Source organism: Pseudophryne corroboree, chromosome 6 (assembly GCF_028390025.1).
Source record: "Pseudophryne corroboree isolate aPseCor3 chromosome 6, aPseCor3.hap2, whole genome shotgun sequence".
Lineage (NCBI taxonomy): Eukaryota > Metazoa > Chordata > Amphibia > Anura > Myobatrachidae > Pseudophryne > Pseudophryne corroboree.
The window spans coordinates 222810853-222882941 of record NC_086449.1 but is presented as its reverse complement, the minus strand read 5'-3'; positions in this window follow the sequence as shown (position 1 = coordinate 222882941).

Genomic DNA, 72089 nt, shown 5'->3' with positions numbered 1-72089 from the left:
AAAATTGCACTGGGGACACGCTAACTGGGACCCCGGTGTAACACTCACCGCACCTTGTAAGTTCGGCATCTGTTAGAGGGTGGCAGCTAGCTGCTGGCATGGGCACACATACTAACGATGTGTGATCAGTACCTCAGTAGCTCATGGGCAGATGTATTAAGCTCGGAGAAGTGATAAAGCAGTGATAAGTGGAAGGTGATAACGCACCAGCCAATCATTACAGGTTTGAAAAATGACAGATTGGAGCTGATCGGCTGGTGCGTTATCACTTTCCACTTATCACCACTTTATCACTACTCCAGGCTTAATACATCTGCCCCTCAGTGTCCTGTCAGCTGGGATTACGAACCATTAACCCTCAGGAGGTTGGTTTGGTCCCCCCTCTAAGTCCCACGAAGCAGGTAGCCTGGTTGCCAACCAGGGCTATCTGAAAATAATAAACTAAAATAAAAACAAAGGAAAGTCTCTGGAGCTCCAGAGAAATGCCCCCGGCTCCTTGGGCACATTTTTCTAAACTAAGTCTGGTAGGAGGGGGATAGAGCAGTGGTTCCCAAACTGTGTGCCTAGGCACCCTGTGGTGCCACGGGACACTTGTAGGGGTGCCCTGGATTGGTGGTCCAGTTCCAATTAAAATTATTTATGGTCAATGTAGTATGCAAAACCAGTGCTGGTGGCTGCCAATCATAAAACATGTGGACAATCAGAAGCAAATCTTGTCTCTCACCCAGGGCCGGCCCAAGCTTATTTTTTTTAGTAAGCAATAATCTATTTTGGCGCCCCTTGATGGGATAAAAGGGGTGTGGTCTTACAAGAAAGGGGTGTGGCTATGCAATTGTACTCCCAGTGGTACAGGGTGATAGTGAGTGACAGGAAGATAATAGGTTACTGGTGAGGCAGGGGTGACAGGGAGATGGCGGGTGACTGAGGCAGGGGTGACAGGGAGATAATGGGTGACTGAGGCAGGGTGACATTGAGATAGTGGATGACTGATGTCCCCAGTGCCAGATACACATGTCCCCACAGCACCAGATATACCCCCAGTGCAGATACACATGTCCCCACAGTGCCAGATATGCCCCCAGTGCAGATACACATACACGCAGTGGCGGATTGGGATCGAACACCAGCCCCGGAAATTTATGAAAGCAGCCCTAATGAGGGTGGAGTCTGTTGAGGGGGAGGGGCCTGCCAAGAGGGCGGGGTCACTCCTCAGAGGTCCTGATTCTGAGATAGACACAGTTGGGGCCTCCTTTGCTTTATGTTATGCTAATGTTTACCTGTGACTGTAGCCCTCATTCTGAGTTGACCGCTCGCTAGCTAATTTTAGCAGCCGTGCAAACGCATTGTCGCCACCCACGGGGGAGTGTATTTTCGCTTTGGAAGTGTGCGATCGCATGTGCAGCCGAGCGACACGAACACATTTTGTGCAAAACAAGACCAGCCCTGTGCGATGATTCTAGCGACGGAGTTCCCGGAATTGACGTCAGACACCCCCCCTGCAAACGTCTGGACACGCCTGCATTTTCCCAAACACTCCCAGAAAATGGTCAGTTGCCACCCACAAACGCCCTCTTCCTGTCAATCTCCTTGCGATCGGCTGTGCGAATGGTTTAGTCGCTAAAAGCATTGCACAACAACGATGCTCTTTATACCCGTACGACGCGCGTGCGCATTGTGGTGCATATGCATGCGCAGTTTTGCCATTTTTTTTACCTGATCGCAGCGCTGCGAAAATCGGCAGCGAGCGATAAGCTCGGAATGACCCCCTTTATGCATATGCTGCTACAAAACCCTTCCCTGATGCACATCTGTACGCAGAGGCGGATTGGCCATAGGGTCCACAGGGAAGATTCCCGGTGGGCCGACGCACCCATGGGGCCTGTTTTGTTTGAGGACACGTGGTCCTTTTTATAGACATAATGAATAAGATGCAAAATAATTTGCATATATTAAAATCACTTTGCCACTTAGCCTGTGATTGCAGATGATCTAGTGCAGGGCTGGCCAAACCAGTCCTCAAGATCTACCAACAGGTCATGTTTTCCAGGCCTCCTGGAGATCTGTAGGCTTGTCAGTTAGGAATGAAAGCAGCACATCTTAATTGGTAATGACTACACCTGTGTACTAGTTAGGTGGTCTGGAAAATGTGAACTGTTGGTAGATCTTGAGGACTAGATTGGCCAGCCCTGATCTAGGTGGTCATTCAGAGTTGTTCGCTCGGTAATTTTCTTCGCATCGCAGCGATTTTCCGCTAATTGCGCATGCGCAATGTTCGCACTGCGACTGCGCCAAGTAAATTTGCAATGCAATTAGGAATTTTACTCACGGCATTACAAGGTTTTTTCTTCGTTCTGGTGATCGTAATGTGATTGACAGGAAGTGGGTGTTTCTGGGCGGAAACTGGCCGTTTTATGGGTGTGTGTGAAAAAACGCTGCCGTTTCTGGGAAAAACGCGGGAGTGTCTGAAGAAACGGGGGAGTGTCTGGGCGAACGCTGGGTGTGTTTGTGACGTCAAACCAGGAACGAAACTGACTGAACTGATCGCAGTTGCCGAGTAAGTGTGGAGCTACTCAGAAACTGCTAAGAAGTGTCTATTCGCAATTCTGCTAATCTTTCGTTCGCAATTTTACTATGCTAAGATTCACTCCCATTAGGCGGCGGCTTAGCGTGTGCAAATCTGCTAAAAGCAGCTTGCGAGCGAACAACTCGTTATGAGGGACCTAGTGTATGCTCTGTCTGCCTGCTTGGCTGACATATAAGATTGAGTGAATAGTGATTGCGATACGCTTGTGTAATAAGCAAGAAAATATATCTTTCTAAAGAATGATATAGTTTCCTAAATTCTGAAGGTGTATCATATAATCTGCTCATAATATTTAATTTTATTTCTTTTTAAACTTCCCCCTTGATGCTGGACATGCCCACTATCTGGAAAGTCTTGGGGGAAGATGCTGCTGCCATGGCCCATGGCTAGACCTTACACCTCTGGTGCTGCCCATGTGGTGCCACTATTACAAATTTTTCCAGGGCCTCTTTTTGTTCCCAATCTGCCCCTGTCTGTACGTCTGAATATACAAGGACTGATATGACCACTTCCAGTGTCTACTGACACTGCAGTCATGCCTTTAATCTACTTCTGATTTTATTGATTTTTCATTCTACAAACCCCTTTTTTTAACCTTATATGTTTCAAAGTACAGGGAGGAGGAGCACACACTACATACAGCACAGTACAGGGAGGGAGCACACACTACATACAGCACAGTACAGGGAGGGAGCACACACTACATACAGCACAGTATAGGGAGGGAGCACACACTACATACAGCACAGTACAGGGAGGGAGCACACACTACATACAGCACAGCACAGGGAGGGAGCACACACTACATACAGCACAGTATAGGGAGGGAGCACACACTACATACAGCACAGTACAGGGAGGGAGCACACACTACATACAGCACAGTACAGGGATGGAGCACACACTACATGCAGCACAGTGCAGGGAGGAGGAGCACACACTACATACAGCACAGTACAGGGAGGAGGAGCACACACTACATACAGCACAGTACAGGGAGGGAGCACACACTACATACAGCACAGTATACGGAGGGAGCACACACTACATACAGCACAGTACAGGGAAGGAGCACACACTACATACAGCACAGTATAAGGAGGGAGCACACACTACATACAGAACAGTACAGGGAGGGGGAGCACACACTACATACAGCACAGTATAGGGAGGGAGCACACACTACATACAGCACAGTACAGGGAGGGAGCACACCAGCCCTGCAAGTGGGCGGGTACGGGCGGGTACGGCGTACCCTTAAGAGTTTTGCCGCGGGTACGCCGTACCCACTCCGCCGGGCCGCGCCGCTCACTGGACTGTGTGACTGATCATGTGACTCAGTGAGTGTTCCCCAGGTCCCGCTGCTGCCGCTGTGCGACTCCGCATTGGCGCCTCCCCGTCTCAGCCTGCTGGGAGTGTGATCATGACGTCATCACGCTCCCGCGGCTGAGGGCTGGCTGCGCACGGCGGGTGTGAGGAGGCTTGTGAAGCGGAGCTTATCGCCACGGAGGGTAATGTTTTATATTGTAAATGTGTAGAGTACGATAGGTGTCTGTCAGTAGCTGATATGAGGCTCGAGAGCCATCACAGTGTGTAGTTGAGCTGGGAGCTGGAGCGCTAGCAGCCTAACTGCCTGAGTGAGGTACACACTCAGTGTAAATTTATAAACAGTCCATGTGTGTGTGTATATATATATATATATATATATATAAAGTCCAGAGGTGAAGCGCACACACTTAAAGGATGTTAGAAGGGTGCCGTGTCAATTGTTATTGATACCATAGTTCCCAATGCTTACCCTGAAAGGGTTTAGACAAAAGGAGACCAGCACACCACCATATGAAAAAATATGAAAAGCATTTAATGAATCAGTAGCATTATCAGGCCTTTTGAAAAAAAATTTAAGTACTCATCATGAGGCTTTCAGCAGTATTCAAGCAGAACAGCCATCCCAACGGCCCGTTTCGGTTGTCACACCTTCATCATGGGGTCAGCTACAACATAGTGTTCAAACAGAGAACCTTATAAAGCTGTGCAATTTGCATAAATCAGATACACCTGTTTTGCCCAATCACCAGTGATTCAAAAACCTCCCAGGGGTATGTGAACAGTCCAGTGTGGAACTACAAAAGCAAGACAAAGTTGCCCAGACCACTATCAACAGTTCCGTTGTACCGGAAGTGACAACACGCGACCGCGTTTGTCAACATCCGCCATGTAACGGAACTCAAGTGCCGGGGTACGTTTCCACGGCACTAGCATAAGTACCGCTGTGCCGGAAGTGATGTCGCGTCATCGCGACAATCAACTTCCGCCAATACAAAAACCGGCCTCAGATCACTGGCAATGTCACTGCCTATGTGTTCAAGGTACACAACTTGTCACATACATTAATCTATACATAAAAATAAAAATAAAAAATACAGCATAAGAATATCAAATGAAAAAAGAAAATAACACATAATAAAAAGTATATTATAGGACATAATGAAAAATAACCTGTATGTCGATAATTATTCTACGGGCCAATAGGTCCTATATAAATATCATCTTGAACAGGCATACACAGCCGCATTAGTAGGAGAATATCGACATAGAGGCTAATTGATCATAAAAAACAAATTATATAAAAAACACAAAAATAGAAATGGTAGTAAGTTGCATTAGTGGCATAGTCAACAGCGATCCCAGATAGAGACAATTTATCATGAAGTATACTATCTTGGTCAGTTGACTGTAAAACAGTGGTACCAATGAAAATTCAAATGAAAGGAGTCAAAATAAGTTCTTCATTCAAACCACTGGGCGCAGTTGAATTTAACTTGTAGATCCATTCACATTCACGTTGCAGAAGTAACCGATGTCTATCGCCTCCCCTACGTAGTGGGGGGATGTGATCTATTGGCATACATCTAAAATCAGCCATAGTGTGACCACTGGTAACAAAATGCCTGGCTACTGGTGGTGTGCTGGAATCTAAAGCTGTAAAGGCCTTCTTGATTGAACTCCTGTGCATGGATATGCGTTCCTTTAGCATACGGATAGTTTTACCCACGTAGAGTTTGTTACATGGACAGAGAATGATGTATACCACATAGCGAGAATCGCACGTCAGTCGATGTCTTATAGTATAGCTACTTTTGGTAATTGGATGTGTAAAGGTTTTTCCCAACAAGAGAAATCTGCAATTTGCACAGCCCGCACACTTATAGGCTCCTTTTTGCAGTGAAAGCCAATGCAAATTAGTGTGTATACCTGGACTAATGTCAGAGAATGTGATACGTTCTCTTAAGTTGCGACTTCTCTTATAACTGAAGAGAGGTGGATTCGTGCAACTAGGTCCAAGGATCGGGTCAGCTTGTAGTATGTGCCAATGCTTAGTAATGATCTTCCTAATTAAACCAGAGGAAGTGCAGTAAGTCGTAGGAAAAACCAATCTGTCAGAAGTAGCATTGACACGTTGTGTAGATAGAAGATCATCCTGTTTCAGCAGCAAACATCGATCTATTGCTTCATCGACTTCATCTTTACTGTACCCCCGCTGGATGAAGTTATCACCCATTTTGTGTAGGGCTATAGGGAGCTTAGAAGGATCTGATGTTGTTCTAACAACTCTAACGAGTTGTGAGTAGGGGAGTCCTTTCTTCAAGGGCCGTGGATGAAAGCTGTCTGCCAAAAGTAGTGTATTTTTGTCCGTGGGTTTTTTGAATAATTCCGTATGGAAGGAGTTATTTTTAATAGATACCAAAACGTCCAGGAACTCAATACTGTCGGCACTACTCCTGCACGTGAAAGTGATATTCTCAACCTTATGGTTTAATTGCTCCACAAACAATTCTAGATCTACAATTGTCCCTGACCAAACAAAAAATAAATCATCAATATACCGAAAATAACAACTTATAAATTTGGAGAAAAGTGGATCTGATGTGATATATGTGGTCTCAAAATCATACATAAAAATATTGGCATAAGACGGTGCCATGTTTGAACCCATGGCGGTTCCTTGAAGCTGTAAAAAAAATGCATTATTAAACAAAAAATAATTTTTATGCAAAATAATCTCCATAAGCAAAATCAAATAATCAACAGGTGGACCTTTATAATGGGGATTAAGCATCAATACACGGCGCACTGCCTCAATGCCTGCATTGTGTGTAATATTCGTATATAGACTGGTTACGTCCAAGGAAACCAAAAGACAGTTAACAGGTGGTATCCCAAACTGTTTTAATTTCAACAAAAAATCAGTAGTATCTTTCAAATGATAGGGGTTTTGTAGTACCACGGGCTGCAAAAAATAGTCACAATATTGTGAGAGGGTTTGACATAAAGAGCCACGTGCCGAGATTATAGGTCTGCCAGGCGGCAGACTGAGAGACTTATGTATCTTCGGCAGAATATACAGAAGAGGGATTTTGGGAAAATCCTGTATCAAAAAGTTCTTGGTGTGTACATCAATCCATCCATTAGTGAAACCAAGTTCAATGATGGAATCAATTTCTCTTTTATATAAACCAGTAGGGTCAAAAGATAATTTTTTATAGCAACTCTGAATGGACAGTTGTCTGTCCACCTCCCTGATGTAGTCATCCCTGTTAAGGACAACAATACCACCGCCTTTATCGGCGGGGCGAATTATAATTTGTTGGTTATTTTTCAAGGACTGTATTGCTTTAATTTCATTAGAAGTTAAATTTTGAAAGTGTTTTTTCTTGTGTCTGATCTTAGGTATTGTGTCCCTCTTAACTAGGCGTATGAAGGTTTCTATAGCAGAGTTATTACTAGGTGGATCAAATGTACTTTTTGCTGAAAAAGGTAAATGTCTAGCAGTACTGGTTGTGTTGCCTTGTCTAGAAAAGAAGTCTTTTAGTCTGAGTTGTCTGTGAAATCTATATAATTCAGTCTCCCATTGGAAGTCAGTTTGTTGAAAGGTCTGTACAAAGGTTAATCCTTTAGTTAACACTGCATGTTCCGGCTCACTGAGAATATAATCGGAGAGATTAAAAACAACTATTTCTTCAGTGTTTTTGGTAATCTGTCTGGGCCCCTTCTTATGTTTGACCCCCCCTCGTCTGCAGGGTCTCTTTCTGTGTGATTTTTGTTGCGTGTAAGTGTCTGCTCCCTTAAAAAAGATTTCTTGGAGGAGGAGGACTGATCTGAGTCACTTTGTGATGTGTGTGACTCTATGTCTGTAAATGTCCGATTCTGTCTATATCTATTTGTTTGTGCACCTCTCCAAACCCTTCGGGTACTTTGATTCAAAAGCCAATAATAGACTCGTGAGTCTTTGTAGTCATCCTTGACTTTTCTATATTTGATTTTTTTAAAGGCTATTAGTTCATTTTTGAACTTTAGTATATTTTCATTCAGTTTGGTGAACCACTCAGTATTACTGTCTTTTTTTAAAACATCAGTTCCACTTTCCTCACAAGCACTAATGTCCAACTTGAGACTCTCCATTTCCGTATTCACTTGCTGTATAACTAATATCATCAAATCAAAGCTGCACTGGTTTAAGATCAGGCACCACTGACGGCAAAATTCCTTGTTATTGCGACCGATCGTAGGCTGGTTTTTGATGCGGAAGCCACGTGGAATCAATTTGTCTTTGTGATATTGTGAAAGTGTCAAACCATGGAGTTCTAATTCCACGAGACGCTTATTTAGTTTAAGCAGATCAGAATAAACATCATTGGGGCTATCCGCATCAAAAGCCAGCTGCTCTGTATCTTTAAACAGAATCTTGGATATGTCTTTTTCTAAAAAACGCTTGGTGCCAGTGAGGTCGCCAAAATCTGAATCCATAGCAGCTTATCAATGGACAAAAGTGGTATATCAACCACTGCAAACAACAAAAAAATTTAACAATAAAAAAAATAAAAAAGTAAATAAATTTCTAACTAAACAATAAATGTTTGTGGTGCAATTCACAAAACCAAAATATATGGTACTAAATAAAGTCCAGAGGTGAAGCGCACACACTTAAAGGATGTTAGAAGGGTGCCGTGTCAATTGTTATTGATACCATAGTTCCCAATGCTTACCCTGAAAGGGTTTAGACAAAAGGAGACCAGCACACCACCATATGAAAAAATATGAAAAGCATTTAATGAATCAGTAGCATTATCAGGCCTTTTGAAAAAAAATTTAAGTACTCATCATGAGGCTTTCAGCAGTATTCAAGCAGAACAGCCAACCCAACGGCCCGTTTCGGTTGTCACACCTTCATCATGGGGTCAGCTACAACATAGTGTTCAAACAGAGAACCTTATAAAGCTGTGCAATTTGCATAAATCAGATACACCTGTTTTGCCCAATCACCAGTGATTCAAAAACCTCCCAGGGGTATGTGAACAGTCCAGTGTGGAACTACAAAAGCAAGACAAAGTTGCCCAGACCACTATCAACAGTTCCGTTGTACCGGAAGTGACAACACGCGACCGCGTTTGTCAACATCCGCCATGTAACGGAACTCAAGTGCCGGGGTACGTTTCCACGGCACTAGCATAAGTACCGCTGTGCCGGAAGTGATGTCGCGTCATCGCGACAATCAACTTCCGCCAATACAAAAACCAGCCTCAGATCACTGGCAATGTCACCGCCTATGTGTTCAAGGTACACAACTTGTCACATACATTAATCTATACATAAAAATAAAAATAAAAAATACAGCATAAGAATATCAAATGAAAAAAGAAAATAACACATAATAAAAAGTATATTATAGGACATAATGAAAAATAACCTGTATGTCGATAATTATTCTACGGGCCAATAGGTCCTATATAAATATCATCTTGAACAGGCATACACAGCCGCATTAGTAGGAGAATATCGACATAGAGGCTAATTGATCATAAAAAACAAATTATATAAAAAACACAAAAATAGAAATGGTAGTAAGTTGCATTAGTGGCATAGTCAACAGCGATCCCAGATAGAGACAATTTATCATGAAGTATACTATCTTGGTCAGTTGACTGTAAAACAGTGGTACCAATGAAAATTCAAATGAAAGGAGTCAAAATAAGTTCTTCATTCAAACCACTGGGCGCAGTTGAATTTAACTTGTAGATCCATTCACATTCACGTTGCAGAAGTAACCGATGTCTATCGCCTCCCCTACGTAGTGGGGGGATGTGATCTATTGGCATACATCTAAAATCAGCCATAGTGTGACCACTGGTAACAAAATGCCTGGCTACTGGTGGTGTGCTGGAATCTAAAGCTGTAAAGGCCTTCTTGATTGAACTCCTGTGCATGGATATGCGTTCCTTTAGCATACGGATAGTTTTACCCACGTAGAGTTTGTTACATGGACAGAGAATGATGTATACCACATAGCGAGAATCGCACGTCAGTCGATGTCTTATAGTATAGCTACTTTTGGTAATTGGATGTGTAAAGGTTTTTCCCAACAAGAGAAATCTGCAATTTGCACAGCCCGCACACTTATAGGCTCCTTTTTGCAGTGAAAGCCAATGCAAATTAGTGTGTATACCTGGACTAATGTGAGAGAATGTGATACGTTCTCTTAAGTTGCGACTTCTCTTATAACTGAAGAGAGGTGGATTCGTGCAACTAGGTCCAAGGATCGGGTCAGCTTGTAGTATGTGCCAATGCTTAGTAATGATCTTCCTAATTAAACCAGAGGAAGTGCAGTAAGTCGTAGGAAAAACCAATCTGTCAGAAGTAGCATCGACACGTTGTGTAGATAGAAGATCATCCTGTTTCAGCAGCAAACATCGATCTATTGCTTCATCGACTTCATCTTTACTGTACCCCCGCTGGATGAAGTTATCACCCATTTTGTGTAGGGCTATAGGGAGCTTAGAAGGATCTGATGTTGTTCTAACAACTCTAACGAGTTGTGAGTAGGGGAGTCCTTTCTTCAAGGGCCGTGGATGAAAGCTGTCTGCCAAAAGTAGTGTATTTTTGTCTGTGGGTTTTTTGAATAATTCCGTATGGAAGGAGTTATTTTTAATAGATACCAAAACGTCCAGGAACTCAATACTGTCGGCACTACTCCTGCACGTGAAAGTGATATTCTCAACCTTATGGTTTAATTGCTCCACAAACAATTCTAGATCTACAATTGTCCCTGACCAAACAAAAAATAAATCATCAATATACCGAAAATAACAATTTATAAATTTGGAGAAAAGTGGATCTGATGTGATATATGTGGTCTCAAAATCATACATAAAAATATTGGCATAAGACGGTGCCATGTTTGAACTCATGGCGGTTCCTTGAAGCTGTAAAAAAAATGCATTATTAAACAAAAAATAATTTTTATGCAAAATAATCTCCATAAGCAAAATCAAATAATCAACGGGTGGACCTTTATAATGGGGATTAAGCATCAATACACGGCGCACTGCCTCAATGCCTGCATTGTGTGTAATATTCGTATATAGACTGGTTACGTCCAAGGAAACCAAAAGACAGTTAACAGGTGGTATCCCAAACTGTTTTAATTTCAACAAAAAATCAGTAGTATCTTTCAAATGATAGGGGTTTTGTAGTACCACGGGCTGCAAAAAATAGTCACAATATTGTGAGAGGGTTTGACATAAAGAGCCACGTGCCGAGATTATAGGTCTGCCAGGCGGCAGACTGAGAGACTTATGTATCTTCGGCAGAATATACAGAAGAGGGATTTTGGGAAAATCCTGTATCAAAAAGTTCTTGGTGTGTACATCAATCCATCCATTAGTGAAACCAAGTTCAATGATGGAATCAATTTCTCTTTTATATAAACCAGTAGGGTCAAAAGATAATTTTTTATAGCAACTCTGAATGGACAGTTGTCTGTCCACCTCCCTGATGTAGTCATCCCTGTTAAGGACAACAATACCACCGCCTTTATCGGCGGGGCGAATTATAATTTGTTGGTTATTTTTCAAGGACTGTATTGCTTTAATTTCATTAGAAGTTAAATTTTGAAAGTGTTTTTTCTTGTGTCTGATCTTAGGTATTGTGTCCCTCTTAACTAGGCGTATGAAGGTTTCTATAGCAGAGTTATTACTAGGTGGATCAAATGTACTTTTTGCTGAAAAAGGTAAATGTCTAGCAGTACTGGTTGTGTTGCCTTGTCTAGAAAAGAAGTCTTTTAGTCTGAGTTGTCTGTGAAATCTATATAATTCAGTCTCCCATTGGAAGTCAGTTTGTTGAAAGGTCTGTACAAAGGTTAATCCTTTAGTTAACACTGCATGTTCCGGCTCACTGAGAATATAATCGGAGAGATTAAAAACAACTATTTCTTCAGTGTTTTTGGTAATCTGTCTGGGCCCCTTCTTATGTTTGACCCCCCCTCGTCTGCAGGGTCTCTTTCTGTGTGATTTTTGTTGCGTGTAAGTGTCTGCTCCCTTAAAAAAGATTTCTTGGAGGAGGAGGACTGATCTGAGTCACTTTGTGATGTGTGTGACTCTATGTCTGTAAATGTCCGATTCTGTCTATATCTATTTGTTTGTGCACCTCTCCAAACCCTTCGGGTACTTTGATTCAAAAGCCAATAATAGACTCGTGAGTCTTTGTAGTCATCCTTGACTTTTCTATATTTGATTTTTTTAAAGGCTATTAGTTCATTTTTGAACTTTAGTATATTTTCATTCAGTTTGGTGAACCACTCAGTATTACTGTCTTTTTTTAAAACATCAGTTCCACTTTCCTCACAAGCACTAATGTCCAACTTGAGACTCTCCATTTCCGTATTCACTTGCTGTATAACTAATATCATCAAATCAAAGCTGCACTGGTTTAAGATCAGGCACCACTGACGGCAAAATTCCTTGTTATTGCGACCGATCGTAGGCTGGTTTTTGATGCGGAAGCCACGTGGAATCAATTTGTCTTTGTGATATTGTGAAAGTGTCAAACCGTGGAGTTCTAATTCCACGAGACGCTTATTTAGTTTAAGCAGATCAGAATAAACATCATTGGGGCTATCCGCATCAAAAGCCAGTTGCTCTGTATCTTTAAACAGAATCTTGGATATGTCTTTTTCTAAAAAACGCTTGGTGCCAGTGAGGTCGCCAAAATCTGAATCCATAGCAGCTTATCAATGGACAAAAGTGGTATATCAACCACTGCAAACAACAAAAAAATTTAACAATAAAAAAAATAAAAAAGTAAATAAATTTCTAACTAAACAATAAATGTTTGTGGTGCAATTCACAAAACCAAAACATATGGTACCAAATAAAGTCCAGAGGTGAAGCGCACACACTTAAAGGATGTTAGAAGGGTGCCGTGTCAATTGTTATTGATACCATAGTTCCCAATGCTTACCCTGAAAGGGTTTAGACAAAAGGAGACCAGCACACCACCATATGAAAAAATATGAAAAGCATTTAATGAATCAGTAGCATTATCAGGCCTTTTGAAAAAAAATTTAAGTACTCATCATGAGGCTTTCAGCAGTATTCAAGCAGAACAGCCATCCCAACGGCCCGTTTCGGTTGTCACACCTTCATCATGGGGTCAGCTACAACATAGTGTTCAAACAGAGAACCTTATAAAGCTGTGCAATTTGCATAAATCAGATACACCTGTTTTGCCCAATCACCAGTGATTCAAAAACCTCCCAGGGGTATGTGAACAGTCCAGTGTGGAACTACAAAAGCAAGACAAAGTTGCCCAGACCACTATCAACAGTTCCGTTGTACCGGAAGTGACAACACGCGACCGCGTTTGTCAACATCCGCCATGTAACGGAACTCAAGTGCCGGGGTACGTTTCCACGGCACTAGCATAAGTACCGCTGTGCCGGAAGTGATGTCGCGTCATCGCGACAATCAACTTCCGCCAATACAAAAACCGGCCTCAGATCACTGGCAATGTCACCGCCTATGTGTTCAAGGTACACAACTTGTCACATACATTAATCTATACATAAAAATAAAAATAAAAAATACAGCATAAGAATATCAAATGAAAAAAGAAAATAACACATAATAAAAAGTATATTATAGGACATAATGAAAAATAACCTGTATGTCGATAATTATTCTACGGGCCAATAGGTCCTATATAAATATCATCTTGAACAGGCATACACAGCCGCATTAGTAGGAGAATATCGACATAGAGGCTAATTGATCATAAAAAACAAATTATATAAAAAACACAAAAATAGAAATGGTAGTAAGTTGCATTAGTGGCATAGTCAACAGCGATCCCAGATAGAGACAATTTATCATGAAGTATACTATCTTGGTCAGTTGACTGTAAAACAGTGGTACCAATGAAAATTCAAATGAAAGGAGTCAAAATAAGTTCTTCATTCAAACCACTGGGCGCAGTTGAATTTAACTTGTAGATCCATTCACATTCACGTTGCAGAAGTAACCGATGTCTATCGCCTCCCCTACGTAGTGGGGGGATGTGATCTATTGGCATACATCTAAAATCAGCCATAGTGTGACCACTGGTAACAAAATGCCTGGCTACTGGTGGTGTGCTGGAATCTAAAGCTGTAAAGGCCTTCTTGATTGAACTCCTGTGCATGGATATGCGTTCCTTTAGCATACGGATAGTTTTACCCACGTAGAGTTTGTTACATGGACAGAGAATGATGTATACCACATAGCGAGAATCGCACGTCAGTCGATGTCTTATAGTATAGCTACTTTTGGTAATTGGATGTGTAAAGGTTTTTCCCAACAAGAGAAATCTGCAATTTGCACAGCCCGCACACTTATAGGCTCCTTTTTGCAGTGAAAGCCAATGCAAATTAGTGTGTATACCTGGACTAATGTCAGAGAATGTGATACGTTCTCTTAAGTTGCGACTTCTCTTATAACTGAAGAGAGGTGGATTCGTGCATCTAGGTCCAAGGATCGGGTCAGCTTGTAGTATGTGCCAATGCTTAGTAATGATCTTCCTAATTAAACCAGAGGAAGTGCAGTAAGTCGTAGGAAAAACCAATCTGTCAGAAGTAGCATCGACACGTTGTGTAGATAGAAGATCATCCTGTTTCAGCAGCAAACATCGATCTATTGCTTCATCGACTTCATCTTTACTGTACCCCCGCTGGATGAAGTTATCACCCATTTTGTGTAGGGCTATAGGGAGCTTAGAAGGATCTGATGTTGTTCTAACAACTCTAACGAGTTGTGAGTAGGGGAGTCCTTTCTTCAAGGGCCGTGGATGAAAGCTGTCTGCCAAAAGTAGTGTATTTTTGTCCGTGGGTTTTTTGAATAATTCCGTATGGAAGGAGTTATTTTTAATAGATACCAAAACGTCCAGGAACTCAATACTGTCGGCACTACTCCTGCACGTGAAAGTGATATTCTCAACCTTATGGTTTAATTGCTCCACAAACAATTCTAGATCTACAATTGTCCCTGACCAAACAAAAAATAAATCATCAATATACCGAAAATAACAACTTATAAATTTGGAGAAAAGTGGATCTGATGTGATATATGTGGTCTCAAAATCATACATAAAAATATTGGCATAAGACGGTGCCATGTTTGAACCCATGGCGGTTCCTTGAAGCTGTAAAAAAAATGCATTATTAAACAAAAAATAATTTTTATGCAAAATAATCTCCATAAGCAAAATCAAATAATCAACAGGTGGACCTTTATAATGGGGATTAAGCATCAATACACGGCGCACTGCCTCAATGCCTGCATTGTGTGTAATATTCGTATATAGACTGGTTACGTCCAAGGAAACCAAAAGACAGTTAACAGGTGGTATCCCAAACTGTTTTAATTTCAACAAAAAATCAGTAGTATCTTTCAAATGATAGGGGTTTTGTAGTACCACGGGCTGCAAAAAATAGTCACAATATTGTGAGAGGGTTTGACATAAAGAGCCACGTGCCGAGATTATAGGTCTGCCAGGCGGCAGACTGAGAGACTTATGTATCTTCGGCAGAATATACAGAAGAGGGATTTTGGGAAAATCCTGTATCAAAAAGTTCTTGGTGTGTACATCAATCCATCCATTAGTGAAACCAAGTTCAATGATGGAATCAATTTCTCTTTTATATAAACCAGTAGGGTCAAAAGATAATTTTTTATAGCAACTCTGAATGGACAGTTGTCTGTCCACCTCCCTGATGTAGTCATCCCTGTTAAGGACAACAATACCACCGCCTTTATCGGCGGGGCGAATTATAATTTGTTGGTTATTTTTCAAGGACTGTATTGCTTTAATTTCATTAGAAGTTAAATTTTGAAAGTGTTTTTTCTTGTGTCTGATCTTAGGTATTGTGTCCCTCTTAACTAGGCGTATGAAGGTTTCTATAGCAGAGTTATTACTAGGTGGATCAAATGTACTTTTTGCTGGAAAAGGTAAATGTCTAGCAGTACTGGTTGTGTTGCCTTGTCTAGAAAAGAAGTCTTTTAGTCTGAGTTGTCTGTGAAATCTATATAATTCAGTCTCCCATTGGAAGTCAGTTTGTTGAAAGGTCTGTACAAAGGTTAATCCTTTAGTTAACACTGCATGTTCCGGCTCACTGAGAATATAATCGGAGAGATTAAAAACAACTATTTCTTCAGTGTTTTTGGTAATCTGTCTGGGCCCCTTCTTATGTTTGACCCCACCTCGTCTGCAGGGTCTCTTTCTGTGTGATTTTTGTTGCGTGTAAGTGTCTGCTCCCTTAAAAAAGATTTCTTGGAGGAGGAGGACTGATCTGAGTCACTTTGTGATGTGTGTGACTCTATGTCTGTAAATGTCCGATTCTGTCTATATCTATTTGTTTGTGCACCTCTCCAAACCCTTCGGGTACTTTGATTCAAAAGCCAATAATAGACTCGTGAGTCTTTGTAGTCATCCTTGACTTTTCTATATTTGATTTTTTTAAAGGCTATTAGTTCATTTTTGAACTTTAGTATATTTTCATTCAGTTTGGTGAACCACTCAGTATTACTGTCTTTTTTTAAAACATCAGTTCCACTTTCCTCACAAGCACTAATGTCCAACTTGAGACTCTCCATTTCCGTATTCACTTGCTGTATAACTAATATCATCAAATCAAAGCTGCACTGGTTTAAGATCAGGCACCACTGACGGCAAAATTCCTTGTTATTGCGACCGATCGTAGGCTGGTTTTTGATGCGGAAGCCACGTGGAATCAATTTGTCTTTGTGATATTGTGAAAGTGTCAAACCGTGGAGTTCTAATTCCACGAGACGCTTATTTAGTTTAAGCAGATCAGAATAAACATCATTGGGGCTATCCGCATCAAAAGCCAGCTGCTCTGTATCTTTAAACAGAATCTTGGATATGTCTTTTTCTAAAAAACGCTTGGTGCCAGTGAGGTCGCCAAAATCTGAATCCATAGCAGCTTATCAATGGACAAAAGTGGTATATCAACCACTGCAAACAACAAAAAAATTTAACAATAAAAAAAATAAAAAAGTAAATAAATTTCTAACTAAACAATAAATGTTTGTGGTGCAATTCACAAAACCAAAACATATGGTACTAAATAAAGTCCAGAGGTGAAGCGCACACACTTAAAGGATGTTAGAAGGGTGCCGTGTCAATTGTTATTGATACCATAGTTCCCAATGCTTACCCTGAAAGGGTTTAGACAAAAGGAGACCAGCACACCACCATATGAAAAAATATGAAAAGCATTTAATGAATCAGTAGCATTATCAGGCCTTTTGAAAAAAAATTTAAGTACTCATCATGAGGCTTTCAGCAGTATTCAAGCAGAACAGCCAACCCAACGGCCAGTTTCGGTTGTCACACCTTCATCATGGGGTCAGCTACAACATATTGTTCAAACAGAGAACCTTATAAAGCTGTGCAATTTGCATAAATCAGATACACCTGTTTTGCCCAATCACCAGTGATTCAAAAACCTCCCAGGGGTATGTGAACAGTCCAGTGTGGAACTACAAAAGCAAGACAAAGTTGCCCAGACCACTATCAACAGTTCCGTTGTACCGGAAGTGACAACACGCGACCGCGTTTGTCAACATCCGCCATGTAACGGAACTCAAGTGCCGGGGTACGTTTCCACGGCACTAGCATAAGTACCGCTGTGCCGGAAGTGATGTCGCGTCATCGCGACAATCAACTTCCGCCAATACAAAAACCGGCCTCAGATCACTGGCAATGTCACCGCCTATGTGTTCAAGGTACACAACTTGTCACATACATTAATCTATACATAAAAATAAAAATAAAAAATACAGCATAAGAATATCAAATGAAAAAAGAAAATAACACATAATAAAAAGTATATTATAGGACATAATGAAAAATAACCTGTATGTCGATAATTATTCTACGGGCCAATAGGTCCTATATAAATATCATCTTGAACAGGCATACACAGCCGCATTAGTAGGAGAATATCGACATAGAGGCTAATTGATCATAAAAAACAAATTATATAAAAAACACAAAAATAGAAATGGTAGTAAGTTGCATTAGTGGCATAGTCAACAGCGATCCCAGATAGAGACAATTTATCATGAAGTATACTATCTTGGTCAGTTGACTGTAAAACAGTGGTACCAATGAAAATTCAAATGAAAGGAGTCAAAATAAGTTCTTCATTCAAACCACTGGGCGCAGTTGAATTTAACTTGTAGATCCATTCACATTCACGTTGCAGAAGTAACCGATGTCTATCGCCTCCCCTACGTAGTGGGGGGATGTGATCTATTGGCATACATCTAAAATCAGCCATAGTGTGACCACTGGTAACAAAATGCCTGGCTACTGGTGGTGTGCTGGAATCTAAAGCTGTAAAGGCCTTCTTGATTGAACTCCTGTGCATGGATATGCGTTCCTTTAGCATACGGATAGTTTTACCCACGTAGAGTTTGTTACATGGACAGAGAATGATGTATACCACATAGCGAGAATCGCACGTCAGTCGATGTCTTATAGTATAGCTACTTTTGGTAATTGGATGTGTAAAGGTTTTTCCCAACAAGAGAAATCTGCAATTTGCACAGCCCGCACACTTATAGGCTCCTTTTTGCAGTGAAAGCCAATGCAAATTAGTGTGTATACCTGGACTAATGTCAGAGAATGTGATACGTTCTCTTAAGTTGCGACTTCTCTTATAACTGAAGAGAGGTGGATTCGTGCAACTAGGTCCAAGGATCGGGTCAGCTTGTAGTATGTGCCAATGCTTAGTAATGATCTTCCTAATTAAACCAGAGGAAGTGCAGTAAGTCGTAGGAAAAACCAATCTGTCAGAAGTAGCATCGACACGTTGTGTAGATAGAAGATCATCCTGTTTCAGCAGCAAACATCGATCTATTGCTTCATCGACTTCATCTTTACTGTACCCCCGCTGGATGAAGTTATCACCCATTTTGTGTAGGGCTATAGGGAGCTTAGAAGGATCTGATGTTGTTCTAACAACTCTAACGAGTTGTGAGTAGGGGAGTCCTTTCTTCAAGGGCCGTGGATGAAAGCTGTCTGCCAAAAGTAGTGTATTTTTGTCCGTGGGTTTTTTGAATAATTCCGTATGGAAGGAGTTATTTTTAATAGATACCAAAACGTCCAGGAACTCAATACTGTCGGCACTACTCCTGCACGTGAAAGTGATATTCTCAACCTTATGGTTTAATTGCTCCACAAACAATTCTAGATCTACAATTGTCCCTGACCAAACAAAAAATAAATCATCAATATACCGAAAATAACAACTTATAAATTTGGAGAAAAGTGGATCTGATGTGATATATGTGGTCTCAAAATCATACATAAAAATATTGGCATAAGACGGTGCCATGTTTGAACCCATGGCGGTTCCTTGAAGCTGTAAAAAAAATGCATTATTAAACAAAAAATAATTTTTATGCAAAATAATCTCCATAAGCAAAATCAAATAATCAACAGGTGGACCTTTATAATGGGGATTAAGCATCAATACACGGCGCACTGCCTCAATGCCTGCATTGTGTGTAATATTCGTATATAGACTGGTTACGTCCAAGGAAACCAAAAGACAGTTAACAGGTGGTATCCCAAACTGTTTTAATTTCAACAAAAAATCAGTAGTATCTTTCAAATGATAGGGGTTTTGTAGTACCACGGGCTGCAAAAAATAGTCACAATATTGTGAGAGGGTTTGACATAAAGAGCCACGTGCCGAGATTATAGGTCTGCCAGGCGGCAGACTGAGAGACTTATGTATCTTCGGCAGAATATACAGAAGAGGGATTTTGGGAAAATCCTGTATCAAAAAGTTCTTGGTGTGTACATCAATCCATCCATTAGTGAAACCAAGTTCAATGATGGAATCAATTTCTCTTTTATATAAACCAGTAGGGTCAAAAGATAATTTTTTATAGCAACTCTGAATGGACAGTTGTCTGTCCACCTCCCTGATGTAGTCATCCCTGTTAAGGACAACAATACCACCGCCTTTATCGGCGGGGCGAATTATAATTTGTTGGTTATTTTTCAAGGACTGTATTGCTTTAATTTCATTAGAAGTTAAATTTTGAAAGTGTTTTTTCTTGTGTCTGATCTTAGGTATTGTGTCCCTCTTAACTAGGCGTATGAAGGTTTCTATAGCAGAGTTATTACTAGGTGGATCAAATGTACTTTTTGCTGGAAAAGGTAAATGTCTAGCAGTACTGGTTGTGTTGCCTTGTCTAGAAAAGAAGTCTTTTAGTCTGAGTTGTCTGTGAAATCTATATAATTCAGTCTCCCATTGGAAGTCAGTTTGTTGAAAGGTCTGTACAAAGGTTAATCCTTTAGTTAACACTGCATGTTCCGGCTCACTGAGAATATAATCGGAGAGATTAAAAACAACTATTTCTTCAGTGTTTTTGGTAATCTGTCTGGGCCCCTTCTTATGTTTGACCCCACCTCGTCTGCAGGGTCTCTTTCTGTGTGATTTTTGTTGCGTGTAAGTGTCTGCTCCCTTAAAAAAGATTTCTTGGAGGAGGAGGACTGATCTGAGTCACTTTGTGATGTGTGTGACTCTATGTCTGTAAATGTCCGATTCTGTCTATATCTATTTGTTTGTGCACCTCTCCAAACCCTTCGGGTACTTTGATTCAAAAGCCAATAATAGACTCGTGAGTCTTTGTAGTCATCCTTGACTTTTCTATATTTGATTTTTTTAAAGGCTATTAGTTCATTTTTGAACTTTAGTATATTTTCATTCAGTTTGGTGAACCACTCAGTATTACTGTCTTTTTTTAAAACATCAGTTCCACTTTCCTCACAAGCACTAATGTCCAACTTGAGACTCTCCATTTCCGTATTCACTTGCTGTATAACTAATATCATCAAATCAAAGCTGCACTGGTTTAAGATCAGGCACCACTGACGGCAAAATTCCTTGTTATTGCGACCGATCGTAGGCTGGTTTTTGATGCGGAAGCCACGTGGAATCAATTTGTCTTTGTGATATTGTGAAAGTGTCAAACCGTGGAGTTCTAATTCCACGAGACGCTTATTTAGTTTAAGCAGATCAGAATAAACATCATTGGGGCTATCCGCATCAAAAGCCAGCTGCTCTGTATCTTTAAACAGAATCTTGGATATGTCTTTTTCTAAAAAACGCTTGGTGCCAGTGAGGTCGCCAAAATCTGAATCCATAGCAGCTTATCAATGGACAAAAGTGGTATATCAACCACTGCAAACAACAAAAAAATTTAACAATAAAAAAAATAAAAAAGTAAATAAATTTCTAACTAAACAATAAATGTTTGTGGTGCAATTCACAAAACCAAAACATATGGTACTAAATAAAGTCCAGAGGTGAAGCGCACACACTTAAAGGATGTTAGAAGGGTGCCGTGTCAATTGTTATTGATACCATAGTTCCCAATGCTTACCCTGAAAGGGTTTAGACAAAAGGAGACCAGCACACCACCATATGAAAAAATATGAAAAGCATTTAATGAATCAGTAGCATTATCAGGCCTTTTGAAAAAAAATTTAAGTACTCATCATGAGGCTTTCAGCAGTATTCAAGCAGAACAGCCAACCCAACGGCCAGTTTCGGTTGTCACACCTTCATCATGGGGTCAGCTACAACATATTGTTCAAACAGAGAACCTTATAAAGCTGTGCAATTTGCATAAATCAGATACACCTGTTTTGCCCAATCACCAGTGATTCAAAAACCTCCCAGGGGTATGTGAACAGTCCAGTGTGGAACTACAAAAGCAAGACAAAGTTGCCCAGACCACTATCAACAGTTCCGTTGTACCGGAAGTGACAACACGCGACCGCGTTTGTCAACATCCGCCATGTAACGGAACTCAAGTGCCGGGGTACGTTTCCACGGCACTAGCATAAGTACCGCTGTGCCGGAAGTGATGTCGCGTCATCGCGACAATCAACTTCCGCCAATACAAAAACCGGCCTCAGATCACTGGCAATGTCACCGCCTATGTGTTCAAGGTACACAACTTGTCACATACATTAATCTATACATAAAAATAAAAATAAAAAATACAGCATAAGAATATCAAATGAAAAAAGAAAATAACACATAATAAAAAGTATATTATAGGACATAATGAAAAATAACCTGTATGTCGATAATTATTCTACGGGCCAATAGGTCCTATATAAATATCATCTTGAACAGGCATACACAGCCGCATTAGTAGGAGAATATCGACATAGAGGCTAATTGATCATAAAAAACAAATTATATAAAAAACACAAAAATAGAAATGGTAGTAAGTTGCATTAGTGGCATAGTCAACAGCGATCCCAGATAGAGACAATTTATCATGAAGTATACTATCTTGGTCAGTTGACTGTAAAACAGTGGTACCAATGAAAATTCAAATGAAAGGAGTCAAAATAAGTTCTTCATTCAAACCACTGGGCGCAGTTGAATTTAACTTGTAGATCCATTCACATTCACGTTGCAGAAGTAACCGATGTCTATCGCCTCCCCTACGTAGTGGGGGGATGTGATCTATTGGCATACATCTAAAATCAGCCATAGTGTGACCACTGGTAACAAAATGCCTGGCTACTGGTGGTGTGCTGGAATCTAAAGCTGTAAAGGCCTTCTTGATTGAACTCCTGTGCATGGATATGCGTTCCTTTAGCATACGGATAGTTTTACCCACGTAGAGTTTGTTACATGGACAGAGAATGATGTATACCACATAGCGAGAATCGCACGTCAGTCGATGTCTTATAGTATAGCTACTTTTGGTAATTGGATGTGTAAAGGTTTTTCCCAACAAGAGAAATCTGCAATTTGCACAGCCCGCACACTTATAGGCTCCTTTTTGCAGTGAAAGCCAATGCAAATTAGTGTGTATACCTGGACTAATGTCAGAGAATGTGATACGTTCTCTTAAGTTGCGACTTCTCTTATAACTGAAGAGAGGTGGATTCGTGCAACTAGGTCCAAGGATCGGGTCAGCTTGTAGTATGTGCCAATGCTTAGTAATGATCTTCCTAATTAAACCAGAGGAAGTGCAGTAAGTCGTAGGAAAAACCAATCTGTCAGAAGTAGCATCGACACGTTGTGTAGATAGAAGATCATCCTGTTTCAGCAGCAAACATCGATCTATTGCTTCATCGACTTCATCTTTACTGTACCCCCGCTGGATGAAGTTATCACCCATTTTGTGTAGGGCTATAGGGAGCTTAGAAGGATCTGATGTTGTTCTAACAACTCTAACGAGTTGTGAGTAGGGGAGTCCTTTCTTCAAGGGCCGTGGATGAAAGCTGTCTGCCAAAAGTAGTGTATTTTTGTCTGTGGGTTTTTTGAATAATTCCGTATGGAAGGAGTTATTTTTAATAGATACCAAAACGTCCAGGAACTCAATACTGTCGGCACTACTCCTGCACGTGAAAGTGATATTCTCAACCTTATGGTTTAATTGCTCCACAAACAATTCTAGATCTACAATTGTCCCTGACCAAACAAAAAATAAATCATCAATATACCGAAAATAACAATTTATAAATTTGGAGAAAAGTGGATCTGATGTGATATATGTGGTCTCAAAATCATACATAAAAATATTGGCATAAGACGGTGCCATGTTTGAACTCATGGCGGTTCCTTGAAGCTGTAAAAAAAATGCATTATTAAACAAAAAATAATTTTTATGCAAAATAATCTCCATAAGCAAAATCAAATAATCAACGGGTGGACCTTTATAATGGGGATTAAGCATCAATACACGGCGCACTGCCTCAATGCCTGCATTGTGTGTAATATTCGTATATAGACTGGTTACGTCCAAGGAAACCAAAAGACAGTTAACAGGTGGTATCCCAAACTGTTTTAATTTCAACAAAAAATCAGTAGTATCTTTCAAATGATAGGGGTTTTGTAGTACCACGGGCTGCAAAAAATAGTCACAATATTGTGAGAGGGTTTGACATAAAGAGCCACGTGCCGAGATTATAGGTCTGCCAGGCGGCAGACTGAGAGACTTATGTATCTTCGGCAGAATATACAGAAGAGGGATTTTGGGAAAATCCTGTATCAAAAAGTTCTTGGTGTGTACATCAATCCATCCATTAGTGAAACCAAGTTCAATGATGGAATCAATTTCTCTTTTATATAAACCAGTAGGGTCAAAAGATAATTTTTTATAGCAACTCTGAATGGACAGTTGTCTGTCCACCTCCCTGATGTAGTCATCCCTGTTAAGGACAACAATACCACCGCCTTTATCGGCGGGGCGAATTATAATTTGTTGGTTATTTTTCAAGGACTGTATTGCTTTAATTTCATTAGAAGTTAAATTTTGAAAGTGTTTTTTCTTGTGTCTGATCTTAGGTATTGTGTCCCTCTTAACTAGGCGTATGAAGGTTTCTATAGCAGAGTTATTACTAGGTGGATCAAATGTACTTTTTGCTGAAAAAGGTAAATGTCTAGCAGTACTGGTTGTGTTGCCTTGTCTAGAAAAGAAGTCTTTTAGTCTGAGTTGTCTGTGAAATCTATATAATTCAGTCTCCCATTGGAAGTCAGTTTGTTGAAAGGTCTGTACAAAGGTTAATCCTTTAGTTAACACTGCATGTTCCGGCTCACTGAGAATATAATCGGAGATATTAAAAACAACTATTTCTTCAGTGTTTTTGGTAATCTGTCTGGGCCCCTTCTTATGTTTGACCCCCCCTCGTCTGCAGGGTCTCTTTCTGTGTGATTTTTGTTGCGTGTAAGTGTCTGCTCCCTTAAAAAAGATTTCTTGGAGGAGGAGGACTGATCTGAGTCACTTTGTGATGTGTGTGACTCTATGTCTGTAAATGTCCGATTCTGTCTATATCTATTTGTTTGTGCACCTCTCCAAACCCTTCGGGTACTTTGATTCAAAAGCCAATAATAGACTCGTGAGTCTTTGTAGTCATCCTTGACTTTTCTATATTTGATTTTTTTAAAGGCTATTAGTTCATTTTTGAACTTTAGTATATTTTCATTCAGTTTGGTGAACCACTCAGTATTACTGTCTTTTTTTAAAACATCAGTTCCACTTTCCTCACAAGCACTAATGTCCAACTTGAGACTCTCCATTTCCGTATTCACTTGCTGTATAACTAATATCATCAAATCAAAGCTGCACTGGTTTAAGATCAGGCACCACTGACGGCAAAATTCCTTGTTATTGCGACCGATCGTAGGCTGGTTTTTGATGCGGAAGCCACGTGGAATCAATTTGTCTTTGTGATATTGTGAAAGTGTCAAACCGTGGAGTTCTAATTCCACGAGACGCTTATTTAGTTTAAGCAGATCAGAATAAACATCATTGGGGCTATCCGCATCAAAAGCCAGTTGCTCTGTATCTTTAAACAGAATCTTGGATATGTCTTTTTCTAAAAAACGCTTGGTGCCAGTGAGGTCGCCAAAATCTGAATCCATAGCAGCTTATCAATGGACAAAAGTGGTATATCAACCACTGCAAACAACAAAAAAATTTAACAATAAAAAAAATAAAAAAGTAAATAAATTTCTAACTAAACAATAAATGTTTGTGGTGCAATTCACAAAACCAAAACATATGGTACTAAATAAAGTCCAGAGGTGAAGCGCACACACTTAAAGGATGTTAGAAGGGTGCCGTGTCAATTGTTATTGATACCATAGTTCCCAATGCTTACCCTGAAAGGGTTTAGACAAAAGGAGACCAGCACACCACCATATGAAAAAATATGAAAAGCATTTAATGAATCAGTAGCATTATCAGGCCTTTTGAAAAAAAATTTAAGTACTCATCATGAGGCTTTCAGCAGTATTCAAGCAGAACAGCCATCCCAACGGCCCGTTTCGGTTGTCACACCTTCATCATGGGGTCAGCTACAACATAGTGTTCAAACAGAGAACCTTATAAAGCTGTGCAATTTGCATAAATCAGATACACCTGTTTTGCCCAATCACCAGTGATTCAAAAACCTCCCAGGGGTATGTGAACAGTCCAGTGTGGAACTACAAAAGCAAGACAAAGTTGCCCAGACCACTATCAACAGTTCCGTTGTACCGGAAGTGACAACACGCGACCGCGTTTGTCAACATCCGCCATGTAACGGAACTCAAGTGCCGGGGTACGTTTCCACGGCACTAGCATAAGTACCGCTGTGCCGGAAGTGATGTCGCGTCATCGCGACAATCAACTTCCGCCAATACAAAAACCGGCCTCAGATCACTGGCAATGTCACCGCCTATGTGTTCAAGGTACACAACTTGTCACATACATTAATCTATACATAAAAATAAAAATAAAAAATACAGCATAAGAATATCAAATGAAAAAAGAAAATAACACATAATAAAAAGTATATTATAGGACATAATGAAAAATAACCTGTATGTCGATAATTATTCTACGGGCCAATAGGTCCTATATAAATATCATCTTGAACAGGCATACACAGCCGCATTAGTAGGAGAATATCGACATAGAGGCTAATTGATCATAAAAAACAAATTATATAAAAAACACAAAAATAGAAATGGTAGTAAGTTGCATTAGTGGCATAGTCAACAGCGATCCCAGATAGAGACAATTTATCATGAAGTATACTATCTTGGTCAGTTGACTGTAAAACAGTGGTACCAATGAAAATTCAAATGAAAGGAGTCAAAATAAGTTCTTCATTCAAACCACTGGGCGCAGTTGAATTTAACTTGTAGATCCATTCACATTCACGTTGCAGAAGTAACCGATGTCTATCGCCTCCCCTACGTAGTGGGGGGATGTGATCTATTGGCATACATCTAAAATCAGCCATAGTGTGACCACTGGTAACAAAATGCCTGGCTACTGGTGGTGTGCTGGAATCTAAAGCTGTAAAGGCCTTCTTGATTGAACTCCTGTGCATGGATATGCGTTCCTTTAGCATACGGATAGTTTTACCCACGTAGAGTTTGTTACATGGACAGAGAATGATGTATACCACATAGCGAGAATCGCACGTCAGTCGATGTCTTATAGTATAGCTACTTTTGGTAATTGGATGTGTAAAGGTTTTTCCCAACAAGAGAAATCTGCAATTTGCACAGCCCGCACACTTATAGGCTCCTTTTTGCAGTGAAAGCCAATGCAAATTAGTGTGTATACCTGGACTAATGTCAGAGAATGTGATACGTTCTCTTAAGTTGCGACTTCTCTTATAACTGAAGAGAGGTGGATTCGTGCAACTAGGTCCAAGGATCGGGTCAGCTTGTAGTATGTGCCAATGCTTAGTAATGATCTTCCTAATTAAACCAGAGGAAGTGCAGTAAGTCGTAGGAAAAACCAATCTGTCAGAAGTAGCATCGACACGTTGTGTAGATAGAAGATCATCCTGTTTCAGCAGCAAACATCGATCTATTGCTTCATCGACTTCATCTTTACTGTACCCCCGCTGGATGAAGTTATCACCCATTTTGTGTAGGGCTATAGGGAGCTTAGAAGGATCTGATGTTGTTCTAACAACTCTAACGAGTTGTGAGTAGGGGAGTCCTTTCTTCAAGGGCCGTGGATGAAAGCTGTCTGCCAAAAGTAGTGTATTTTTGTCTGTGGGTTTTTTGAATAATTCCGTATGGAAGGAGTTATTTTTAATAGATACCAAAACGTCCAGGAACTCAATACTGTCGGCACTACTCCTGCACGTGAAAGTGATATTCTCAACCTTATGGTTTAATTGCTCCACAAACAATTCTAGATCTACAATTGTCCCTGACCAAACAAAAAATAAATCATCAATATACCGAAAATAACAATTTATAAATTTGGAGAAAAGTGGATCTGATGTGATATATGTGGTCTCAAAATCATACATAAAAATATTGGCATAAGACGGTGCCATGTTTGAACTCATGGCGGTTCCTTGAAGCTGTAAAAAAAATGCATTATTAAACAAAAAATAATTTTTATGCAAAATAATCTCCATAAGCAAAATCAAATAATCAACGGGTGGACCTTTATAATGGGGATTAAGCATCAATACACGGCGCACTGCCTCAATGCCTGCATTGTGTGTAATATTCGTATATAGACTGGTTACGTCCAAGGAAACCAAAAGACAGTTAACAGGTGGTATCCCAAACTGTTTTAATTTCAACAAAAAATCAGTAGTATCTTTCAAATGATAGGGGTTTTGTAGTACCACGGGCTGCAAAAAATAGTCACAATATTGTGAGAGGGTTTGACATAAAGAGCCACGTGCCGAGATTATAGGTCTGCCAGGCGGCAGACTGAGAGACTTATGTATCTTCGGCAGAATATACAGAAGAGGGATTTTGGGAAAATCCTGTATCAAAAAGTTCTTGGTGTGTACATCAATCCATCCATTAGTGAAACCAAGTTCAATGATGGAATCAATTTCTCTTTTATATAAACCAGTAGGGTCAAAAGATAATTTTTTATAGCAACTCTGAATGGACAGTTGTCTGTCCACCTCCCTGATGTAGTCATCCCTGTTAAGGACAACAATACCACCGCCTTTATCGGCGGGGCGAATTATAATTTGTTGGTTATTTTTCAAGGACTGTATTGCTTTAATTTCATTAGAAGTTAAATTTTGAAAGTGTTTTTTCTTGTGTCTGATCTTAGGTATTGTGTCCCTCTTAACTAGGCGTATGAAGGTTTCTATAGCAGAGTTATTACTAGGTGGATCAAATGTACTTTTTGCTGAAAAAGGTAAATGTCTAGCAGTACTGGTTGTGTTGCCTTGTCTAGAAAAGAAGTCTTTTAGTCTGAGTTGTCTGTGAAATCTATATAATTCAGTCTCCCATTGGAAGTCAGTTTGTTGAAAGGTCTGTACAAAGGTTAATCCTTTAGTTAACACTGCATGTTCCGGCTCACTGAGAATATAATCGGAGATATTAAAAACAACTATTTCTTCAGTGTTTTTGGTAATCTGTCTGGGCCCCTTCTTATGTTTGACCCCCCCTCGTCTGCAGGGTCTCTTTCTGTGTGATTTTTGTTGCGTGTAAGTGTCTGCTCCCTTAAAAAAGATTTCTTGGAGGAGGAGGACTGATCTGAGTCACTTTGTGATGTGTGTGACTCTATGTCTGTAAATGTCCGATTCTGTCTATATCTATTTGTTTGTGCACCTCTCCAAACCCTTCGGGTACTTTGATTCAAAAGCCAATAATAGACTCGTGAGTCTTTGTAGTCATCCTTGACTTTTCTATATTTGATTTTTTTAAAGGCTATTAGTTCATTTTTGAACTTTAGTATATTTTCATTCAGTTTGGTGAACCACTCAGTATTACTGTCTTTTTTTAAAACATCAGTTCCACTTTCCTCACAAGCACTAATGTCCAACTTGAGACTCTCCATTTCCGTATTCACTTGCTGTATAACTAATATCATCAAATCAAAGCTGCACTGGTTTAAGATCAGGCACCACTGACGGCAAAATTCCTTGTTATTGCGACCGATCGTAGGCTGGTTTTTGATGCGGAAGCCACGTGGAATCAATTTGTCTTTGTGATATTGTGAAAGTGTCAAACCGTGGAGTTCTAATTCCACGAGACGCTTATTTAGTTTAAGCAGATCAGAATAAACATCATTGGGGCTATCCGCATCAAAAGCCAGTTGCTCTGTATCTTTAAACAGAATCTTGGATATGTCTTTTTCTAAAAAACGCTTGGTGCCAGTGAGGTCGCCAAAATCTGAATCCATAGCAGCTTATCAATGGACAAAAGTGGTATATCAACCACTGCAAACAACAAAAAAATTTAACAATAAAAAAAATAAAAAAGTAAATAAATTTCTAACTAAACAATAAATGTTTGTGGTGCAATTCACAAAACCAAAACATATGGTACTAAATAAAGTCCAGAGGTGAAGCGCACACACTTAAAGGATGTTAGAAGGGTGCCGTGTCAATTGTTATTGATACCATAGTTCCCAATGCTTACCCTGAAAGGGTTTAGACAAAAGGAGACCAGCACACCACCATATGAAAAAATATGAAAAGCATTTAATGAATCAGTAGCATTATCAGGCCTTTTGAAAAAAAATTTAAGTACTCATCATGAGGCTTTCAGCAGTATTCAAGCAGAACAGCCATCCCAACGGCCCGTTTCGGTTGTCACACCTTCATCATGGGGTCAGCTACAACATAGTGTTCAAACAGAGAACCTTATAAAGCTGTGCAATTTGCATAAATCAGATACACCTGTTTTGCCCAATCACCAGTGATTCAAAAACCTCCCAGGGGTATGTGAACAGTCCAGTGTGGAACTACAAAAGCAAGACAAAGTTGCCCAGACCACTATCAACAGTTCCGTTGTACCGGAAGTGACAACACGCGACCGCGTTTGTCAACATCCGCCATGTAACGGAACTCAAGTGCCGGGGTACGTTTCCACGGCACTAGCATAAGTACCGCTGTGCCGGAAGTGATGTCGCGTCATCGCGACAATCAACTTCCGCCAATACAAAAACCGGCCTCAGATCACTGGCAATGTCACCGCCTATGTGTTCAAGGTACACAACTTGTCACATACATTAATCTATACATAAAAATAAAAATAAAAAATACAGCATAAGAATATCAAATGAAAAAAGAAAATAACACATAATAAAAAGTATATTATAGGACATAATGAAAAATAACCTGTATGTCGATAATTATTCTACGGGCCAATAGGTCCTATATAAATATCATCTTGAACAGGCATACACAGCCGCATTAGTAGGAGAATATCGACATAGAGGCTAATTGATCATAAAAAACAAATTATATAAAAAACACAAAAATAGAAATGGTAGTAAGTTGCATTAGTGGCATAGTCAACAGCGATCCCAGATAGAGACAATTTATCATGAAGTATACTATCTTGGTCAGTTGACTGTAAAACAGTGGTACCAATGAAAATTCAAATGAAAGGAGTCAAAATAAGTTCTTCATTCAAACCACTGGGCGCAGTTGAATTTAACTTGTAGATCCATTCACATTCACGTTGCAGAAGTAACCGATGTCTATCGCCTCCCCTACGTAGTGGGGGGATGTGATCTATTGGCATACATCTAAAATCAGCCATAGTGTGACCACTGGTAACAAAATGCCTGGCTACTGGTGGTGTGCTGGAATCTAAAGCTGTAAAGGCCTTCTTGATTGAACTCCTGTGCATGGATATGCGTTCCTTTAGCATACGGATAGTTTTACCCACGTAGAGTTTGTTACATGGACAGAGAATGATGTATACCACATAGCGAGAATCGCACGTCAGTCGATGTCTTATAGTATAGCTACTTTTGGTAATTGGATGTGTAAAGGTTTTTCCCAACAAGAGAAATCTGCAATTTGCACAGCCCGCACACTTATAGGCTCCTTTTTGCAGTGAAAGCCAATGCAAATTAGTGTGTATACCTGGACTAATGTCAGAGAATGTGATACGTTCTCTTAAGTTGCGACTTCTCTTATAACTGAAGAGAGGTGGATTCGTGCAACTAGGTCCAAGGATCGGGTCAGCTTGTAGTATGTGCCAATGCTTAGTAATGATCTTCCTAATTAAACCAGAGGAAGTGCAGTAAGTCGTAGGAAAAACCAATCTGTCAGAAGTAGCATCGACACGTTGTGTAGATAGAAGATCATCCTGTTTCAGCAGCAAACATCGATCTATTGCTTCATCGACTTCATCTTTACTGTACCCCCGCTGGATGAAGTTATCACCCATTTTGTGTAGGGCTATAGGGAGCTTAGAAGGATCTGATGTTGTTCTAACAACTCTAACGAGTTGTGAGTAGGGGAGTCCTTTCTTCAAGGGCCGTGGATGAAAGCTGTCTGCCAAAAGTAGTGTATTTTTGTCCGTGGGTTTTTTGAATAATTCCGTATGGAAGGAGTTATTTTTAATAGATACCAAAACGTCCAGGAACTCAATACTGTCGGCACTACTCCTGCACGTGAAAGTGATATTCTCAACCTTATGGTTTAATTGCTCCACAAACAATTCTAGATCTACAATTGTCCCTGACCAAACAAAAAATAAATCATCAATATACCGAAAATAACAACTTATAAATTTGGAGAAAAGTGGATCTGATGTGATATATGTGGTCTCAAAATCATACATAAAAATATTGGCATAAGACGGTGCCATGTTTGAACCCATGGCGGTTCCTTGAAGCTGTAAAAAAAATGCATTATTAAACAAAAAATAATTTTTATGCAAAATAATCTCCATAAGCAAAATCAAATAATCAACAGGTGGACCTTTATAATGGGGATTAAGCATCAATACACGGCGCACTGCCTCAATGCCTGCATTGTGTGTAATATTCGTATATAGACTGGTTACGTCCAAGGAAACCAAAAGACAGTTAACAGGTGGTATCCCAAACTGTTTTAATTTCAACAAAAAATCAGTAGTATCTTTCAAATGATAGGGGTTTTGTAGTACCACGGGCTGCAAAAAATAGTCACAATATTGTGAGAGGGTTTGACATAAAGAGCCACGTGCCGAGATTATAGGTCTGCCAGGCGGCAGACTGAGAGACTTATGTATCTTCTGCAGAATATACAGAAGAGGGATTTTGGGAAAATCCTGTATCAAAAAGTTCTTGGTGTGTACATCAATCCATCCATTAGTGAAACCAAGTTCAATGATGGAATCAATTTCTCTTTTATATAAACCAGTAGGGTCAAAAGATAATTTTTTATAGCAACTCTGAATGGACAGTTGTCTGTCCACCTCCCTGATGTAGTCATCCCTGTTAAGGACAACAATACCACCGCCTTTATCGGCGGGGCGAATTATAATTTGTTGGTTATTTTTCAAGGACTGTATTGCTTTAATTTCATTAGAAGTTAAATTTTGAAAGTGTTTTTTCTTGTGTCTGATCTTAGGTATTGTGTCCCTCTTAACTAGGCGTATGAAGGTTTCTATAGCAGAGTTATTACTAGGTGGATCAAATGTACTTTTTGCTGAAAAAGGTAAATGTCTAGCAGTACTGGTTGTGTTGCCTTGTCTAGAAAAGAAGTCTTTTAGTCTGAGTTGTCTGTGAAATCTATATAATTCAGTCTCCCATTGGAAGTCAGTTTGTTGAAAGGTCTGTACAAAGGTTAATCCTTTAGTTAACACTGCATGTTCCGGCTCACTGAGAATATAATCGGAGATATTAAAAACAACTATTTCTTCAGTGTTTTTGGTAATCTGTCTGGGCCCCTTCTTATGTTTGACCCCCCCTCGTCTGCAGGGTCTCTTTCTGTGTGATTTTTGTTGCGTGTAAGTGTCTGCTCCCTTAAAAAAGATTTCTTGGAGGAGGAGGACTGATCTGAGTCACTTTGTGATGTGTGTGACTCTATGTCTGTAAATGTCCGATTCTGTCTATATCTATTTGTTTGTGCACCTCTCCAAACCCTTCGGGTACTTTGATTCAAAAGCCAATAATAGACTCGTGAGTCTTTGTAGTCATCCTTGACTTTTCTATATTTGATTTTTTTAAAGGCTATTAGTTCATTTTTGAACTTTAGTATATTTTCATTCAGTTTGGTGAACCACTCAGTATTACTGTCTTTTTTTAAAACATCAGTTCCACTTTCCTCACAAGCACTAATGTCCAACTTGAGACTCTCCATTTCCGTATTCACTTGCTGTATAACTAATATCATCAAATCAAAGCTGCACTGGTTTAAGATCAGGCACCACTGACGGCAAAATTCCTTGTTATTGCGACCGATCGTAGGCTGGTTTTTGATGCGGAAGCCACGTGGAATCAATTTGTCTTTGTGATATTGTGAAAGTGTCAAACCGTGGAGTTCTAATTCCACGAGACGCTTATTTAGTTTAAGCAGATCAGAATAAACATCATTGGGGCTATCCGCATCAAAAGCCAGTTGCTCTGTATCTTTAAACAGAATCTTGGATATGTCTTTTTCTAAAAAACGCTTGGTGCCAGTGAGGTCGCCAAAATCTGAATCCATAGCAGCTTATCAATGGACAAAAGTGGTATATCAACCACTGCAAACAACAAAAAAATTTAACAATAAAAAAAATAAAAAAGTAAATAAATTTCTAACTAAACAATAAATGTTTGTGGTGCAATTCACAAAACCAAAACATATGGTACTAAATAAAGTCCAGAGGTGAAGCGCACACACTTAAAGGATGTTAGAAGGGTGCCGTGTCAATTGTTATTGATACCATAGTTCCCAATGCTTACCCTGAAAGGGTTTAGACAAAAGGAGACCAGCACACCACCATATGAAAAAATATGAAAAGCATTTAATGAATCAGTAGCATTATCAGGCCTTTTGAAAAAAAATTTAAGTACTCATCATGAGGCTTTCAGCAGTATTCAAGCAGAACAGCCATCCCAACGGCCCGTTTCGGTTGTCACACCTTCATCATGGGGTCAGCTACAACATAGTGTTCAAACAGAGAACCTTATAAAGCTGTGCAATTTGCATAAATCAGATACACCTGTTTTGCCCAATCACCAGTGATTCAAAAACCTCCCAGGGGTATGTGAACAGTCCAGTGTGGAACTACAAAAGCAAGACAAAGTTGCCCAGACCACTATCAACAGTTCCGTTGTACCGGAAGTGACAACACGCGACCGCGTTTGTCAACATCCGCCATGTAACGGAACTCAAGTGCCGGGGTACGTTTCCACGGCACTAGCATAAGTACCGCTGTGCCGGAAGTGATGTCGCGTCATCGCGACAATCAACTTCCGCCAATACAAAAACCGGCCTCAGATCACTGGCAATGTCACCGCCTATGTGTTCAAGGTACACAACTTGTCACATACATTAATCTATACATAAAAATAAAAATAAAAAATACAGCATAAGAATATCAAATGAAAAAAGAAAATAACACATAATAAAAAGTATATTATAGGACATAATGAAAAATAACCTGTATGTCGATAATTATTCTACGGGCCAATAGGTCCTATATAAATATCATCTTGAACAGGCATACACAGCCGCATTAGTAGGAGAATATCGACATAGAGGCTAATTGATCATAAAAAACAAATTATATAAAAAACACAAAAATAGAAATGGTAGTAAGTTGCATTAGTGGCATAGTCAACAGCGATCCCAGATAGAGACAATTTATCATGAAGTATACTATCTTGGTCAGTTGACTGTAAAACAGTGGTACCAATGAAAATTCAAATGAAAGGAGTCAAAATAAGTTCTTCATTCAAACCACTGGGCGCAGTTGAATTTAACTTGTAGATCCATTCACATTCACGTTGCAGAAGTAACCGATGTCTATCGCCTCCCCTACGTAGTGGGGGGATGTGATCTATTGGCATACATCTAAAATCAGCCATAGTGTGACCACTGGTAACAAAATGCCTGGCTACTGGTGGTGTGCTGGAATCTAAAGCTGTAAAGGCCTTCTTGATTGAACTCCTGTGCATGGATATGCGTTCCTTTAGCATACGGATAGTTTTACCCACGTAGAGTTTGTTACATGGACAGAGAATGATGTATACCACATAGCGAGAATCGCACGTCAGTCGATGTCTTATAGTATAGCTACTTTTGGTAATTGGATGTGTAAAGGTTTTTCCCAACAAGAGAAATCTGCAATTTGCACAGCCCGCACACTTATAGGCTCCTTTTTGCAGTGAAAGCCAATGCAAATTAGTGTGTATACCTGGACTAATGTCAGAGAATGTGATACGTTCTCTTAAGTTGCGACTTCTCTTATAACTGAAGAGAGGTGGATTCGTGCAACTAGGTCCAAGGATCGGGTCAGCTTGTAGTATGTGCCAATGCTTAGTAATGATCTTCCTAATTAAACCAGAGGAAGTGCAGTAAGTCGTAGGAAAAACCAATCTGTCAGAAGTAGCATCGACACGTTGTGTAGATAGAAGATCATCCTGTTTCAGCAGCAAACATCGATCTATTGCTTCATCGACTTCATCTTTACTGTACCCCCGCTGGATGAAGTTATCACCCATTTTGTGTAGGGCTATAGGGAGCTTAGAAGGATCTGATGTTGTTCTAACAACTCTAACGAGTTGTGAGTAGGGGAGTCCTTTCTTCAAGGGCCGTGGATGAAAGCTGTCTGCCAAAAGTAGTGTATTTTTGTCCGTGGGTTTTTTGAATAATTCCGTATGGAAGGAGTTATTTTTAATAGATACCAAAACGTCCAGGAACTCAATACTGTCGGCACTACTCCTGCACGTGAAAGTGATATTCTCAACCTTATGGTTTAATTGCTCCACAAACAATTCTAGATCTACAATTGTCCCTGACCAAACAAAAAATAAATCATCAATATACCGAAAATAACAACTTATAAATTTGGAGAAAAGTGGATCTGATGTGATATATGTGGTCTCAAAATCATACATAAAAATATTGGCATAAGACGGTGCCATGTTTGAACCCATGGCGGTTCCTTGAAGCTGTAAAAAAAATGCATTATTAAACAAAAAATAATTTTTATGCAAAATAATCTCCATAAGCAAAATCAAATAATCAACAGGTGGACCTTTATAATGGGGATTAAGCATCAATACACGGCGCACTGCCTCAATGCCTGCATTGTGTGTAATATTCGTATATAGACTGGTTACGTCCAAGGAAACCAAAAGACAGTTAACAGGTGGTATCCCAAACTGTTTTAATTTCAACAAAAAATCAGTAGTATCTTTCAAATGATAGGGGTTTTGTAGTACCACGGGCTGCAAAAAATAGTCACAATATTGTGAGAGGGTTTGACATAAAGAGCCACGTGCCGAGATTATAGGTCTGCCAGGCGGCAGACTGAGAGACTTATGTATCTTCTGCAGAATATACAGAAGAGGGATTTTGGGAAAATCCTGTATCAAAAAGTTCTTGGTGTGTACATCAATCCATCCATTAGTGAAACCAAGTTCAATGATGGAATCAATTTCTCTTTTATATAAACCAGTAGGGTCAAAAGATAATTTTTTATAGCAACTCTGAATGGACAGTTGTCTGTCCACCTCCCTGATGTAGTCATCCCTGTTAAGGACAACAATACCACCGCCTTTATCGGCGGGGCGAATTATAATTTGTTGGTTATTTTTCAAGGACTGTATTGCTTTAATTTCATTAGAAGTTAAATTTTGAAAGTGTTTTTTCTTGTGTCTGATCTTAGGTATTGTGTCCCTCTTAACTAGGCGTATGAAGGTTTCTATAGCAGAGTTATTACTAGGTGGATCAAATGTACTTTTTGCTGAAAAAGGTAAATGTCTAGCAGTACTGGTTGTGTTGCCTTGTCTAGAAAAGAAGTCTTTTAGTCTGAGTTGTCTGTGAAATCTATATAATTCAGTCTCCCATTGGAAGTCAGTTTGTTGAAAGGTCTGTACAAAGGTTAATCCTTTAGTTAACACTGCATGTTCCGGCTCACTGAGAATATAATCGGAGAGATTAAAAACAACTATTTCTTCAGTGTTTTTGGTAATCTGTCTGGGCCCCTTCTTATGTTTGACCCCCCCTCGTCTGCAGGGTCTCTTTCTGTGTGATTTTTGTTGCGTGTAAGTGTCTGCTCCCTTAAAAAAGATTTCTTGGAGGAGGAGGACTGATCTGAGTCACTTTGTGATGTGTGTGACTCTATGTCTGTAAATGTCCGATTCTGTCTATATCTATTTGTTTGTGCACCTCTCCAAACCCTTCGGGTACTTTGATTCAAAAGCCAATAATAGACTCGTGAGTCTTTGTAGTCATCCTTGACTTTTCTATATTTGATTTTTTTAAAGGCTATTAGTTCATTTTTGAACTTTAGTATATTTTCATTCAGTTTGGTGAACCACTCAGTATTACTGTCTTTTTTTAAAACATCAGTTCCACTTTCCTCACAAGCACTAATGTCCAACTTGAGACTCTCCATTTCCGTATTCACTTGCTGTATAACTAATATCATCAAATCAAAGCTGCACTGGTTTAAGATCAGGCACCACTGACGGCAAAATCCTTGTTATTGCGACCGATCGTAGGCTGGTTTTTGATGCGGAAGCCACGTGGAATCAATTTGTCTTTGTGATATTGTGAAAGTGTCAAACCGTGGAGTTCTAATTCCACGAGACGCTTATTTAGTTTAAGCAGATCAGAATAAACATCATTGGGGCTATCCGCATCAAAAGCCAGCTGCTCTGTATCTTTAAACAGAATCTTGGATATGTCTTTTTCTAAAAAACGCTTGGTGCCAGTGAGGTCGCCAAAATCTGAATCCATAGCAGCTTATCAATGGACAAAAGTGGTATATCAACCACTGCAAACAACAAAAAAATTTAACAATAAAAAAAATAAAAAAGTAAATAAATTTCTAACTAAACAATAAATGTTTGTGGTGCAATTCACAAAACCAAAACATATGGTACTAAATAAAGTCCAGAGGTGAAGCGCACACACTTAAAGGATGTTAGAAGGGTGCCGTGTCAATTGTTATTGATACCATAGTTCCCAATGCTTACCCTGAAAGGGTTTAGACAAAAGGAGACCAGCACACCACCATATGAAAAAATATGAAAAGCATTTAATGAATCAGTAGCATTATCAGGCCTTTTGAGAAAAAATTTAAGTACTCATCATGAGGCTTTCAGCAGTATTCAAGCAGAACAGCCATCCCAACGGCCCGTTTTGGTTGTCACACCTTCATCATGGGGTCAGCTACAACATAGTGTTCAAACAGAGAACCTTATAAAGCTGTGCAATTTGCATAAATCAGATACACCTGTTTTGCCCAATCACCAGTGATTCAAAAACCTCCCAGGGGTATGTGAACAGTCCAGTGTGGAACTACAAAAGCAAGACAAAGTTGCCCAGACCACTATCAACAGTTCCGTTGTACCGGAAGTGACAACACGCGACCGCGTTTGTCAACATCCGCCATGTAACGGAACTCAAGTGCCGGGGTACGTTTCCACGGCACTAGCATAAGTACCGCTGTGCCGGAAGTGATGTCGCGTCATCGCGACAATCAACTTCCGCCAATACAAAAACCGGCCTCAGATCACTGGCAATGTCACCGCCTATGTGTTCAAGGTACACAACTTGTCACATACATTAATCTATACATAAAAATAAAAATAAAAAATACAGCATAAGAATATCAAATGAAAAAAGAAAATAACACATAATAAAAAGTATATTATAGGACATAATGAAAAATAACCTGTATGTCGATAATTATTCTACAGGCCAATAGGTCCTATATAAATATCATCTTGAACAGGCATACACAGCCGCATTAGTAGGAGAATATCGACATAGAGGCTAATTGATCATAAAAAACAAATTATGTAAAAAACACAAAAATAGAAATGGTAGTAAGTTGCATTAGTGGCATAGTCAACAGCGATCCCAGATAGAGACAATTTATCATGAAGTATGCTATCTTGGTCAGTTGACTGTAAAACAGTGGTACCAATGAAAATTCAAATGAAAGGAGTCAAAATAAGTTCTTCATTCAAACCACTGGGCGCAGTTGAATTTAACTTGTAGATCCATTCACATTCACGTTGCAGAAGTAACCGATGTCTATCGCCTCCCCTACGTAGTGGGGGGATGTGATCTATTGGCATACATCTAAAATCAGCCATAGTGTGACCACTGGTAACAAAATGCCTGGCTACTGGTGGTGTGCTGGAATCTAAAGCTGTAAAGGCCTTCTTGATTGAACTCCTGTGCATGGATATGCGTTCCTTTAGCATACGGATAGTTTTACCCACGTAGAGTTTGTTACATGGACAGAGAATGATGTATACCACATAGCGAGAATCGCACGTCAGTCGATGTCTTATAGTATAGCTACTTTTGGTAATTGGATGTGTAAAGGTTTTTCCCAACAAGAGAAATCTGCAATTTGCACAGCCCGCACACTTATAGGCTCCTTTTTGCAGTGAAAGCCAATGCAAATTAGTGTGTATACCTGGACTAATGTCAGAGAATGTGATACGTTCTCTTAAGTTGCGACTTCTCTTATAACTGAAGAGAGGTGGATTCGTGCAACTAGGTCCAAGGATCGGGTCAGCTTGTAGTATGTGCCAATGCTTAGTAATGATCTTCCTAATTAAACCAGAGGAAGTGCAGTAAGTCGTAGGAAAAACCAATCTGTCAGAAGTAGCATCGACACGTTGTGTAGATAGAAGATCATCCTGTTTCAGCAGCAAACATCGATCTATTGCTTCATCGACTTCATCTTTACTGTACCCCCACTGGATGAAGTTATCACCCATTTTGTGTAGGGCTATAGGGAGCTTAGAAGGATCTGATGTTGTTCTAACAACTCTAACGAGTTGTGAGTAGGGGAGTCCTTTCTTCAAGGGCCGTGGATGAAAGCTGTCTGCCAAAAGTAGTGTATTTTTGTCCGTGGGTTTTTTGAATAATTCCGTATGGAAGGAGTTATTTTTAATAGATACCAAAACGTCCAGGAACTCAATACTGTCGGCACTACTCCTGCACGTGAAAGTGATATTCTCAACCTTATGGTTTAATTGCTCCACAAACAATTCTAGATCTACAATTGTCCCTGACCAAACAAAAAATAAATCATCAATATACCGAAAATAACAACTTATAAATTTGGAGAAAAGTGGATCTGATGTGATATATGTGGTCTCAAAATCATACATAAAAATATTGGCATAAGACGGTGCCATGTTTGAACCCATGGCGGTTCCTTGAAGCTGTAAAAAAAATGCATTATTAAACAAAAAATAATTTTTATGCAAAATAATCTCCATAAGCAAAATCAAATAATCAACAGGTGGACCTTTATAATGGGGATTAAGCATCAATACACGGCGCACTGCCTCAATGCCTGCATTGTGTGTAATATTCGTATATAGACTGGTTACGTCCAAGGAAACCAAAAGACAGTTAACAGGTGGTATCCCAAACTGTTTTAATTTCAACAAAAAATCAGTAGTATCTTTCAAATGATAGGGGTTTTGTAGTACAACGGGCTGCAAAAAATAGTCACAATATTGTGAGAGGGTTTGACATAAAGAGCCACGTGCCGAGATTATAGGTCTGCCAGGCGGCAGACTGAGAGACTTATGTATCTTCGGCAGAATATACAGAAGAGGGATTTTGGGAAAATCCTGTATCAAAAAGTTCTTGGTGTGTACATCAATCCATCCATTAGTGAAACCAAGTTCAATGATGGAATCAATTTCTCTTTTATATAAACCAGTAGGGTCAAAAGATAATTTTTTATAGCAACTCTGAATGGACAGTTGTCTGTCCACCTCCCTGATGTAGTCATCCCTGTTAAGGACAACAATACCACCGCCTTTATCGGCGGGGCGAATTATAATTTGTTGGTTATTTTTCAAGGACTGTATTGCTTTAATTTCATTAGAAGTTAAATTTTGAAAGTGTTTTTTCTTGTGTCTGATCTTAGGTATTGTGTCCCTCTTAACTAGGCGTATGAAGGTTTCTATAGCAGAGTTATTACTAGGTGGATCAAATGTACTTTTTGCTGAAAAAGGTAAATGTCTAGCAGTACTGGTTGTGTTGCCTTGTCTAGAAAAGAAGTCTTTTAGTCTGAGTTGTCTGTGAAATCTATATAATTCAGTCTCCCATTGGAAGTCAGTTTGTTGAAAGGTCTGTACAAAGGTTAATCCTTTAGTTAACACTGCATGTTCCGGCTCACTGAGAATATAATCGGAGAGATTAAAAACAACTATTTCTTCAGTGTTTTTGGTAATCTGTCTGGGCCCCTTCTTATGTTTGACCCCCCCTCGTCTGCAGGGTCTCTTTCTGTGTGATTTTTGTTGCGTGTAAGTGTCTGCTCCCTTAAAAAAGATTTCTTGGAGGAGGAGGACTGATCTGAGTCACTTTGTGATGTGTGTGACTCTATGTCTGTAAATGTCCGATTCTGTCTATATCTATTTGTTTGTGCACCTCTCCAAACCCTTCGGGTACTTTGATTCAAAAGCCAATAATAGACTCGTGAGTCTTTGTAGTCATCCTTGACTTTTCTATATTTGATTTTTTTAAAGGCTATTAGTTCATTTTTGAACTTTAGTATATTTTCATTCAGTTTGGTGAACCACTCAGTATTACTGTCTTTTTTTAAAACATCAGTTCCACTTTCCTCACAAGCACTAATGTCCAACTTGAGACTCTCCATTTCCGTATTCACTTGCTGTATAACTAATATCATCAAATCAAAGCTGCACTGGTTTAAGATCAGGCACCACTGACGGCAAAATTCCTTGTTATTGCGACCGATCGTAGGCTGGTTTTTGATGCGGAAGCCACGTGGAATCAATTTGTCTTTGTGATATTGTGAAAGTGTCAAACCGTGGAGTTCTAATTCCACGAGACGCTTATTTAGTTTAAGCAGATCAGAATAAACATCATTGGGGCTATCCGCATCAAAAGCCAGCTGCTCTGTATCTTTAAACAGAATCTTGGATATGTCTTTTTCTAAAAAACGCTTGGTGCCAGTGAGGTCGCCAAAATCTGAATCCATAGCAGCTTATCAATGGACAAAAGTGGTATATCAACCACTGCAAACAACAAAAAAATTTAACAATAAAAAAAATAAAAAAGTAAATAAATTTCTAACTAAACAATAAATGTTTGTGGTGCAATTCACAAAACCAAAACATATGGTACTAAATAAAGTCCAGAGGTGAAGCGCACACACTTAAAGGATGTTAGAAGGGTGCCGTGTCAATTGTTATTGATACCATAGTTCCCAATGCTTACCCTGAAAGGGTTTAGACAAAAGGAGACCAGCACACCACCATATGAAAAAATATGAAAAGCATTTAATGAATCAGTAGCATTATCAGGCCTTTTGAAAAAAAAATTAAGTACTCATCATGAGGCTTTCAGCAGTATTCAAGCAGAACAGCCATCCCAACGGCCCGTTTCGGTTGTCACACCTTCATCATGGGGTCAGCTACAACATAGTGTTCAAACAGAGAACCTTATAAAGCTGTGCAATTTGCATAAATCAGATACACCTGTTTTGCCCAATCACCAGTGATTCAAAAACCTCCCAGGGGTATGTGAACAGTCCAGTGTGGAACTACAAAAGCAAGACAAAGTTGCCCAGACCACTATCAACAGTTCCGTTGTACCGGAAGTGACAACACGCGACCGCGTTTGTCAACATCCGCCATGTAACGGAACTCAAGTGCCGGGGTACGTTTCCACGGCACTAGCATAAGTACCGCTGTGCCGGAAGTGATGTCGCGTCATCGCGACAATCAACTTCCGCCAATACAAAAACCGGCCTCAGATCACTGGCAATGTCACCGCCTATGTGTTCAAGGTACACAACTTGTCACATACATTAATCTATACATAAAAATAAAAATAAAAAATACAGCATAAGAATATCAAATGAAAAAAGAAAATAACACATAATAAAAAGTATATTATAGGACATAATGAAAAATAACCTGTATGTCGATAATTATTCTACGGGCCAATAGGTCCTATATAAATATCATCTTGAACAGGCATACACAGCCGCATTAGTAGGAGAATATCGACATAGAGGCTAATTGATCATAAAAAACAAATTATGTAAAAAACACAAAAATAGAAATGGTAGTAAGTTGCATTAGTGGCATAGTCAACAGCGATCCCAGATAGAGACAATTTATCATGAAGTATGCTATCTTGGTCAGTTGACTGTAAAACAGTGGTACCAATGAAAATTCAAATGAAAGGAGTCAAAATAAGTTCTTCATTCAAACCACTGGGCGCAGTTGAATTTAACTTGTAGATCCATTCACATTCACGTTGCAGAAGTAACCGATGTCTATCGCCTCCCCTACGTAGTGGGGGGATGTGATCTATTGGCATACATCTAAAATCAGCCATAGTGTGACCACTGGTAACAAAATGCCTGGCTACTGGTGGTGTGCTGGAATCTAAAGCTGTAAAGGCCTTCTTGATTGAACTCCTGTGCATGGATATGCGTTCCTTTAGCATACGGATAGTTTTACCCACGTAGAGTTTGTTACATGGACAGAGAATGATGTATACCACATAGCGAGAATCGCACGTCAGTCGATGTCTTATAGTATAGCTACTTTTGGTAATTGGATGTGTAAAGGTTTTTCCCAACAAGAGAAATCTGCAATTTGCACAGCCCGCACACTTATAGGCTCCTTTTTGCAGTGAAAGCCAATGCAAATTAGTGTGTATACCTGGACTAATGTCAGAGAATGTGATACGTTCTCTTAAGTTGCGACTTCTCTTATAACTGAAGAGAGGTGGATTCGTGCAACTAGGTCCAAGGATCGGGTCAGCTTGTAGTATGTGCCAATGCTTAGTAATGATCTTCCTAATTAAACCAGAGGAAGTGCAGTAAGTCGTAGGAAAAACCAATCTGTCAGAAGTAGCATCGACACGTTGTGTAGATAGAAGATCATCCTGTTTCAGCAGCAAACATCGATCTATTGCTTCATCGACTTCATCTTTACTGTACCCCCGCTGGATGAAGTTATCACCCATTTTGTGTAGGGCTATAGGGAGCTTAGAAGGATCTGATGTTGTTCTAACAACTCTAACGAGTTGTGAGTAGGGGAGTCCTTTCTTCAAGGGCCGTGGATGAAAGCTGTCTGCCAAAAGTAGTGTATTTTTGTCCGTGGGTTTTTTGAATAATTCCGTATGGAAGGAGTTATTTTTAATAGATACCAAAACGTCCAGGAACTCAATACTGTCGGCACTACTCCTGCACGTGAAAGTGATATTCTCAACCTTATGGTTTAATTGCTCCACAAACAATTCTAGATCTACAATTGTCCCTGACCAAACAAAAAATAAATCATCAATATACCGAAAATAACAACTTATAAATTTGGAGAAAAGTGGATCTGATGTGATATATGTGGTCTCAAAATCATACATAAAAATATTGGCATAAGACGGTGCCATGTTTGAACTCATGGCGGTTCCTTGAAGCTGTAAAAAAAATGCATTATTAAACAAAAAATAATTTTTATGCAAAATAATCTCCATAAGCAAAATCAAATAATCAACAGATGGACCTTTATAATGGGGATTAAGCATCAATACACGGCGCACTGCCTCAATGCCTGCATTGTGTGTAATATTCGTATATAGACTGGTTACGTCCAAGGAAACCAAAAGACAGTTAACAGGTGGTATCCCAAACTGTTTTAATTTCAACAAAAAATCAGTAGTATCTTTCAAATGATAGGGGTTTTGTAGTACCACGGGCTGCAAAAAATAGTCACAATATTGTGAGAGGGTTTGACATAAAGAGCCACGTGCCGAGATTATAGGTCTGCCAGGCGGCAGACTGAGAGACTTATGTATCTTCGGCAGAATATACAGAAGAGGGATTTTGGGAAAATCCTGTATCAAAAAGTTCTTGGTGTGTACATCAATCCATCCATTAGTGAAACCAAGTTCAATGATGGAATCAATTTCTCTTTTATATAAACCAGTAGGGTCAAAAGATAATTTTTTATAGCAACTCTGAATGGACAGTTGTCTGTCCACCTCCCTGATGTAGTCATCCCTGTTAAGGACAACAATACCACCGCCTTTATCGGCGGGGCGAATTATAATTTGTTGGTTATTTTTCAAGGACTGTATTGCTTTAATTTCATTAGAAGTTAAATTTTGAAAGTGTTTTTTCTTGTGTATGATCTTAGGTATTGTGTCCCTCTTAACTAGGCGTATGAAGGTTTCTATAGCAGAGTTATTACTAGGTGGATCAAATGTACTTTTTGCTGAAAAAGGTAAATGTCTAGCAGTACTGGTTGTGTTGCCTTGTCTAGAAAAGAAGTCTTTTAGTCTGAGTTGTCTGTGAAATCTATATAATTCAGTCTCCCATTGGAAGTCAGTTTGTTGAAAGGTCTGTACAAAGGTTAATCCTTTAGTTAACACTGCATGTTCCGGCTCACTGAGAATATAATCGGAGAGATTAAAAACAACTATTTCTTCAGTGTTTTTGGTAATCTGTCTGGGCCCCTTCTTATGTTTGACCCCCCCTCGTCTGCAGGGTCTCTTTCTGTGTGATTTTTGTTGCGTGTAAGTGTCTGCTCCCTTAAAAAAGATTTCTTGGAGGAGGAGGACTGATCTGAGTCACTTTGTGATGTGTGTGACTCTATGTCTGTAAATGTCCGATTCTGTCTATATCTATTTGTTTGTGCACCTCTCCAAACCCTTCGGGTACTTTGATTCAAAAGCCAATAATAGACTCGTGAGTCTTTGTAGTCATCCTTGACTTTTCTATATTTGATTTTTTTTAAAGGCTATTAGTTCATTTTTGAACTTTAGTATATTTTCATTCAGTTTGGTGAACCACTCAGTATTACTGTCTTTTTTTAAAACATCAGTTCCACTTTCCTCACAAGCACTAATGTCCAACTTGAGACTCTCCATTTCCGTATTCACTTGCTGTATAACTAATATCATCAAATCAAAGCTGCACTGGTTTAAGATCAGGCACCACTGACGGCAAAATTCCTTGTTATTGCGACCGATCGTAGGCTGGTTTTTGATGCGGAAGCCACGTGGAATCAATTTGTCTTTGTGATATTGTGAAAGTGTCAAACCGTGGAGTTCTAATTCCACGAGACGCTTATTTAGTTTAAGCAGATCAGAATAAACATCATTGGGGCTATCCGCATCAAAAGCCAGCTGCTCTGTATCTTTAAACAGAATCTTGGATATGTCTTTTTCTAAAAAACGCTTGGTGCCAGTGAGGTCGCCAAAATCTGAATCCATAGCAGCTTATCAATGGACAAAAGTGGTATATCAACCACTGCAAACAACAAAAAAATTTAACAATAAAAAAAATAAAAAAGTAAATAAATTTCTAACTAAACAATAAATGTTTGTGGTGCAATTCACAAAACCAAAACATATGGTACTAAATAAAGTCCAGAGGTGAAGCGCACACACTTAAAGGATGTTAGAAGGGTGCCGTGTCAATTGTTATTGATACCATAGTTCCCAATGCTTACCCTGAAAGGGTTTAGACAAAAGGAGACCAGCACACCACCATATGAAAAAATATGAAAAGCATTTAATGAATCAGTAGCATTATCAGGCCTTTTGAAAAAAAATTTAAGTACTCATGAGGCTTTCAGCAGTATTCAAGCAGAACAGCCATCCCAACGGCCCGTTTCGGTTGTCACACCTTCATCATGGGGTCAGCTACAACATAGTGTTCAAACAGAGAACCTTATAAAGCTGTGCAATTTGCATAAATCAGATACACCTGTTTTGCCCAATCACCAGTGATTCAAAAACCTCCCAGGGGTATGTGAACAGTCCAGTGTGGAACTACAAAAGCAAGACAAAGTTGCCCAGACCACTATCAACAGTTCCGTTGTACCGGAAGTGACAACACGCGACCGCGTTTGTCAACATCCGCCATGTAACGGAACTCAAGTGCCGGGGTACGTTTCCACGGCACTAGCATAAGTACCGCTGTGCCGGAAGTGATGTCGCGTCATCGCGACAATCAACTTCCGCCAATACAAAAACCGGCCTCAGATCACTGGCAATGTCACCGCCTATGTGTTCAAGGTACACAACTTGTCACATACATTAATCTATACATAAAAATAAAAATAAAAAATACAGCATAAGAATATCAAATGAAAAAAGAAAATAACACATAATAAAAAGTATATTATAGGACATAATGAAAAATAACCTGTATGTCGATAATTATTCTACGGGCCAATAGGTCCTATATAAATATCATCTTGAACAGGCATACACAGCCGCATTAGTAGGAGAATATCGACATAGAGGCTAATTGATCATAAAAAACAAATTATATAAAAAACACAAAAATAGAAATGGTAGTAAGTTGCATTAGTGGCATAGTCAACAGCGATCCCAGATAGAGACAATTTATCATGAAGTATACTATCTTGGTCAGTTGACTGTAAAACAGTGGTACCAATGAAAATTCAAATGAAAGGAGTCAAAATAAGTTCTTCATTCAAACCACTGGGCGCAGTTGAATTTAACTTGTAGATCCATTCACATTCACGTTGCAGAAGTAACCGATGTCTATCGCCTCCCCTACGTAGTGGGGGGATGTGATCTATTGGCATACATCTAAAATCAGCCATAGTGTGACCACTGGTAACAAAATGCCTGGCTACTGGTGGTGTGCTGGAATCTAAAGCTGTAAAGGCCTTCTTGATTGAACTCCTGTGCATGGATATGCGTTCCTTTAGCATACGGATAGTTTTACCCACGTAGAGTTTGTTACATGGACAGAGAATGATGTATACCACATAGCGAGAATCGCACGTCAGTCGATGTCTTATAGTATAGCTACTTTTGGTAATTGGATGTGTAAAGGTTTTTCCCAACAAGAGAAATCTGCAATTTGCACAGCCCGCACACTTATAGGCTCCTTTTTGCAGTGAAAGCCAATGCAAATTAGTGTGTATACCTGGACTAATGTCAGAGAATGTGATACGTTCTCTTAAGTTGCGACTTCTCTTATAACTGAAGAGAGGTGGATTCGTGCAACTAGGTCCAAGGATCGGGTCAGCTTGTAGTATGTGCCAATGCTTAGTAATGATCTTCCTAATTAAACCAGAGGAAGTGCAGTAAGTCGTAGGAAAAACCAATCTGTCAGAAGTAGCATCGACACGTTGTGTAGATAGAAGATCATCCTGTTTCAGCAGCAAACATCGATCTATTGCTTCATCGACTTCATCTTTACTGTACCCCCGCTGGATGAAGTTATCACCCATTTTGTGTAGGGCTATAGGGAGCTTAGAAGGATCTGATGTTGTTCTAACAACTCTAACGAGTTGTGAGTAGGGGAGTCCTTTCTTCAAGGGCCGTGGATGAAAGCTGTCTGCCAAAAGTAGTGTATTTTTGTCCGTGGGTTTTTTGAATAATTTCGTATGGAAGGAGTTATTTTTAATAGATACCAAAACGTCCAGGAACTCAATACTGTCGGCACTACTCCTGCACGTGAAAGTGATATTCTCAACCTTATGGTTTAATTGCTCCACAAACAATTCTAGATCTACAATTGTCCCTGACCAAACAAAAAATAAATCATCAATATACCGAAAATAACAACTTATAAATTTGGAGAAAAGTGGATCTGATGTGATATATGTGGTCTCAAAATCATACATAAAAATATTGGCATAAGACGGTGCCATGTTTGAACTCATGGCGGTTCCTTGAAGCTGTAAAAAAATGCATTATTAAACAAAAAATAATTTTTATGCAAAATAATCTCCATAAGCAAAATCAAATAATCAACAGGTGGACCTTTATAATGGGGATTAAGCATCAATACACGGCGCACTGCCTCAATGCCTGCATTGTGTGTAATATTCGTATATAGACTGGTTACGTCCAAGGAAACCAAAAGACAGTTAACAGGTGGTATCCCAAACTGTTTTAATTTCAACAAAAAATCAGTAGTATCTTTCAAATGATAGGGGTTTTGTAGTACCACGGGCTGCAAAAAATAGTCACAATATTGTGAGAGGGTTTGACATAAAGAGCCACGTGCCGAGATTATAGGTCTGCCAGGCGGCAGACTGAGAGACTTATGTATCTTCGGCAGAATATACAGAAGAGGGATTTTGGGAAAATCCTGTATCAAAAAGTTCTTGGTGTGTACATCAATCCATCCATTAGTGAAACCAAGTTCAATGATGGAATCAATTTCTCTTTTATATAAACCAGTAGGGTCAAAAGATAATTTTTTATAGCAACTCTGAATGGACAGTTGTCTGTCCACCTCCCTGATGTAGTCATCCCTGTTAAGGACAACAATACCACCGCCTTTATCGGCGGGGCGAATTATAATTTGTTGGTTATTTTTCAAGGACTGTATTGCTTTAATTTCATTAGAAGTTAAATTTTGAAAGTGTTTTTTCTTGTGTATGATCTTAGGTATTGTGTCCCTCTTAACTAGGCGTATGAAGGTTTCTATAGCAGAGTTATTACTAGGTGGATCAAATGTACTTTTTGCTGAAAAAGGTAAATGTCTAGCAGTACTGGTTGTGTTGCCTTGTCTAGAAAAGAAGTCTTTTAGTCTGAGTTGTCTGTGAAATCTATATAATTCAGTCTCCCATTGGAAGTCAGTTTGTTGAAAGGTCTGTACAAAGGTTAATCCTTTAGTTAACACTGCATGTTCCGGCTCACTGAGAATATAATCGGAGAGATTAAAAACAACTATTTCTTCAGTGTTTTTGGTAATCTGTCTGGGCCCCTTCTTATGTTTGACCCCCCCTCATCTGCAGGGTCTCTTTCTGTGTGATTTTTGTTGCGTGTAAGTGTCTGCTCCCTTAAAAAAGATTTCTTGGAGGAGGAGGACTGATCTGAGTCACTTTGTGATGTGTGTGACTCTATGTCTGTAAATGTCCGATTCTGTCTATATCTATTTGTTTGTGCACCTCTCCAAACCCTTCGGGTACTTTGATTCAAAAGCCAATAATAGACTCGTGAGTCTTTGTAGTCATCCTTGACTTTTCTATATTTGATTTTTTTTAAAGGCTATTAGTTCATTTTTGAACTTTAGTATATTTTCATTCAGTTTGGTGAACCACTCAGTATTACTGTCTTTTTTTAAAACATCAGTTCCACTTTCCTCACAAGCACTAATGTCCAACTTGAGACTCTCCATTTCCGTATTCACTTGCTGTATAACTAATATCATCAAATCAAAGCTGCACTGGTTTAAGATCAGGCACCACTGACGGCAAAATTCCTTGTTATTGCGACCGATCGTAGGCTGGTTTTTGATGCGGAAGCCACGTGGAATCAATTTGTCTTTGTGATATTGTGAAAGTGTCAAACCGTGGAGTTCTAATTCCACGAGACGCTTATTTAGTTTAAGCAGATCAGAATAAACATCATTGGGGCTATCCGCATCAAAAGCCAGCTGCTCTGTATCTTTAAACAGAATCTTGGATATGTATTTTTCTAAAAAACGCTTGGTGCCAGTGAGGTCGCCAAAATCTGAATCCATAGCAGCTTATCAATGGACAAAAGTGGTATATCAACCACTGCAAACAACAAAAAAAATTAACAATAAAAAAAAATAAAAAAGTAAATAAATTTCTAACTAAACAATAAATGTTTGTGGTGCAATTCACAAAACCAAAACATATGGTACTAAATAAAGTCCAGAGGTGAAGCGCACACACTTAAAGGATGTTAGAAGGGTGCCGTGTCAATTGTTATTGATACCATAGTTCCCAATGCTTACCCTGAAAGGGTTTAGACAAAAGGAGACCAGCACACCACCATATGAAAAAATATGAAAAGCATTTAATGAATCAGTAGCATTATCAGGCCTTTTGAAAAAAAATTTAAGTACTCATCATGAGGCTTTCAGCAGTATTCAAGCAGAACAGCCATCCCAACGGCCCGTTTCGGTTGTCACACCTTCATCATGGGGTCAGCTACAACATAGTGTTCAAACAGAGAACCTTATAAAGCTGTGCAATTTGCATAAATCAGATACACCTGTTTTGCCCAATCACCAGTGATTCAAAAACCTCCCAGGGGTATGTGAACAGTCCAGTGTGGAACTACAAAAGCAAGACAAAGTTGCCCAGACCACTATCAACAGTTCCGTTGTACCGGAAGTGACAACACGCGACCGCGTTTGTCAACATCCGCCATGTAACGGAACTCAAGTGCCGGGGTACGTTTCCACGGCACTAGCATAAGTACCGCTGTGCCGGAAGTGATGTCGCGTCATCGCGACAATCAACTTCCGCCAATACAAAAACCGGCCTCAGATCACTGGCAATGTCACCGCCTATGTGTTCAAGGTACACAACTTGTCACATACATTAATCTATACATAAAAATAAAAATAAAAAATACAGCATAAGAATATCAAATGAAAAAAGAAAATAACACATAATAAAAAGTATATTATAGGACATAATGAAAAATAACCTGTATGTCGATAATTATTCTACGGGCCAATAGGTCCTATATAAATATCATCTTGAACAGGCATACACAGCCGCATTAGTAGGAGAATATCGACATAGAGGCTAATTGATCATAAAAAACAAATTATATAAAAAACACAAAAATAGAAATGGTAGTAAGTTGCATTAGTGGCATAGTCAACAGCGATCCCAGATAGAGACAATTTATCATGAAGTATACTATCTTGGTCAGTTGACTGTAAAACAGTGGTACCAATGAAAATTCAAATGAAAGGAGTCAAAATAAGTTCTTCATTCAAACCACTGGGCGCAGTTGAATTTAACTTGTAGATCCATTCACATTCACGTTGCAGAAGTAACCGATGTCTATCGCCTCCCCTACGTAGTGGGGGGATGTGATCTATTGGCATACATCTAAAATCAGCCATAGTGTGACCACTGGTAACAAAATGCCTGGCTACTGGTGGTGTGCTGGAATCTAAAGCTGTAAAGGCCTTCTTGATTGAACTCCTGTGCATGGATATGCGTTCCTTTAGCATACGGATAGTTTTACCCACGTAGAGTTTGTTACATGGACAGAGAATGATGTATACCACATAGCGAGAATCGCACGTCAGTCGATGTCTTATAGTATAGCTACTTTTGGTAATTGGATGTGTAAAGGTTTTTCCCAACAAGAGAAATCTGCAATTTGCACAGCCCGCACACTTATAGGCTCCTTTTTGCAGTGAAAGCCAATGCAAATTAGTGTGTATACCTGGACTAATGTGAGAGAATGTGATACGTTCTCTTAAGTTGCGACTTCTCTTATAACTGAAGAGAGGTGGATTCGTGCAACTAGGTCCAAGGATCGGGTCAGCTTGTAGTATGTGCCAATGCTTAGTAATGATCTTCCTAATTAAACCAGAGGAAGTGCAGTAAGTCGTAGGAAAAACCAATCTGTCAGAAATAGCATCGACACGTTGTGTAGATAGAAGATCATCCTGTTTCAGCAGCAAACATCGATCTATTGCTTCATCGACTTCATCTTTACTGTACCCCCGCTGGATGAAGTTATCACCCATTTTGTGTAGGGCTATAGGGAGCTTAGAAGGATCTGATGTTGTTCTAACAACTCTAACGAGTTGTGAGTAGGGGAGTCCTTTCTTCAAGGGCCGTGGATGAAAGCTGTCTGCCAAAAGTAGTGTATTTTTGTCCGTGGGTTTTTTGAATAATTCCGTATGGAAGGAGTTATTTTTAATAGATACCAAAACGTCCAGGAACTCAATACTGTCGGCACTACTCCTGCACGTGAAAGTGATATTCTCAACCTTATGGTTTAATTGCTCCACAAACAATTCTAGATCTACAATTGTCCCTGACCAAACAAAAAATAAATCATCAATATACCGAAAATAACAACTTATAAATTTGGAGAAAAGTGGATCTGATGTGATATATGTGGTCTCAAAATCATACATAAAAATATTGGCATAAGACGGTGCCATGTTTGAACCCATGGCGGTTCCTTGAAGCTGTAAAAAAAATGCATTATTAAACAAAAAATAATTTTTATGCAAAATAATCTCCATAAGCAAAATCAAATAATCAACAGGTGGACCTTTATAATGGGGATTAAGCATCAATACACGGCGCACTGCCTCAATGCCTGCATTGTGTGTAATATTCGTATATAGACTGGTTACGTCCAAGGAAACCAAAAGACAGTTAACAGGTGGTATCCCAAACTGTTTTAATTTCAACAAAAAATCAGTAGTATCTTTCAAATGATAGGGGTTTTGTAGTACCACGGGCTGCAAAAAATAGTCACAATATTGTGAGAGGGTTTGACATAAAGAGCCACGTGCCGAGATTATAGGTCTGCCAGGCGGCAGACTGAGAGACTTATGTATCTTCGGCAGAATATACAGAAGAGGGATTTTGGGAAAATCCTGTATCAAAAAGTTCTTGGTGTGTACATCAATCCATCCATTAGTGAAACCAAGTTCAATGATGGAATCAATTTCTCTTTTATATAAACCAGTAGGGTCAAAAGATAATTTTTTATAGCAACTCTGAATGGACAGTTGTCTGTCCACCTCCCTGATGTAGTCATCCCTGTTAAGGACAACAATACCACCGCCTTTATCGGCGGGGCGAATTATAATTTGTTGGTTATTTTTCAAGGACTGTATTGCTTTAATTTCATTAGAAGTTACATTTTGAAAGTGTTTTTTCTTGTGTCTGATCTTAGGTATTGTGTCCCTCTTAACTAGGCATATGAAGGTTTCTATAGCAGAGTTATTACTAGGTGGATCAAATGTACTTTTTGCTGAAAAAGGTAAATGTCTAGCAGTACTGGTTGTGTTGCCTTGTCTAGAAAAGAAGTCTTTTAGTCTGAGTTGTCTGTGAAATCTATATAATTCAGTCTCCCATTGGAAGTCAGTTTGTTGAAAGGTCTGTACAAAGGTTAATCCTTTAGTTAACACTGCATGTTCCGGCTCACTGAGAATATAATCGGAGAGATTAAAAACAACTATTTCTTCAGTGTTTTTGGTAATCTGTCTGGGCCCCTTCTTATGTTTGACCCCCCCTCGTCTGCAGGGTCTCTTTCTGTGTGATTTTTGTTGCGTGTAAGTGTCTGCTCCCTTAAAAAAGATTTCTTGGAGGAGGAGGACTGATCTGAGTCACTTTGTGATGTGTGTGACTCTATGTCTGTAAATGTCCGATTCTGTCTATATCTATTTGTTTGTGCACCTCTCCAAACCCTTCGGGTACTTTGATTCAAAAGCCAATAATAGACTCGTGAGTCTTTGTAGTCATCCTTGACTTTTCTATATTTGATTTTTTTAAAGGCTATTAGTTCATTTTTGAACTTTAGTATATTTTCATTCAGTTTGGTGAACCACTCAGTATTACTGTCTTTTTTTAAAACATCAGTTCCACTTTCCTCACAAGCACTAATGTCCAACTTGAGACTCTCCATTTCCGTATTCACTTGCTGTATAACTAATATCATCAAATCAAAGCTGCACTGGTTTAAGATCAGGCACCACTGACGGCAAAATTCCTTGTTATTGCGACCGATCGTAGGCTGGTTTTTGATGCGGAAGCCACGTGGAATCAATTTGTCTTTGTGATATTGTGAAAGTGTCAAACCGTGGAGTTCTAATTCCACGAGACGCTTATTTAGTTTAAGCAGATCAGAATAAACATCATTGGGGCTATCCGCATCAAAAGCCAGCTGCTCTGTATCTTTAAACAGAATCTTGGATATGTCTTTTTCTAAAAAACGCTTGGTGCCAGTGAGGTCGCCAAAATCTGAATCCATAGCAGCTTATCAATGGACAAAAGTGGTATATCAACCACTGCAAACAACAAAAAAATTTAACAATAAAAAAAATAAAAAAGTAAATAAATTTCTAACTAAACAATAAATGTTTGTGGTGCAATTCACAAAACCAAAACATATGGTACTAAATAAAGTCCAGAGGTGAAGCGCACACACTTAAAGGATGTTAGAAGGGTGCCGTGTCAATTGTTATTGATACCATAGTTCCCAATGCTTACCCTGAAAGGGTTTAGACAAAAGGAGACCAGCACACCACCATATGAAAAAATATGAAAAGCATTTAATGAATCAGTAGCATTATCAGGCCTTTTGAAAAAAAATTTAAGTACTCATCATGAGGCTTTCAGCAGTATTCAAGCAGAACAGCCATCCCAACGGCCCGTTTCGGTTGTCACACCTTCATCATGGGGTCACCTACAACATAGTGTTCAAACAGAGAACCTTATAAAGCTGTGCAATTTGCATAAATCAGATACACCTGTTTTGCCCAATCACCAGTGATTCAAAAACCTCCCAGGGGTATGTGAACAGTCCAGTGTGGAACTACAAAAGCAAGACAAAGTTGCCCAGACCACTATCAACAGTTCCGTTGTACCGGAAGTGACAACACGCGACCGCGTTTGTCAACATCCGCCATGTAACGGAACTCAAGTGCCGGGGTACGTTTCCACGGCACTAGCATAAGTACCGCTGTGCCGGAAGTGATGTTGCGTCATCGCGACAATCAACTTCCGCCAATACAAAAACCGGCCTCAGATCACTGGCAATGTCACCGCCTATGTGTTCAAGGTACACAACTTGTCACATACATTAATCTATACATAAAAATAAAAATAAAAAATACAGCATAAGAATATCAAATGAAAAAAGAAAATAACACATAATAAAAAGTATATTATAGGACATAATGAAAAATAACCTGTATGTCGATAATTATTCTACGGCCAATAGGTCCTATATAAATATCATCTTGAACAGGCATACACAGCCGCATTAGTAGGAGAATATCGACATAGAGGCTAATTGATCATAAAAAACAAATTATATAAAAAACACAAAAATAGAAATGGTAGTAAGTTGCATTAGTGGCATAGTCAACAGCGATCCCAGATAGAGACAATTTATCATGAAGTATACTATCTTGGTCAGTTGACTGTAAAACAGTGGTACCAATGAAAATTCAAATGAAAGGAGTCAAAATAAGTTCTTCATTCAAACCACTGGGCGCAGTTGAATTTAACTTGTAGATCCATTCACATTCACGTTGCAGAAGTAACCGATGTCTATCGCCTCCCCTACGTAGTGGGGGGATGTGATCTATTGGCATACATCTAAAATCAGCCATAGTGTGACCACTGGTAACAAAATGCCTGGCTACTGGTGGTGTGCTGGAATCTAAAGCTGTAAAGGCCTTCTTGATTGAACTCCTGTGCATGGATATGCGTTCCTTTAGCATACGGATAGTTTTACCCATGTAGAGTTTGTTACATGGACAGAGAATGATGTATACCACATAGCGAGAATCGCACGTCAGTCGATGTCTTATAGTATAGCTACTTTTGGTAATTGGATGTGTAAAGGTTTTTCCCAACAAGAGAAATCTGCAATTTGTACAGCCCGCACACTTATAGGCTCCTTTTTGCAGTGAAAGCCAATGCAAATTAGTGTGTATACCTGGACTAATGTGAGAGAATGTGATACGTTCTCTTAAGTTGCGACTTCTCTTATAACTGAAGAGAGGTGGATTCGTGCAACTAGGTCCAAGGATCGGGTCAGCTTGTAGTATGTGCCAATGCTTAGTAATGATCTTCCTAATTAAACCAGAGGAAGTGCAGTAAGTCGTAGGAAAAACCAATCTGTCAGAAATAGCATCGACACGTTGTGTAGATAGAAGATCATCCTGTTTCAGCAGCAAACATCGATCTATTGCTTCATCGACTTCATCTTTACTGTACCCCCGCTGGATGAAGTTATCACCCATTTTGTGTAGGGCTATAGGGAGCTTAGAAGGATCTGATGTTGTTCTAACAATTCTAACGAGTTGTGAGTAGGGGAGTCCTTTCTTCAAGGGCCGTGGATGAAAGCTGTCTGCCAAAAGTAGTGTATTTTTGTCCGTGGGTTTTTTGAATAATTCCGTATGGAAGGAGTTATTTTTAATAGATACCAAAACGTCCAGGAACTCAATACTGTCGGCACTACTCCTGCACGTGAAAGTGATATTCTCAACCTTATGGTTTAATTGCTCCACAAACAATTCTAGATCTACAATTGTCCCTGACCAAACAAAAAATAAATCATCAATATACCGAAAATAACAACTTATAAATTTGGAGAAAAGTGGATCTGATGTGATATATGTGGTCTCAAAATCATACATAAAAATATTGGCATAAGACGGTGCCATGTTTGAACCCATGGCGGTTCCTTGAAGCTGTAAAAAAAATGCATTATTAAACAAAAAATAATTTTTATGCAAAATAATCTCCATAAGCAAAATCAAATAATCAACAGGTGGACCTTTATAATGGGGATTAAGCATCAATACACGGCGCACTGCCTCAATGCCTGCATTGTGTGTAATATTCGTATATAGACTGGTTACGTCCAAGGAAACCAAAAGACAGTTAACAGGTGGTATCCCAAACTGTTTTAATTTCAACAAAAAATCAGTAGTATCTTTCAAATGATAGGGGTTTTGTAGTACCACGGGCTGCAAAAAATAGTCACAATATTGTGAGAGGGTTTGACATAAAGAGCCACGTGCCGAGATTATAGGTCTGCCAGGCGGCAGACTGAGAGACTTATGTATCTTCGGCAGAATATACAGAAGAGGGATTTTGGGAAAATCCTGTATCAAAAAGTTCTTGGTGTGTACATCAATCCATCCATTAGTGAAACCAAGTTCAATGATGGAATCAATTTCTCTTTTATATAAACCAGTAGGGTCAAAAGATAATTTTTTATAGCAACTCTGAATGGACAGTTGTCTGTCCACCTCCCTGATGTAGTCATCCCTGTTAAGGACAACAATACCACCGCCTTTATCGGCGGGGCGAATTATAATTTGTTGGTTATTTTTCAAGGACTGTATTGCTTTAATTTCATTAGAAGTTAAATTTTGAAAGTGTTTTTTCTTGTGTCTGATCTTAGGTATTGTGTCCCTCTTAACTAGGCGTATGAAGGTTTCTATAGCAGAGTTATTACTAGGTGGATCAAATGTACTTTTTGCTGAAAAAGGTAAATGTCTAGCAGTACTGGTTGTGTTGCCTTGTCTAGAAAAGAAGTCTTTTAGTCTGAGTTGTCTGTGAAATCTATATAATTCAGTCTCCCATTGGAAGTCAGTTTGTTGAAAGGTCTGTACAAAGGTTAATCCTTTAGTTAACACTGCATGTTCCGGCTCACTGAGAATATAATCGGAGAGATTAAAAACAACTATTTCTTCAGTGTTTTTGGTAATCTGTCTGGGCCCCTTCTTATGTTTGACCCCCCCTCGTCTGCAGGGTCTCTTTCTGTGTGATTTTTGTTGCGTGTAAGTGTCTGCTCCCTTAAAAAAGATTTCTTGGAGGAGGAGGACTGATCTGAGTCACTTTGTGATGTGTGTGACTCTATGTCTGTAAATGTCCGATTCTGTCTATATCTATTTGTTTGTGCACCTCTCCAAACCCTTCGGGTACTTTGATTCAAAAGCCAATAATAGACTCGTGAGTCTTTGTAGTCATCCTTGACTTTTCTATATTTGATTTTTTTAAAGGCTATTAGTTCATTTTTGAACTTTAGTATATTTTCATTCAGTTTGGTGAACCACTCAGTATTACTGTCTTTTTTTAAAACATCAGTTCCACTTTCCTCACAAGCACTAATGTCCAACTTGAGACTCTCCATTTCCGTATTCACTTGCTGTATAACTAATATCATCAAATCAAAGCTGCACTGGTTTAAGATCAGGCACCACTGACGGCAAAATTCCTTGTTATTGCGACCGATCGTAGGCTGGTTTTTGATGCGGAAGCCACGTGGAATCAATTTGTCTTTGTGATATTGTGAAAGTGTCAAACCGTGGAGTTCTAATTCCACGAGACGCTTATTTAGTTTAAGCAGATCAGAATAAACATCATTGGGGCTATCCGCATCAAAAGCCAGCTGCTCTGTATCTTTAAACAGAATCTTGGATATGTCTTTTTCTAAAAAACGCTTGGTGCCAGTGAGGTCGCCAAAATCTGAATCCATAGCAGCTTATCAATGGACAAAAGTGGTATATCAACCACTGCAAACAACAAAAAAATTTAACAATAAAAAAAATAAAAAAGTAAATAAATTTCTAACTAAACAATAAATGTTTGTGGTGCAATTCACAAAACCAAAACATATGGTACTAAATAAAGTCCAGAGGTGAAGCGCACACACTTAAAGGATGTTAGAAGGGTGCCGTGTCAATTGTTATTGATACCATAGTTCCCAATGCTTACCCTGAAAGGGTTTAGACAAAAGGAGACCAGCACACCACCATATGAAAAAATATGAAAAGCATTTAATGAATCAGTAGCATTATCAGGCCTTTTGAAAAAAAATTTAAGTACTCATCATGAGGCTTTCAGCAGTATTCAAGCAGAACAGCCATCCCAACGGCCCGTTTCGGTTGTCACACCTTCATCATGGGGTCACCTACAACATAGTGTTCAAACAGAGAACCTTATAAAGCTGTGCAATTTGCATAAATCAGATACACCTGTTTTGCCCAATCACCAGTGATTCAAAAACCTCCCAGGGGTATGTGAACAGTCCAGTGTGGAACTACAAAAGCAAGACAAAGTTGCCCAGACCACTATCAACAGTTCCGTTGTACCGGAAGTGACAACACGCGACCGCGTTTGTCAACATCCGCCATGTAACGGAACTCAAGTGCCGGGGTACGTTTCCACGGCACTAGCATAAGTACCGCTGTGCCGGAAGTGATGTCGCGTCATCGCGACAATCAACTTCCGCCAATACAAAAACCGGCCTCAGATCACTGGCAATGTCACCGCCTATGTGTTCAAGGTACACAACTTGTCACATACATTAATCTATACATAAAAATAAAAATAAAAAATACAGCATAAGAATATCAAATGAAAAAAGAAAATAACACATAATAAAAAGTATATTATAGGACATAATGAAAAATAACCTGTATGTCGATAATTATTCTACGGGCCAATAGGTCCTATATAAATATCATCTTGAACAGGCATACACAGCCGCATTAGTAGGAGAATATCGACATAGAGGCTAATTGATCATAAAAAACAAATTATATAAAAAACACAAAAATAGAAATGGTAGTAAGTTGCATTAGTGGCATAGTCAACAGCGATCCCAGATAGAGACAATTTATCATGAAGTATACTATCTTGGTCAGTTGACTGTAAAACAGTGGTACCAATGAAAATTCAAATGAAAGGAGTCAAAATAAGTTCTTCATTCAAACCACTGGGCGCAGTTGAATTTAACTTGTAGATCCATTCACATTCACGTTGCAGAAGTAACCGATGTCTATCGCCTCCCCTACGTAGTGGGGGGATGTGATCTATTGGCATACATCTAAAATCAGCCATAGTGTGACCACTGGTAACAAAATGCCTGGCTACTGGTGGTGTGCTGGAATCTAAAGCTGTAAAGGCCTTCTTGATTGAACTCCTGTGCATGGATATGCGTTCCTTTAGCATACGGATAGTTTTACCCACGTAGAGTTTGTTACATGGACAGAGAATGATGTATACCACATAGCGAGAATCGCACGTCAGTCGATGTCTTATAGTATAGCTACTTTTGGTAATTGGATGTGTAAAGGTTTTTCCCAACAAGAGAAATCTGCAATTTGCACAGCCCGCACACTTATAGGCTCCTTTTTGCAGTGAAAGCCAATGCAAATTAGTGTGTATACCTGGACTAATGTGAGAGAATGTGATACGTTCTCTTAAGTTGCGACTTCTCTTATAACTGAAGAGAGGTGGATTCGTGCAACTAGGTCCAAGGATCGGGTCAGCTTGTAGTATGTGCCAATGCTTAGTAATGATCTTCCTAATTAAACCAGAGGAAGTGCAGTAAGTCGTAGGAAAAACCAATCTGTCAGAAATAGCATCGACACGTTGTGTAGATAGAAGATCATCCTGTTTCAGCAGCAAACATCGATCTATTGCTTCATCGACTTCATCTTTACTGTACCCCCGCTGGATGAAGTTATCACCCATTTTGTGTAGGGCTATAGGGAGCTTAGAAGGATCTGATGTTGTTCTAACAACTCTAACGAGTTGTGAGTAGGGGAGTCCTTTCTTCAAGGGCCGTGGCTGAAAGCTGTCTGCCAAAAGTAGTGTATTTTTGTCCGTGGGTTTTTTGAATAATTCCGTATGGAAGGAGTTATTTTTAATAGATACCAAAACGTCCAGGAACTCAATACTGTCGGCACTACTCCTGCACGTGAAAGTGATATTCTCAACCTTATGGTTTAATTGCTCCACAAACAATTCTAGATCTACAATTGTCCCTGACCAAACAAAAAATAAATCATCAATATACCGAAAATAACAACTTATAAATTTGGAGAAAAGTGGATCTGATGTGATATATGTGGTCTCAAAATCATACATAAAAATATTGGCATAAGACGGTGCCATGTTTGAACCCATGGCGGTTCCTTGAAGCTGTAAAAAAAATGCATTATTAAACAAAAAATAATTTTTATGCAAAATAATCTCCATAAGCAAAATCAAATAATCAACAGGTGGACCTTTATAATGGGGATTAAGCATCAATACACGGCGCACTGCCTCAATGCCTGCATTGTGTGTAATATTCGTATATAGACTGGTTACGTCCAAGGAAACCAAAAGACAGTTAACAGGTGGTATCCCAAACTGTTTTAATTTCAACAAAAAATCAGTAGTATCTTTCAAATGATAGGGGTTTTGTAGTACCACGGGCTGCAAAAAATAGTCACAATATTGTGAGAGGGTTTGACATAAAGAGCCACGTGCCGAGATTATAGGTCTGCCAGGCGGCAGACTGAGAGACTTATGTATCTTCGGCAGAATATACAGAAGAGGGATTTTGGGAAAATCCTGTATCAAAAAGTTCTTGGTGTGTACATCAATCCATCCATTAGTGAAACCAAGTTCAATGATGGAATCAATTTCTCTTTTATATAAACCAGTAGGGTCAAAAGATAATTTTTTATAGCAACTCTGAATGGACAGTTGTCTGTCCACCTCCCTGATGTAGTCATCCCTGTTAAGGACAACAATACCACCGCCTTTATCGGCGGGGCGAATTATAATTTGTTGGTTATTTTTCAAGGACTGTATTGCTTTAATTTCATTAGAAGTTAAATTTTGAAAGTGTTTTTTCTTGTGTCTGATCTTAGGTATTGTGTCCCTCTTAACTAGGCGTATGAAGGTTTCTATAGCAGAGTTATTACTAGGTGGATCAAATGTACTTTTTGCTGAAAAAGGTAAATGTCTAGCAGTACTGGTTGTGTTGCCTTGTCTAGAAAAGAAGTCTTTTAGTCTGAGTTGTCTGTGAAATCTATATAATTCAGTCTCCCATTGGAAGTCAGTTTGTTGAAAGGTCTGTACAAAGGTTAATCCTTTAGTTAACACTGCATGTTCCGGCTCACTGAGAATATAATCGGAGAGATTAAAAACAACTATTTCTTCAGTGTTTTTGGTAATCTGTCTGGGCCCCTTCTTATGTTTGACCCCCCCTCGTCTGCAGGGTCTCTTTCTGTGTGATTTTTGTTGCGTGTAAGTGTCTGCTCCCTTAAAAAAGATTTCTTGGAGGAGGAGGACTGATCTGAGTCACTTTGTGATGTGTGTGACTCTATGTCTGTAAATGTCCGATTCTGTCTATATCTATTTGTTTGTGCACCTCTCCAAACCCTTCGGGTACTTTGATTCAAAAGCCAATAATAGACTCGTGAGTCTTTGTAGTCATCCTTGACTTTTCTATATTTGATTTTTTTAAAGGCTATTAGTTCATTTTTGAACTTTAGTATATTTTCATTCAGTTTGGTGAACCACTCAGTATTACTGTCTTTTTTTAAAACATCAGTTCCACTTTCCTCACAAGCACTAATGTCCAACTTGAGACTCTCCATTTCCGTATTCACTTGCTGTATAACTAATATCATCAAATCAAAGCTGCACTGGTTTAAGATCAGGCACCACTGACGGCAAAATTCCTTGTTATTGCGACCGATCGTAGGCTGGTTTTTGATGCGGAAGCCACGTGGAATCAATTTGTCTTTGTGATATTGTGAAAGTGTCAAACCGTGGAGTTCTAATTCCACGAGACGCTTATTTAGTTTAAGCAGATCAGAATAAACATCATTGGGGCTATCCGCATCAAAAGCCAGCTGCTCTGTATCTTTAAACAGAATCTTGGATATGTCTTTTTCTAAAAAACGCTTGGTGCCAGTGAGGTCGCCAAAATCTGAATCCATAGCAGCTTATCAATGGACAAAAGTGGTATATCAACCACTGCAAACAACAAAAAAATTTAACAATAAAAAAAATAAAAAAGTAAATAAATTTCTAACTAAACAATAAATGTTTGTGGTGCAATTCACAAAACCAAAACATATGGTACTAAATAAAGTCCAGAGGTGAAGCGCACACACTTAAAGGATGTTAGAAGGGTGCCGTGTCAATTGTTATTGATACCATAGTTCCCAATGCTTACCCTGAAAGGGTTTAGACAAAAGGAGACCAGCACACCACCATATGAAAAAATATGAAAAGCATTTAATGAATCAGTAGCATTATCAGGCCTTTTGAAAAAAAATTTAAGTACTCATCATGAGGCTTTCAGCAGTATTCAAGCAGAACAGCCATCCCAACGGCCCGTTTCGGTTGTCACACCTTCATCATGGGGTCACCTACAACATAGTGTTCAAACAGAGAACCTTATAAAGCTGTGCAATTTGCATAAATCAGATACACCTGTTTTGCCCAATCACCAGTGATTCAAAAACCTCCCAGGGGTATGTGAACAGTCCAGTGTGGAACTACAAAAGCAAGACAAAGTTGCCCAGACCACTATCAACAGTTCCGTTGTACCGGAAGTGACAACACGCGACCGCGTTTGTCAACATCCGCCATGTAACGGAACTCAAGTGCCGGGGTACGTTTCCACGGCACTAGCATAAGTACCGCTGTGCCGGAAGTGATGTCGCGTCATCGCGACAATCAACTTCCGCCAATACAAAAACCGGCCTCAGATCACTGGCAATGTCACCGCCTATGTGTTCAAGGTACACAACTTGTCACATACATTAATCTATACATAAAAATAAAAATAAAAAATACAGCATAAGAATATCAAATGAAAAAAGAAAATAACACATAATAAAAAGTATATTATAGGACATAATGAAAAATAACCTGTATGTCGATAATTATTCTACGGGCCAATAGGTCCTATATAAATATCATCTTGAACAGGCATACACAGCCGCATTAGTAGGAGAATATCGACATAGAGGCTAATTGATCATAAAAAACAAATTATATAAAAAACACAAAAATAGAAATGGTAGTAAGTTGCATTAGTGGCATAGTCAACAGCGATCCCAGATAGAGACAATTTATCATGAAGTATACTATCTTGGTCAGTTGACTGTAAAACAGTGGTACCAATGAAAATTCAAATGAAAGGAGTCAAAATAAGTTCTTCATTCAAACCACTGGGCGCAGTTGAATTTAACTTGTAGATCCATTCACATTCACGTTGCAGAAGTAACCGATGTCTATCGCCTCCCCTACGTAGTGGGGGGATGTGATCTATTGGCATACATCTAAAATCAGCCATAGTGTGACCACTGGTAACAAAATGCCTGGCTACTGGTGGTGTGCTGGAATCTAAAGCTGTAAAGGCCTTCTTGATTGAACTCCTGTGCATGGATATGCGTTCCTTTAGCATACGGATAGTTTTACCAACGTAGAGTTTGTTACATGGACAGAGAATGATGTATACCACATAGCGAGAATCGCACGTCAGTCGATGTCTTATAGTATAGCTACTTTTGGTAATTGGATGTGTAAAGGTTTTTCCCAACAAGAGAAATCTGCAATTTGCACAGCCCGCACACTTATAGGCTCCTTTTTGCAGTGAAAGCCAATGCAAATTAGTGTGTATACCTGGACTAATGTGAGAGAATGTGATACGTTCTCTTAAGTTGCGACTTCTCTTATAACTGAAGAGAGGTGGATTCGTGCAACTAGGTCCAAGGATCGGGTCAGCTTGTAGTATGTGCCAATGCTTAGTAATGATCTTCCTAATTAAACCAGAGGAAGTGCAGTAAGTCGTAGGAAAAACCAATCTGTCAGAAATAGCATCGACACGTTGTGTAGATAGAAGATCATCCTGTTTCAGCAGCAAACATCGATCTATTGCTTCATCGACTTCATCTTTACTGTACCCCCGCTGGATGAAGTTATCACCCATTTTGTGTAGGGCTATAGGGAGCTTAGAAGGATCTGATGTTGTTCTAACAACTCTAACGAGTTGTGAGTAGGGGAGTCCTTTCTTCAAGGGCCGTGGATGAAAGCTGTCTGCCAAAAGTAGTGTATTTTTGTCCGTGGGTTTTTTGAATAATTCCGTATGGAAGGAGTTATTTTTAATAGATACCAAAACGTCCAGGAACTCAATACTGTCGGCACTACTCCTGCACGTGAAAGTGATATTCTCAACCTTATGGTTTAATTGCTCCACAAACAATTCTAGATCTACAATTGTCCCTGACCAAACAAAAAATAAATCATCAATATACCGAAAATAACAACTTATAAATTTGGAGAAAAGTGGATCTGATGTGATATACGTGGTCTCAAAATCATACATAAAAATATTGGCATAAGACGGTGCCATGTTTGAACCCATGGCGGTTCCTTGAAGCTGTAAAAAAAATGCATTATTAAACAAAAAATAATTTTTATGCAAAATAATCTCCATAAGCAAAATCAAATAATCAACAGGTGGACCTTTATAATGGGGATTAAGCATCAATACACGGCGCACTGCCTCAATGCCTGCATTGTGTGTAATATTCGTATATAGACTGGTTACGTCCAAGGAAACCAAAAGACAGTTAACAGGTGGTATCCCAAACTGTTTTAATTTCAACAAAAAATCAGTAGTATCTTTCAAATGATAGGGGTTTTGTAGTACCACGGGCTGCAAAAAATAGTCACAATATTGTGAGAGGGTTTGACATAAAGAGCCACGTGCCGAGATTATAGGTCTGCCAGGCGGCAGACTGAGAGACTTATGTATCTTCGGCAGAATATACAGAAGAGGGATTTTGGGAAAATCCTGTATCAAAAAGTTCTTGGTGTGTACATCAATCCATCCATTAGTGAAACCAAGTTCAATGATGGAATCAATTTCTCTTTTATATAAACCAGTAGGGTCAAAAGATAATTTTTTATAGCAACTCTGAATGGACAGTTGTCTGTCCACCTCCCTGATGTAGTCATCCCTGTTAAGGACAACAATACCACCGCCTTTATCGGCGGGGCGAATTATAATTTGTTGGTTATTTTTCAAGGACTGTATTGCTTTAATTTCATTAGAAGTTAAATTTTGAAAGTGTTTTTTCTTGTGTCTGATCTTAGGTATTGTGTCCCTCTTAACTAGGCGTATGAAGGTTTCTATAGCAGAGTTATTACTAGGTGGATCAAATGTACTTTTTGCTGAAAAAGGTAAATGTCTAGCAGTACTGGTTGTGTTGCCTTGTCTAGAAAAGAAGTCTTTTAGTCTGAGTTGTCTGTGAAATCTATATAATTCAGTCTCCCATTGGAAGTCAGTTTGTTGAAAGGTCTGTACAAAGGTTAATCCTTTAGTTAACACTGCATGTTCCGGCTCACTGAGAATATAATCGGAGAGATTAAAAACAACTATTTCTTCAGTGTTTTTGGTAATCTGTCTGGGCCCCTTCTTATGTTTGACCCCCCCTAGTCTGCAGGGTCTCTTTCTGTGTGATTTTTGTTGCGTGTAAGTGTCTGCTCCCTTAAAAAAGATTTCTTGGAGGAGGAGGACTGATCTGAGTCACTTTGTGATGTGTGTGACTCTATGTCTGTAAATGTCCGATTCTGTCTATATCTATTTGTTTGTGCACCTCTCCAAACCCTTCGGGTACTTTGATTCAAAAGCCAATAATAGACTCGTGAGTCTTTGTAGTCATCCTTGACTTTTCTATATTTGATTTTTTTAAAGGCTATTAGTTCATTTTTGAACTTTAGTATATTTTCATTCAGTTTGGTGAACCACTCAGTATTACTGTCTTTTTTTAAAACATCAGTTCCACTTTCCTCACAAGCACTAATGTCCAACTTGAGACTCTCCATTTCCGTATTCACTTGCTGTATAACTAATATCATCAAATCAAAGCTGCACTGGTTTAAGATCAGGCACCACTGACGGCAAAATTCCTTGTTATTGCGACCGATCGTAGGCTGGTTTTTGATGCGGAAGCCACGTGGAATCAATTTGTCTTTGTGATATTGTGAAAGTGTCAAACCGTGGAGTTCTAATTCCACGAGACGCTTATTTAGTTTAAGCAGATCAGAATAAACATCATTGGGGCTATCCGCATCAAAAGCCAGCTGCTCTGTATCTTTAAACAGAATCTTGGATATGTCTTTTTCTAAAAAACGCTTGGTGCCAGTGAGGTCGCCAAAATCTGAATCCATAGCAGCTTATCAATGGACAAAAGTGGTATATCAACCACTGCAAACAACAAAAAAATTTAACAATAAAAAAAATAAAAAAGTAAATAAATTTCTAACTAAACAATAAATGTTTGTGGTGCAATTCACAAAACCAAAACATATGGTACTAAATAAAGTCCAGAGGTGAAGCGCACACACTTAAAGGATGTTAGAAGGGTGCCGTGTCAATTGTTATTGATACCATAGTTCCCAATGCTTACCCTGAAAGGGTTTAGACAAAAGGAGACCAGCACACCACCATATGAAAAAATATGAAAAGCATTTAATGAATCAGTAGCATTATCAGGCCTTTTGAAAAAAAAATTTAAGTACTCATCATGAGGCTTTCAGCAGTATTCAAGCAGAACAGCCATCCCAACGGCCCGTTTCGGTTGTCACACCTTCATCATGGGGTCACCTACAACATAGTGTTCAAACAGAGAACCTTATAAAGCTGTGCAATTTGCATAAATCAGATACACCTGTTTTGCCCAATCACCAGTGATTCAAAAACCTCCCAGGGGTATGTGAACAGTCCAGTGTGGAACTACAAAAGCAAGACAAAGTTGCCCAGACCACTATCAACAGTTCCGTTGTACCGGAAGTGACAACACGCGACCGCGTTTGTCAACATCCGCCATGTAACGGAACTCAAGTGCCGGGGTACGTTTCCACGGCACTAGCATAAGTACCGCTGTGCCGGAAGTGATGTCGCGTCATCGCGACAATCAACTTCCGCCAATACAAAAACCGGCCTCAGATCACTGGCAATGTCACCGCCTATGTGTTCAAGGTACACAACTTGTCACATACATTAATCTATACATAAAAATAAAAATAAAAAATACAGCATAAGAATATCAAATGAAAAATGAAAATAACACATAATAAAAAGTATATTATAGGACATAATGAAAAATAACCTGTATGTCGATAATTATTCTACGGGCCAATAGGTCCTATATAAATATCATCTTGAACAGGCATACACAGCCGCATTAGTAGGAGAATATCGACATAGAGGCTAATTGATCATAAAAAACAAATTATATAAAAAACACAAAAATAGAAATGGTAGTAAGTTGCATTAGTGGCATAGTCAACAGCGATCCCAGATAGAGACAATTTATCATGAAGTATACTATCTTGGTCAGTTGACTGTAAAACAGTGGTACCAATGAAAATTCAAATGAAAGGAGTCAAAATAAGTTCTTCATTCAAACCACTGGGCGCAGTTGAATTTAACTTGTAGATCCATTCACATTCACGTTGCAGAAGTAACCGATGTCTATCGCCTCCCCTACGTAGTGGGGGGATGTGATCTATTGGCATACATCTAAAATCAGCCATAGTGTGACCACTGGTAACAAAATGCCTGGCTACTGGTGGTGTGCTGGAATCTAAAGCTGTAAAGGCCTTCTTGATTGAACTCCTGTGCATGGATATGCGTTCCTTTAGCATACGGATAGTTTTACCCACGTAGAGTTTGTTACATGGACAGAGAATGATGTATACCACATAGCGAGAATCGCACGTCAGTCGATGTCTTATAGTATAGCTACTTTTGGTAATTGGATGTGTAAAGGTTTTTCCCAACAAGAGAAATCTGCAATTTGCACAGCCCGCACACTTATAGGCTCCTTTTTGCAGTGAAAGCCAATGCAAATTAGTGTGTATACCTGGACTAATGTGAGAGAATGTGATACGTTCTCTTAAGTTGCGACTTCTCTTATAACTGAAGAGAGGTGGATTCGTGCAACTAGGTCCAAGGATCGGGTCAGCTTGTAGTATGTGCCAATGCTTAGTAATGATCTTCCTAATTAAACCAGAGGAAGTGCAGTAAGTCGTAGGAAAAACCAATCTGTCAGAAATAGCATCGACACGTTGTGTAGATAGAAGATCATCCTGTTTCAGCAGCAAACATCGATCTATTGCTTCATCGACTTCATCTTTACTGTACCCCCGCTGGATGAAGTTATCACCCATTTTGTGTAGGGCTATAGGGAGCTTAGAAGGATCTGATGTTGTTCTAACAACTCTAACGAGTTGTGAGTAGGGGAGTCCTTTCTTCAAGGGCCGTGGATGAAAGCTGTCTGCCAAAAGTAGTGTATTTTTGTCCGTGGGTTTTTTGAATAATTCCGTATGGAAGGAGTTATTTTTAATAGATACCAAAACGTCCAGGAACTCAATACTGTCGGCACTACTCCTGCACGTGAAAGTGATATTCTCAACCTTATGGTTTAATTGCTCCACAAACAATTCTAGATCTACAATTGTCCCTGACCAAACAAAAAATAAATCATCAATATACCGAAAATAACAACTTATAAATTTGGAGAAAAGTGGATCTGATGTGATATATGTGGTCTCAAAATCATACATAAAAATATTGGCATAAGACGGTGCCATGTTTGAACCCATGGCGGTTCCTTGAAGCTGTAAAAAAAATGCATTATTAAACAAAAAATAATTTTTATGCAAAATAATCTCCATAAGCAAAATCAAATAATCAACAGGTGGACCTTTATAATGGGGATTAAGCATCAATACACGGCGCACTGCCTCAATGCCTGCATTGTGTGTAATATTCGTATATAGACTGGTTACGTCCAAGGAAACCAAAAGACAGTTAACAGGTGGTATCCCAAACTGTTTTAATTTCAACAAAAAATCAGTAGTATCTTTCAAATGATAGGGGTTTTGTAGTACCACGGGCTGCAAAAAATAGTCACAATATTGTGAGAGGGTTTGACATAAAGAGCCACGTGCCGAGATTATAGGTCTGCCAGGCGGCAGACTGAGAGACTTATGTATCTTCGGCAGAATATACAGAAGAGGGATTTTGGGAAAATCCTGTATCAAAAAGTTCTTGGTGTGTACATCAATCCATCCATTAGTGAAACCAAGTTCAATGATGGAATCAATTTCTCTTTTATATAAACCAGTAGGGTCAAAAGATAATTTTTTATAGCAACTCTGAATGGACAGTTGTCTGTCCACCTCCCTGATGTAGTCATCCCTGTTAAGGACAACAATACCACCGCCTTTATCGGCGGGGCGAATTATAATTTGTTGGTTATTTTTCAAGGACTGTATTGCTTTAATTTCATTAGAAGTTAAATTTTGAAAGTGTTTTTTCTTGTGTCTGATCTTAGGTATTGTGTCCCTCTTAACTAGGCGTATGAAGGTTTCTATAGCAGAGTTATTACTAGGTGGATCAAATGTACTTTTTGCTGAAAAAGGTAAATGTCTAGCAGTACTGGTTGTGTTGCCTTGTCTAGAAAAGAAGTCTTTTAGTCTGAGTTGTCTGTGAAATCTATATAATTCAGTCTCCCATTGGAAGTCAGTTTGTTGAAAGGTCTGTACAAAGGTTAATCCTTTAGTTAACACTGCATGTTCCGGCTCACTGAGAATATAATCGGAGAGATTAAAAACAACTATTTCTTCAGTGTTTTTGGTAATCTGTCTGGGCCCCTTCTTATGTTTGACCCCCCCTCGTCTGCAGGGTCTCTTTCTGTGTGATTTTTGTTGCGTGTAAGTGTCTGCTCCCTTAAAAAAGATTTCTTGGAGGAGGAGGACTGATCTGAGTCACTTTGTGATGTGTGTGACTCTATGTCTGTAAATGTCCGATTCTGTCTATATCTATTTGTTTGTGCACCTCTCCAAACCCTTCGGGTACTTTGATTCAAAAGCCAATAATAGACTCGTGAGTCTTTGTAGTCATCCTTGACTTTTCTATATTTGATTTTTTTAAAGGCTATTAGTTCATTTTTGAACTTTAGTATATTTTCATTCAGTTTGGTGAACCACTCAGTATTACTGTCTTTTTTTAAAACATCAGTTCCACTTTCCTCACAAGCACTAATGTCCAACTTGAGACTCTCCATTTCCGTATTCACTTGCTGTATAACTAATATCATCAAATCAAAGCTGCACTGGTTTAAGATCAGGCACCACTGACGGCAAAATTCCTTGTTATTGCGACCGATCGTAGGCTGGTTTTTGATGCGGAAGCCACGTGGAATCAATTTGTCTTTGTGATATTGTGAAAGTGTCAAACCGTGGAGTTCTAATTCCACGAGACGCTTATTTAGTTTAAGCAGATCAGAATAAACATCATTGGGGCTATCCGCATCAAAAGCCAGCTGCTCTGTATCTTTAAACAGAATCTTGGATATGTCTTTTTCTAAAAAACG